This window comes from Odocoileus virginianus, chromosome 8 (genome assembly GCF_023699985.2).
Source record: "Odocoileus virginianus isolate 20LAN1187 ecotype Illinois chromosome 8, Ovbor_1.2, whole genome shotgun sequence".
Taxonomy (NCBI): Eukaryota; Metazoa; Chordata; class Mammalia; order Artiodactyla; family Cervidae; genus Odocoileus; species Odocoileus virginianus.
Window position 1 is genome coordinate 45,518,139 of NC_069681.1, and position 72,089 is coordinate 45,590,227.

A 72,089-nucleotide genomic window follows, 5' to 3' on the forward strand; every position below is an offset into this window, starting at 1 on the left:
AGATAGTGTCAAACATTACTTCTACATAGATCACATCTAGGCACTGATCCTTAAAACACTGAAGGCTGAGTGCAATTCAGTACCTTCAAACCATTTACTAATTAGTGCATTAGATCAAGTATTTACATATTTTAAAAAATAAATAATAAGTTACCAGATGGTGATCCACTTTAGGAGAAAAAGAATCCTTAAGATATTAACTAGCTAGAATTAAGATTCACAAGTTGTCACTTTGTGTCCAAACTTAAGCACCATAATATCTCTAGATCAGCAGTCCTCAACCCAACATTTTGGAGCCTCCTGGGGGCCCCATCAGTTCATGACAAATAGATGGTAAAACGATGAAAACAGTGAGATTTTATTTTCTTGGGCTTCAAAATCACTGCAGATTGTGATGGCAGTCATGAAATTAAAAGACCCTTGCCCCTTGGAAGAAAAGCTATGACAAACCTAGACAGCATATTTAAAAGCAGAGACATTACTTTGCCAACAAGGTTCATCTAGTCAAACCTATGGTTTTTGCAGTAGTCATGTATGGATGTGCGAGTTGGACCATAAAGAAATCTGAGTACTGAAGAATTGATGCTTTTGAACTGTGGTGTTGGAGAAGACTCTTGAGAGTCCTTTGGACTGCAAGGAGATCAAACCAATCAATCCTAAAGGAAATCAGTCCTGGATATTCATTGGAAGGACTGATGCTGAAGCTGAAGCTCCAATAGAGACCTTGGCCATCTGATGGAAGAGCTGACTCATTTGAAAAGACCCTGATGCTGGGAAAGATTGAAGGCAGGAGGAAAAGGGGACCACAGAGGATGAGATGGTTGGATGGCATCATTGACTCAATGGACATGAGTTCAAGCAAACTCCAGGAGTTGGCGATGGACAGGGAAGCTTAGTGTGCTGCAGTCCATGGGGTCACAAGGAGATGGATGTGACTGAGTGACTGAACTCGGGGACTAGGTTCTAACACTACCATGTGAGATCTCTGGATCTGATGACAAGGAACGTGATTCCAATGTGATCTAGGCTAGAACCACATCTGAGTTTTAACCCCCACTCTCTACCTCCTGTGAAAGTCCCCTACCTTCCCTGAGGGATCAGTGTAAGGCTTTCATCTGTCGAGAGAACATTGTGACAGTACTCCTTTTGATTTGGAATGGTTTATCTGCATTTGGTGGACCGTAAAACACTGACACACTGCCGTTTGATCTATGGCCACCAGGATTGTAGACTCAAGTTGCCTCAAGGAAGAAAAAAAAAGCGAACAACAAAAAATACCACATGGGGCTTGGAAGGCAGAGCCGGCAGCATCCTTAAAAGTCAGTGTCTACTGTCACCACCCCAGACCACACAGGATCTCCCTCATCATAGCTGATTCTCACTGAAGCCTCCTCCACTCCTCTCTCTACTACATACTGCTCTCTCTAGTGACTCAGTTGCTATTGCCATATACATTTTGCTTGGCCAAGTCGATTCTGTGCTAGGTCAGCCTCACTAGCCTACCGGTGGGCTACTCGTGGCTCAGGTGCTCAGCGCCAGCTACTCAGCTAGGGCAGCAGAAGCACTCACAGTCACCTAGTCGCCACCTGGATGAGCAGGGGAGGTTCCCCTAGAAGACAATCCAGACGGATGCAGACAGCAAAATGACTGACAGATCTAGTAAAAACAGGGGAGGCAGTACAAGGTGTTTAGGATATCACTGGATGTCCAGTCCTAAACTTTAGCAATTCTTACAGGAAACATGACCAACTTTAACTAGCAAAACTAGCTTTACCAGAATGTGTTCTATGAACTCATCATGTTCATGAGAATGTTGCTTCCAGCATCATGAATATAACTAAGCAGCTAGTTCTGCCTTCCCATGAAAGGCACAGGTTATTTTTTTGTGAAGTAATCATGATATTTAATTATGTGCAAAACAGGTTTCAAGTCAATAGCACATAAATACTCTGCCAGCTCTTTCACAAGAGTTTCAGCAGCTAATTTCTGAAAGACTTCCTCACTGTCAAATTATGAACAATCCTGCACCTTGTTGTTAAGAATTGCATTCTCTTATCTATAGTATGCAAGAAGTTACACAAGTCCTTCTACCTTTTTATAACAAGTTATTTCCTCCTTCATTAGGAGTGCAGATTATATTGTAAATGCAAACCCTCAACCTTCCATTTAAAGACCAGTCACTGTAAGTTATCAGATCACAGAGAAAGGTTATGACATACTAGCATACTGATACATCACTTAAGTTTTCACACCTCATTAAAGTCAAAGTTCAAAAAAGATCAAGCATAGTCTTGATTGTAAATAGTTCATCTTTACAATAATAAAGAAGTAAAAATCTACTGCAATTGTAATATTTGGTAAATTGTACAAGTGCATTTACTAAATGCATTTTGACAATGCAGTAGTTCCAAAATAAAAAGTTGTTATGTGTGCCGCCCTTCTTGCTTCTACTTGAGTTTAGTCTCCGGCATTGCCGTGCAGACTGACTCATGTAGAAGCAAGAAAGGAAACCTTACACCACCAGACAATTTTTACAGGTCTTGTAAGATTAAGCAAGACCAAAAAAAAAAAAAAAAAGACTTCAGCCTTTAATGACCAATTTACCATAGTTATAGGACATAGAGGAACATTTCATAAACGGGCTTTCAATCAGTAAAATCTACACTGTAGTAAACTCAAGGACAACCAATGGGTTTCATAAACTACAAAAAAATAAACGAAGAGGAGAGTAAAGATCTATAGATCCTGAGAAAGACTCAAGGAGCAAATTTACCAATTGCAATTTATGGACATTTGAATCTCCATTAAAAAAACTGCTGACCATTTGAGATTAGAATTTGAACACTGCATATTTGATGATATAAAAAAGTAATCCAATTTTTTTTTATTAATGTTGAAACATTTTCCTGTTTCCCCAAAAGACAAGCTCTATTATCCAATAAGAGCTTACCTAAGAGCTCTCAAATTGCACTATGAACTTCAGTCAAGTGATCCAACAAAGGTTGCTTAATACTTTAATACTTGCTAAGGCATCAAACAGGAGTTCTCTCACTAAGTTAGTTCTATCTGGTTGCTTCTGTAAATGTCTGCTCGTGTCCAATACCATCTGGTAGAAGAGGTGTTCCAAGAAGTCAACTGCTACAGAAAGGTACTCACCTTCCCTACTGAACAGTTGTTTTTTTTTTTTTTTTTTTAAACAAAAGCAAAGAAAAAAAATAAAACACAGTATCTACTAGATTTTCATGTCTGCAACCAACTAAAATATCTACACTTACCTGTGTAAAGCTTTTTAATGTGTAACTGAGTTAAGTGTAAAGCTTTTTAATGTGTAACTAAGTATCAATGATAAGTTCAGTTTGTTTGTTTTTTTAAGCTATAAACAAAAGCTATTCAATTTCTGAAAAAGACATCAAAATCAAAATCTCCTCTTTAAAATTCAGAATGGAGAATCAAACTAATTTACTTGCTCAGGTCACAACCATAGCTACAGTCCAGATTCAAGTCATAGATCATCATTTTTGCAACAAAATGTTGCTTATTTCAAAGCTGTCTGTAAGATCTATCATCTCATTTTGGCTACAAAAGAATAGAAGGAAACAAGTTCCAAGATAATTGTATATTAAACACAATTTCTAGTAAAATGCCATCTGGCTAGCTTCAGAAGAAAACGCTAGATTTCAAGAAATAAATGGTTAACTTCCTAAACTGTCACTTTATCTGGTGAATACAAATCCACTGTCATAGAACAGTAAGTCTGCCATGATCCAGAGGTGTTATCTTGACTAGGTCACTGCATGTCTCTGGCCATCAGCTTTAGCAAATGCATGAGATGTGGTTAGATGATTTTTAAGGTAACTTACAGCACAAATTTTGATTCTGTATAGTAATATTTAGGTAATTATAAAATTTGTTACACTTCATTCTAAAAACATGATTTAAGGTATTATGGAATAACCTTCCAATTATAGTCTGATAATGTTGATTAGGTCAACCCTCATCTTCTATAGACTGCAGTAATGCAGGAGACTGACTTTCCCCAATAGTCTTTCCATGAAGTTGCTGGGATGACGTTTTGAAGAAAATTTCATGCTTAAAATCTTTCTGTGGCCTCAACACTTGTAGGATCAAGTCCAAACCCCCTCAGTATGTTGCATGAAGTACATTGCATTCTGGCTCCCACCTTTACCATCTTTATCGTCTCTCTTTACCTTGCTCCTTTTATATAGTCTTTAATATCAACTATTTGTAAACTGTAAATGTAACTTAAAGCAAGGATTGTTAACTTTTTGTTAAATATATGAATAAAAAAGAGCCACAGGATATAACTAGTAAAGTTAACAGAAGATAACTGTATTTATAAAATATTTCCCATGAATTCAGATTTTGGCCTAATTTACTGTTTCAGTTCAGTTCAGTCGCTCAGTTGTGTCTGACTCTCTGCGACCCCATGGACTGCAGCACATCAGGCTTCCCTGTCCTTCACCAACTCCAGAAGCCTACTCAAAATCATGTCCATTGTATCGGTGATGCCATCCAATCATCTCATCCTCTGTCGTCCCCTTTTCCTCCCGCCTTCAATCTTTCCCAGCATCAGGGTCTCTTCCAATGAGTCGGTTCTTCGCATTAGGTGGCCAAAGTGTTGCAGTTTCAGCTTCAGCATCAGTCCTTCCAATGAATATTCAGGCTGATTTCCCTTAGGATTGACTGGTTTGATCTCCTTGCAGCCCATGGGATTCTCAAGAGTCTTCTACACCACACTTCAAGGCGACAATTCTCCGGCACTCAGTTTTCTTTATAGTCTAACTCTCACATCCATACATGACTACTCGAAAAACCATAGATAGTTTTGACTAAATAGACCTTTGTTGGTAAGGTAATGTCTCTGCTTTTTAACGTGCTGTCTAGGTTGGTCATAGCTTTTCTTCCAAGGAGCAAGCGTCTTTTAATTTCATGGCTACAGTCACCATCTGCGGTGATTTTGGAGCCCCAAAAAATAAAGTCTGTCACTGTGTCCATTGTTTCCCCATCGATTTGCCATGAAGTGATGGGTCCGGATGACTGGATCTCAGTTTTCTGAATGTTGAGTTTTAATCCAGCTTTTTCACTCTCCTTTTTTACTTTCATCAAGAGGCTCTTTAGTTTGTCTTCACTTTCTGCCATAAGGGTGGTATCATCTGCATATCTGAGGTTACTGATATTTCTCCTGGCAATCTTGATTCCAGCTTGTGCTTCATCAAGCCGGGCATTTCACATGATGTACTCTGCATATAAGTTAAATAAGTAGGGTGACAATATACAGCCTGGCCTAATTTACTGTTTAGAAAATAACAAAGTCAGTCAGTGTTTCATAAAAGGTAGGAAAGAATCTTGCCAATATCTTCCAAAATAATCTTATATACTAACCTGGAAGGAGAATATATTTGTTCTCTTATTCTAATTGTCTTGCTATGATATTCTTATGAATCTACTATCTTCAAATGCAGATAGTTTGCCTTTTCAAAAGATTGAATATAGATTCATTTTAAAAATACACTATCTACTACAAAGCAAATGACATTCTATGCACCAGGATACCGCAGGGAACAAGTCTAGGGAAAGGGCAGAGAGAGCAGAGGCGAGTGGGCGTGTGCTCCGAGAGACCAGGAGTGGGGTCAGCTAGGCCCGGGTGACACAAGCAAGGGAGAGAAGATGAGTGAGATCACAGGGAGTGGAGCTGGGGTTTGTGGTTAGTGTTGGGAGAGTTCACGTAGGGCTTGGAGCAGTTCTCAGTTATATTCACTCCTTTCCAAAATTCTCATATTCACAGCAACTGTAGGAATTAAGTATCTTCTCTATGTGAGAAAAAGAAAACAGCCTCAGGTTAAACAAAAGTTACAAATTTTATACGAGGTGGTAGTGAGGCTGGTCCTCATGGTATGCATCAGGGTTCCCCAACCCCCAGTCAGGACCCAGTTAAGCAAGCAAAGCTTCATCTGTATTTACTGCTGCTGGTATCACACACATCTGCCCTGGTCTATGGAAAACCTGTCTTCCAGGAAACCAGTTTCTGGTGCCAAAATGGTTGGGGACCACTGGTCTATATAACCAGCTCTATCTATGTATTTTAGATATGTATTTTAAAATATTTTCAGGAATGGACAAATATTAATATTTTAAGCATCCTATTACATAGGCTTCAGGGCTTTCCTGGTGACTCAGTGGTAAAGAATCTGCCTGCCAACGTAGGAGATGCAGGTTCAATCCCTGGGTTGAGAAGATTCCCTGGAGAAGGAAACAGCAACCCACTACAGTATCCATGCCTGGATAATCCCATGGACAGAGGAACCTGGTGAGCTACAATCCATGGGGTCGCAAAAGAGTCGGATATGACTGAGCAAGTAAAACAACAAATTATACTGGCTTTTAAGTACTTTTTAAACTAAAAATAAATCATATCATTTCTTAATAGGAACTTAAGACCTATTGCAAAGATAAGGTGGGCCCAGAAATGAACATTTTAGTCAAATAAAAAAAGAAAACAAGGTACCAATGTTTTCCTATCACATTCTCCACTGTATAAATTGATATTTAGTAAAACTCTAAGAGATCTGGACAATAAAGAAAGCATAGCACTGAGGAATTGATGTTTTTGAACTGTGGTGCTGGAGAAAACTCTTGAGAGTCCCTTGGAAAGCAAGGAGATCAAACCAGTCAATGTTAAAGGAAATCAACCCTGAATACTCTTTGGAAGGACTGATGCTGAAGCTTCAATACTTTGGCTACCTGACTCGAACAGGTGACTCACTGAAAAAGACCCTGATGCTGGAAAAGATTGAAGGCAGAAGGCGAAGAGGGTGACAGAGAATGATACGGATGAAGGACAATGCTGATTCACTGGACATGAACTTGGGCAAACTCCAGGAGATGGTGAGGGACAGAGAAGTCTGGGAGGCCACAGTCCATGGGATCGTGAAGAGTCAGACACAACTTGGGAGACTAAACAACAACAAAAAACCGTAAAGGAGAACCAAGATGGACTTCGTGGTTTTTAGTAAGTCAATGGAACTGAGTCAGTCATGAACAGTCTTGCTCTTTATGTTACACTTTTTAGCAAGCCTCTGAAGTCAGTGCTGCTAATTTTGGGGCTGCCATTTGTGTCGAGCATATCCCTTATTTTTTTTGGGGGGGGGCATATTTTGGCATAAAATTTGAGGAACTATTATTGGCATTAAATATTCTTAAAAGGAAAACAATATGCACCAATAAAATAGTAAGGAATTAAGGGGAATTAAAACTACTAGAGAAACTGCTGAGAATTGCCTCCTTACCTTTTCAGATAAAATAAATGTGTAAAATGAAAGCATAAGTTCCTGAAGGATATTAAAACTCCATTTAACATACTAGTCATATGTTTTAAGTGAATCATTAGGACTTCATCTCTTGTATTGTAATAAATATAAGGAGTGCAGTGAACCACTACACCTTGTTCACTCATAGCATAACTGTTACATGCTGCTGCTAGTGCTAAGTCACTTCAGTCGTGTCTGACTCTGTGCGACCCCATCCCTGGGATTCTCCAGGCTAGAACACTGGAGTGGGTTTCCAATTCCTTCTCTAATGCATAAAAGTGAAAAGTGAAAGTGAACTTGCTCAGTCGTGTCTGACTCTTCGAGACCCCATGGACTGCAGCCTACCAGGCTCCTCTGTCCATGGGATTTTCCAGGCAAGAGAACTGGAGTGGGGTGCCATTGCCTTCTCCGAACTGTTACATAGTTACTAGCAATTTTAAAAACCTATCATGAAAAGTTTCTAATATACATACAAATAAAGCCATTACTGTATTTGTATATTCCCAATAGCAAAAAAGGGTGATTTACAGCTTACTCATTAATATGTTCTTAGTTTAAAACAATCAGCAAGATTGTTTTTAATTTTCAAAACACTTAGAGACTTCATAAGCAAGTATTAACAAGAAAAGTAAATGTTGCCAGTCTTCCAGATAGCGAGCAAGCAGCTTCAAGAATTGAATTATGGAGAATTAACTAGATAAATCAAGCTGGAACTAGATTTACCACTGGTAATAAGATTTACTCTCTACTGGAAAGAGCCAGAAGCAGGCTTTTGATGGACTCTCAAATAAGCCCAGGTCCCGCCTGTTGTCTAGAACCCAGGAGCAGCAGTACTACTTTCATCCACGATGTCCAAATAAAATGAGTGCTAGCAACACTAAACTTTCTAAAATACTAGAGATTATAAAGGACATTTAAATGAATGCCATGAAAGAGAAATCTGCTCAGTTGTGTCCAACTCCTTGTGACCCCATGGTCTACACAGTCCATGAAATTCTCCATGCCAGAATACTGTTGTGGGTAGCCTTTTCTTCTCCAGGGGATCTTCCCAACCCAGGGATCGAACCCAGGTCTCCCACATTGCAGGCAGATTCTTCACCAACTGAGCTATGAGGGAAGCCAAATGAATGCCATATCTACTCTTTAATTTTTTTTCAAAAGATTTTTTTATTATTAATATTTGAGTACTTCAACATGATAAGTTTCTTCCTTCTCTTTTCATCCTAATTAACTCCTGTGAAACAGTAACTAAATCTCACCTTGAGGAAATCAAAGACAAGTTCAGCCAACTTGCCTTCATGTATTGTTCTGGTCAGGATCTCATAACAACAAAACCAACTAAAGATTCAGTGGCTGAGATAAAAGAAATGTGTTCTAGTTCTGGAGGCTACAAGTGCTGGATCCAGGTTCTGACCAGTTTTGTTCTTGGTGAAAACTCTCTTCTTGGCTTAAAGAAGTCTGCCTTCTCAATATGCCTCCACATCGCCTTTCTATTTCCAGGGGTTGGGGGAGAGTGCATTCATGCTGGTGAGCAGAGAGAGGTCTCCAGTGTCTATCTCCCTAAGAATACTAATTCAGTGAATCAAGGTTCTACCCTATGACCTTATTAAACTGTAGTTATTTTTTTGGAGATCCCATCTCTGAATACAGCTATATAGGGATTAGGACTTCAACATATGAATTTTATAGGGTCAACAACATTCAGTCCGTAACACCTCAGTTACACTGCCAGTAAATGTATACCTTTTCAAAACACTTAAACATTAAAAATCAGTTACCAAATAATTTTAGTGTTAATATTTCATTAGAGACTGAGATTAAGTGAGATAGCTTTAAGAGAGTCACAGACATTGAAAGTAAAAGTGAAGTCGCTCAGTCATGTCCAACTCCTCACGGCCCCATGAACTGCAGCCTACCTGGCTCCTCCATCCATGGGATTTTCCAGGCAAGAGTACTGGAGTGGGGTGCCATTGCCTTCTCCAGGGGATCTTCCCGACCCAGGGATCAAACCCAGGTCTCCCGCGTTGTAGACAGACACTTTACCATCTGAGCCACCAGGGAAGTCTGCCACAGACATTAGATGAGAGGAAAAAAAAAGACGACTTGTAGATCTTTAGCCAAATTACCGTGATACATTTATCAGTCATTTTTCCTAAAATAAAGTAGGGTATAATAAATTTCTATGATAAATGCTACACATAGTACAGAAATTTAAGAGGTAATACAGGAAAGTAATTCAGTCAAGAGTCAAACTTGCCCAAATCAGACTGTATTTTAAATCCCAAACAGACTTCTGGACTAGGGATTCAAGATAAAACATAAATCCAAACAGTTGGGCTGTAAGTAGGTTAGCCTACAAATTCTAAAATGTAGGGCTGAGTCATTTATTAATTTGAGATCAATAAGACAACTGAAGAGGATAAAAGTTGTGAAGAGACAGGAAATATAAGCCTCAATGACATCGAAAAGGATAATCTTCCTAGGGTAATTAAAAGGTAAAGAGTGAGTCTGCCCATATTAGCCTGCTGCTTGAACATGGGAAATCGAAGATTTTCTGCAGATTGAATAAGACCATATAAAAGACTGAACAGGTTAGAAGAGGATAATATGCACCTGTGAACCACACACTGTTTCCTGATTCCTCCAGGCATGATACAGCACAGCATTTCCAGCATTATCACCTTCCCCTCAAGCATTAATCACCCACAGACACAAACTACATCAGGTTCAGACAAGTAATTTAACACACTACAGGCACTGGTCTTGACAAGTAAACATACCAAAACCTACATCAGGTGGACCTGTTTTTAATGCTGACTTTGCCAAATGATATTCACTGCATGCCAAATGAAAACTATGTATTTTTCATCTAAGTTAAAATCAGAGTTGAAATGAATATTGGTATAGCAGATCATCAGCCCAGTAGGATGGGCTATTTTTATTTTTAAACAGGATTCAAGAGACTAGAGAAGAATACAGTGAACATTTTGTCAAGTCTAACAACCAGAATTTAAGCTTCAGCTTGTCCTCAAGTCTCATTTGCCTATGATACGTGTGCTTAGTCGCTCAATCTTTGCAACCACATAGGGTAGCCCACCAACCTCCTCTCCAGGCAAGAATACCAGAGTGGGTTGCCATGTCCCCCTCCTAAGGGATCTTCCCAATCCAGGGATTGGGAGACCTAGGTTTCCCACATTGCAGGCAGCTTCTTATCAACTGAGCTATAAGGGAAGCCCTGAATATGACTTGGACAAGCCTTTAAAGTTCACCATCATCATACATCTTGCTTCCTTCTTCATATCTGGTCACAGATTTTCTAAAAGCACCATGATAAAAGAAATCAAGGAGTTCAGTGACCTATTTAAATAACTCTGAATAAGAGATTTAATCTTTGTAGGTTGGATTCTTCAATAACCGATTCAAGGGTTGAACACTACTTAAGGTCAGTTTTGGATACATGTAATCCAAGGAGTTTAGAGATCAAAAATTTACCACCCTCCATTTATATATGAACACTGAATGCCAAACAGACCAGGACAGACCTATAACTATGAAATGAAGCACAGGAACAAATCTGACCCTGTCAGATACAAGCTTTTAGAAGGTTGAACAAGAAGGCTCAGAAGTTGTTTTAAACTAGCATGCTCACGTGCTCTTAGGCACTAAACAAATCCAAGGTAGTTAACATTTTCAAACAATCTCCTATTTGCTTGACAAAATAGCTGTTGGGGAGGGATTTATTCTTCTTGTGTATTTGAGATCAACCAAAAAAGTTTAGGCCTTCCCTTGTGGCTCAGATTATAAAGAATCTGTCTGCAATTCAGGACACCCAGGTTCCATCCCTGTGTCAGGAAGATCCTCTGGAGAAAGGAATGGGGCTATCCACTCTGGTATTCCTGCCTGGAGAATTCTGTGGACAGAGAGGCCTGGAGGGCTACAGTCCTTGGGTTGCAAAGAGTCAGACACCACTGAGCAACTAACACTTTCACAACACCTTCACTTTCTCACAAAAAAAGCTGAACATTGTTTCAGAAGTTTAATCATTTTATTAAAAAGTGAAAACATTTGTGATACTAATGAGAATCATCTTTGCTAAGAATGCATGCTAAATAATTATAATTCCTTAAAAAAATCCAGTCATAAAGCAGACACATCAAGCTATAATAAATTATATTTACTCAAAAGTTACAAGGGGATAATCAGCATCAACCATGATCCACACAGCACTGATTATGATCCTGCTGTGAAAACTACTTAAGAGCAAAAAAAAATTCCATACCATATCAAATTGTGAGATTATATTAAAATCCTTAAATGTAGAACAATACACACATTATAAAAATGGACCCCAATGTATGGCAAACATAGAGAGTAACTAAACAAACTCTAGCTGAAAATGTAACCATTTGATTTTCATTCTCGGACTTCAGACTAAACTACAACAAAATCACACAGCCCACGTTTTCCCACAACACTAAGTGTGAGCCATGCGTTATTTCTTTAAAACGGACTTACAGTTTTTAGAAGCTCAAATTGCTCAGAGTGCCCTAGTTTATTCAATACGTTTTACAGATCATCGCCATCGACTTAAAGCATTTTTAAGGAAAGTGTTAACCCACTGATTCTCAGTACATGACTGAACACCCCCATGGGAAAAAGAGCAACATGTGGAGACATTTTTGGTTGTCATACTATGTGTCTGGAGGAGCGTGAGAAGGCAGGTATGTTACCTGCATCTAGTGGAAAGAGAGAAGAGAAGGGATGCTTTTAAACATCTTACAATGCAGGGAACAGCCCCTCCACAAAGACAATGCCAAGAGTGCTAAAGCTAAGAAAACTTAGGTTGACTTAAGTTACCAAATTATGTTCAGATATGGAAATCTGTGCTAATATAGCAGACACAGTAGTAACTGCTAAAACGCAAAGAAGAAGAGCATGGATTTTGGAGTTCCAGGAGCCTAGGTTCAAACTGCGGACTCACCATTTTCTAATAATGCAACCTTGGACAAACTGCCTAACTTCTCTGTTTCAATACAGAACTAATTCTACTTCTCTCAGTTATTCTGAGGAGCAAATGAGATGGTATATGCAAAGTGGCCAGAAAAGTGACCAGAAATCAATGGAGGTAGAATTAAAAAACATGGGAATGTGCCAGCATAGAGAAACGTAAAGAAACATGACAACTAAATGTAATGCTGTATAATGGATGGGATCCTGAAACAGAAAATGGACATTAGGTAAAATCTAAGGAAATCTAAATAAGTTATGGACTTTAAGTTAATAATCATATTTCAATATTGTTCATTACTTGTCACACACATCATACTAATATAAAACATGAGTAAAAATCTGGGTGTGAGATATAAAGAAATAGAATGTACTAACTTAATGACTTTTATAAGTCTAAATCTATTCCAACATTAACTTATTAAGAGGTATTTCTATGCTTCTTCCTTCCTCGGAACTCATCTGCATGGTCTAAAACATTTAGGATATAAGAGTTCTAAGAATTTTTCCAAAAGAGTTTTAACATTACACGAGGCTTCCCTGGTAGCTCAGACAGTAAAGCATCTGCCTACAATGCGGGAGACCTAGGTTCGCTCCCTGGGTTGGGAAGATCCCCTAGAGTAGAAAATGGCCACCCACTCCAGCATTCATGCCTGGAAAATCCCATGGACCAAGGAGCCTGGTGGGCTACAGTCCATGGGATCACAAAGAGTCAGACATGACTGACTGACTTCATTCTTTCAACATTACAGAACTGTCAAGACAAAAGAACTACACTGATTGGATAGTAAGCAGAAACTCATGAAAACAGAAGTAAAAAGCGATATGGGTGTTAAAACTGGGTGCCCTGAGTGGAAAAACCTTCTTATCGCTGATCCAAATTACAGCACATTTATTGAAGACTGTTTCTGTTAATTCAAAGTTTACTTTTCCTTCTAGGTGTATTAGATTTCATGCTGAAGACTGAGTAAAGGCTGAAAACAGGTAAAGGCTGCAGATGGTTAAAATAAGTAAAATAAATCTCTAGTAACAAAAAACAATTAAGTGCTAGTAAACCAAAGTACTGGCCCCTGTTTAAATCAAACAGCTTAATGAGAGCATATGGGGTTACTTTGAGCTCTCCAAAAAAGTGATTCCAGGCAACAGAAGAATTCAGTTACAATGCAAAAGAATAACAAAACAACATAACATTTTTTGGTTGTATCTGTCCACATTAAAAAAAAAGTATCAAGCATCTTTGAAACACTGGCTGAAGGTTAATGAAGACCTTTTTTTTAAACTTTAAAAAAAAATTGAGGTATAATTGTTTTATAATGTTGTACAACAAAGCGAATTAACTATATGTATACATAGACCCCCTCCCTTTTGACAGTCCCTCCTACCCCTCCCCCATCCCATCCCCAGGTCACCACACAACACTTGAGTTGAGTTCCCTGCACTGTACAGGGCTTTTTTTGTTTTTTCACATAAACCATGTCCCTGGTTTTTACAGCCCCTTTAGGGGTACAGAAGAGTTACAAACAAAAGAATTAAAAGTGCAAAGCCACTTGACACAGCACACAAAAAAGGAGCAGTAAGAGTTTCGCCTTGAATCATGTCTGCCTAAAATAAGGTTAATGTCCTAACCTAGGTGACTGTGAATGTGATGTTATCTGTAAAAAGGATCTTTGCAGAAGTAATCAATTAAGTCATTACACTCATCCCTAACCCACCAGTACTGATGTCCTTTTAAGAGAAGACAGACAGAGAGAAGGCAACAAAATGACAGAGGCAAAGACTGCCATGACATCTTCAAGAGAAGGAATACCAAGGACTGCTGAAAACAACCAGAAGGTGAGAAGAAGGAAAGATTCTCCCCTAGAGGCTTCAGGGGAGCTGAGACCTGCTGACTCCTCCACTGTGGATTCCTAGCTGCCAACACTGGGAGACAACAAATCTGTTGTTTTAAGACACCAAGTTTATGGCACCTTATTATAGCAGCCCTGGGAAACTAACACAGTAAGGAACCCAGAAACATTGGCTTTCATTACTGTGTCACTAGGACTGTGACAAGCAGGCAAATATAGAAGCGGGCTAACAAATGCCAGCAGGTAGCAAGTCCAACTGTAGCAAGCAGAACAAGTGAGAAATTACAGTGAGCCCTCCCTGCCCACTCTATCTGGTGTGAAGGGGAGAGTCGTCTTTTCTTTGGGTTCAAATCCACTAATTCCCACTTCTACTCCTCCCTTGCAGAGCCATCAATTTGACTTCTGAACAAATACTCCCTTACGAAAAGCATCTAGGATCCTATTCACAAATGCCCATAACCCAAATTTAGTACTTCTGCTGTTAAAGAGAAAACAGTTGCCATGTTCACCATTAAGTGAAGTCTGGCAATTTTCTTCACTCAGTAAACCTGAAGATTTCTCAACTGTTTGCAATTATCCTTTGAAGAAGTTGAAAATTCTTAAATATTGAATTAAACTTATTTCACAATGCAAAACAAGGTAAAATTCAGAATTCTGCCATCAAGGACTTATATGAATCTTTCAAATGTGAGAAGAGTAATGCCAGTATTTAGATCTTTCTTAGATCAGTCCAGATGAAAAGTGGTTTTCTTTCCATTTATTATTAGCATTTTGAAGATTTAAAGAATTAGTAACTCAAATGCAAGACTGGATGCATCTACCTGACCTAAGCCACTACCATTGTTGCCTTGAAAAAGACAGTTTTACTGGTAGGTATTTTCCATATTAAAGCCTTTTGTCAGATGGAGAACCCAGTTCCTAGATTACTCCAAACTGTAGCTTCAGAAAGAGGAAGAGTCATAATTAACCTAAAAGAAAAAAAGAGTCAACTGTTACCTGGACATCCTAACAGTCACATGAATCACACCCATTTACTGAATTATAGATATGCCAGAACTAAGATTTTTAGAACAGTTCATCTGACTCAATTCACTAATTTGCACATTTGAAGAAACCAAACTCCTGCCTGGGAAAATGTCCCCAAAGATAATATTTAGTTGGTTGATGAAATCTACCAACTTCTCTCCGACTATCCTGTTAGTATTAAAAGTCAATAAACTTCTACAGTACATTGAAATATCGCTTATCAGAGGAAGTGCAAGTAACATTTAATGCCAAGTTACTGGGGAGAGAACTTCGGTCTCTCCCGGGAAGAGTCTGGGGAGAAAAACCTGATATCAGAATCTTATCAGCCTGGAGAGCAAGGTGCATAAGAACGACGATGGGTCTTTAGTCACACTGGGGAGGAAGCCAAGGTTAAAGGCTGAGACGGGGGTAAATGAGCTCTATAAATTTCAGAAATCCGCGTACTTGGCACAAGAAATGATGCGCAAACTTATTCGCGTGCCCAGCACACTGCTCACAGAGGCACCATGAAGATCAGTTAGTCACATAAGCTGTGCTGAGAGCAACCCACCAGCCAGAAAGGAACTGCATCCGCCTACACTGTGTGAACACCGACCAAGTGGTTTCTGCTCTGCCGGATTCCGAAAGTCTCAGAACTGGCTGTTCACTGCGCCATCACTGCGGGCACGCCCCGCACTCCGCTGCCCGCCTGTCCCGCACAGGAGCCCCTTCCCACTTCCCCATCCCCACCAAATCTCCGAGGGGCCACCTACCCGCAGGCCTCTGCACTGGGTCACGGGGTCCTGGGAAGAGCCGAGAGGTTCGGAGGGGCCCCAGCTCCTGCAGAGCGGTCAGGGCTGCGGCTACCCAACGCCAGCTTCTCAACACTGCGAGGCTAGTACTCCATCTTTGCCGTCAATTAACCGGATCCCCGGGTGGGGCTCGGACAAGGCCCCGCCATCGCCAGCAGTTCAAACGTGGAGGCTGGGACAGGCGCACGTGGAACCGGAGCTGAGTGACACGTGGGGCCCACACAGGCGCACGTGGGACTGGGGCGCACGTGAGGCTAGGGCTCACGTGACGCTAGGGCACACGAAGGGCTGGCGGCACATGGAGGCCCCAGCAAGCGCACGTGGGACACGTGGGGTCATTGTCTGGCACGCAGCCAGGCACGTGCCCGCTGTGAGCCCTGGGGATGGGTGCGGCCCCACCCTCCAGCGTTCCTGGTCTCAATGCTCTTCCCCAGGCATCCAGGTGCCAGCGTCTCCGCAGGCCTCCCACCCCGCGGGCCTCCGTCCCCTGGATGGTCGTCACAATCCGCGCAAAGGGGTGAAAGTGCGGTCAGCTCACAGGGCCTGGGTTGAAACTTTCCTTGCTAATCAGGACCGGTTAAATGATTTAACCCTTCTGTGCTTCTTTCGACCTCTGGGATGCGAAGGTAATACTTTCACGAAGTTTTTTTGTTTTATGAGAATTACAAAAACTAATCACCATTTAGTCACTGGGTCTGGAGCATGAGTGCTTAACTGATGTTGTAATAAACGCACTTAATTTTTGTTTTGTTTTGTTTTGTTTTTCACATACTCCTCCCTGTAAAGAACGAACAAATCCGTGTCTGGCCCAGGAGAACAATGTTAAAAGTCTGAGGGCTGGCTGCTAAGGAAATCTGTGTGGTCTCCTAAGAGAAGTTGGGGCGGGGGTGTGGATTTGGAGGGCGGGGAAACTGAAAGCAGGGAATCCAGGCTAGATCCACTGCAGGGCGAGGAGACAAGAGTTAGTTTGAAAAGACCAGTGATCCAGTTGCCAGAAACTTTCTGACTTTTAAGCTTGAGAATTTTGCGGTCATTTTTTTTGACCTATGTATTATCACGTCTTTTCTTAATAAGGAGAATGTTTATGTGACTTGTTTATAAATTACCATGGGGTCTAAGTGGGGGCTGACTGGAAAGAGTTCCTAGGTGTGGTTGTTTCAGAGAATACAACTTAAGAGACTGTGCCCCTGGGAGTCAGGGTTTAGTGCCTGGGACGTTGTGGGAGAGGGAACAGAAATATCTGCTGTCATGCTTAAAAATGTGTCAGTCTTTTATTTTAAGGTACTCATTTCTTCTGCTGGTAGTCATATGGTTCCTTTGTAGTGACACGGTTGACTGTAGTTTCCAGAAATAGTATACAGCTCAGTCACCCATTAGACCAGTTGGCTGTAGTCTGTTCCTTGGTGTTTAACTGAATGAATACATCAGCCTATCTTCAAGTACTTTGGAGACAAAAAGCTCATGTCCTTTCTGAAAATAAATCTTGACAAACACTAATGTTGTGTTTTGAAAAGGCAGGTGTTTTATTCCATTCAGGCTGCTATAACAAAACCCCACACTGAGTGGCTTATAAAGGACAAATTTATTTCTCATATTCCTGGAGGCTGGAAGTCTGAGATGCCTGGTTAGGTAAAGGCCGTTTTCCAGGTTGCAGACTTCTGCTTGTAACTTCACATGGTGAAAAGGGCTAGAAAGCTATGTGGCAGGCCCCATATGAGAGCACTAATTCCATTCATGAGTACAAAGCCCAAAGGCCACAATTCCTAATACCATCACATCAGACCAGATTTCAACAAACAAATTTTGGGGGACACAAACCTTCAGACCATAGTGGCTGTCAGTGACCTCAGTGGTCATTTTGCTAGCTTATATAACTGTTCAAAGACTTTTCCACTATCTTCTGCTGTATTTGCTCTCCTCATATGGAATGTTCTATTTTCTCTCTTTTACCACTCTCCATTCTAAGCAACTTGAAGATGTTATCCAAATCTCAGTTCCCATCTTTATCACTGGACAGATATTTCATATATTCAGTTAAAGTAACATAACCTCTGTTACTTTATGGTAACTGTAAGCTTACCTTCATATACTCTTTCTCTGACCTCCAATGGCAGTTATCAGGTACATTGTTATTTAGCTATATATCATACAGATATATTTTACCTTTTTTTAAATTAATTTTATTGGAGCATGGTTGCTTTAGAATGTTGAATTAGTTCCTACCTTACAACAAAATGAATCAGCCATACATATATTTCTAATTAATAGACTTGAATTTTTAGAGCAATTTTAGTTTTATAGGAAGACTGAGTAGAAAACAGTTATGTATACTTTCTCTTCCCCTCACAGATTATGTTATATCCACCCCATTATTAATACCTTACATTTATGTATTATATTTGTTATAGTTGATGTACTGATATTGATACATTATTATTAACTGAAGCCCATAGTTTGTATTAAGTATTCACACTTACTGTTGCATAGATCCATGAGTCTTGGCAAATGCATAAATTCATATGTCCACCATTACAATGTAGAATAGTTTCACTAACCTAAAAATCCCTCCGATACCCAGTATTCATCCCTTCCTTTCTCCATCCGAGCCCTAGCAACCATTGACTTAAACAGAATGTCATACATTTGGAATAGTATGTAGGAGTTTCAGATTGACTTCTTTTGCTTAACAATATGCATTTGAGATTTCTCTCTGTCTTCTCAACACTGAATAACATTCCATTGCATATATGGGTCGCAGTTTATCTGTTTACCTGCTGAAAGATATCTTGGCTGCTTTGAAGTTATGACAATTATGAATACTGCTGCTATAAACATTTGGTACAGCTTTTTGTATGCATGTAAATTTTCAGCTGCTTTAGGTAAAAATACAATTGCTGTACTACATGTTAAGGTTCTGTTTAACTTTCTAAGAAACTACAAGACTGTCCTGCAAAATGAATACTGTCTTGAGTTTTCACCAGCAAAAATGAGAATTCCCACTGTTCCATGTGTTCACCAGCATTTTATCAGTTTTGTATTTTAGATATTCTATTAATAACAAGTGTGTAGTGATGTCTCATTACTGTTTTAATTTGCTGTTCTTTAATGATTTTAAAGGTTTAATATACTTTCATTTGCTTCTTCATCATCCATATATCTTCTTCGGCAAGATGCTTGCTTTGGTATTTTTCTTAATTTATTGAGTTGTTTATATTCTTCCTGCTAGGTTTTGGGTCCTTCATGTAGTTCACCAGTCCTTTTATCAGATGTGTTTTCTCAGATATTTTCTCCCAGTGTGTGACTTGTCATTTCATTCTCTTAAAAGTGTCTTTCACAGAGCAAAAGTTTTTTATTTCAATGAGGTTCAAGTTTTCTTTTGTTTTTTCATAGTACTTCTGATGTATCTAAATCTAAGGGCATTTTTGTTTTTTCCTGTAGCTTCTAGGAGTTTGTTTATTTCTTTTTTGGTGTTTTGCGTTTATGTCTATAATCTACTTTTTTTGGCATAAGGTGTAATGCCTGTGTTTACATTTATGGTTTTGCATGTATACATATATGCAGTATCATCTATTGAAAACACTATCCTTTCTTCAGTGAATTGCATTTGCTTCCTGGCCAAAGATCAGTTGGAAATATTTCCACAGGTCTATTTATAGGCTCCGTTTTCTGTTCCATCTATTTGTCCATTCCTTTGCCAACACAACAGTATCTTGATTAATGTAGCTTTCTAATGTGTCTTGAATTCCTGTGAGGTAGCCTTAACCAGACAAAGCAGAGCTTTGGAAACTGTGAAGGGGAGTTAGAATTTTATTTTAAATGTGAAGGAAAACCATGAAAGGGATTTAAGTGGAAAATGACATGGCCTAATTTATTTACTTATGTGCTTATGTGTCATTTTTTAATTACTTTGGCTACTGTTAGGAGAATGGATAAAGGAAATCAAGAATAGAATCACGGAAACTGGTTAGGAGGTTTTGAAACAAGTAAGAACTCCTGGAAGAGTCAGATGTCAGATTAGCTAGACATGAATATCTCCTTTAAACTTTCCTCATGATTCAATAAGCATGGAATCTGAGCTGAAAATAGAAATGGTGCAGAAAAAGATCTGTTCATAAATTCAGGAATCCAAAGGTAAAATCTGACAGGCAGTGATAGTAGAATATTAAGCAGGAAATGCCAGGCTCAGATCATCTCTAATAGCCCATTGCTTAACTGAACTTGTATTCCCTTCCTTAGTGCATTTTACAAGGTGCTTAAGTGTAAAGAAATGATCCAAGGTGAGTTAAGAAAGATGTTCATCAATTAAATGGTCATTTTGTCAGATATATACTTAAAGTTATTACTTCCCTTTAAATCAGATATCTGATTAGTTTCTTACTTGAGTGTTTGATAGGTTCAATAGCAATATTTAAGGAGCTGGAGTTTCCAGTGATATCCTAATGATATCCTACATTAAAAGCTAAATTCCTCTCCGGTTAGGACAGATTCCTTACCATTCACAATCTGCCTATCCTGTACCATTTCTCTGCAGTGTTTTTAACCAACATAATCTTAGCAGGAATAAAATCATAAACAAGTCTGTGGAGACTGAAAAAAATCTGATAAATTAATTTTTACGGAAAGATCAATAGACAGTAGATGGGTGCCTAAGGATGTGGGCTTGGAAACTATACTGCTTATGTTTGAATGTCAGCTCCACCAACCAACTGGTGACCAGAAACAAGTCAATAAGTTCTTATGCTGATACCTCAGTCTCTTCATGTGTAAAATGGAGATAAAACTGATACCTTCTTAATGTTGTTTTGAGAATTGAGGACTACCTAGAATACTCAGTCTTTTCGTGCCTAGGAAGAACAGGAAGCTGATTCGGAAGCTGTAGAAGCCTGTTCCACAGCAAGTGATGCTGAGGTAGATGGATTTAATAACAATATTAAAGGCAAGAGTAAGCAAGATACTGCAAGATTCTTCCTTGAGAGAAGATGGTTGCAACATTTGGTGTGCATGATGTAATCTATATCCCGCTAAGTAATGACTTAGTAGAACTTGAGAGAGTACAGATGTCTGAAGTTCCTGGCATCACTATAATTCCAACCCATCTTGGTACTATGTGTCCCATTCCTACACATCTATTATTCAAAATCTCCAGGCTCTTCAGTTCAGTTGGTCAGTCGTTTCTGGCTCTTTGTGAACCCATGATCCGCAGCACACCAGGCCTCCCTGTCCATCACCAACTCCCGGAGTCGACCCAAACCCATGTCCATAGAGTCGGCAATGGCATCCAACCATCTCATCCTCAGTCGTCCCCTTCTCCTCCTTTCCTCAATCTTCCCCAGAATCAGGGTCTTTTCAAATCAGTCAGCTGTTCGCATCAGGTGGCCAAAGTATTGGTGTTTCAGCTTCAGCATCAGTCCTTCCAATGGACAACCGGGACTGATCTCCTTTAGGATGGACTGATTGGATCTCCTTGCAGTCCAAGGGACTCTCAAGAGTCTTCTCCAACACCACAGTTCAAAAACATCAATTGTTCTGTGCTCAGCTTTCTTTACAGTCCAACTCTCACATCCATACATGACTACTGGAAAAACCATAGCCTTGACTAGATGGACTTATGTTGGCAAAGTAATGTCTCTACCTTTTAATATGCTGTCTAGGAGGGTAACAACTTTCCTTCCAAGGAGTAAGCATCTTTTAATTTCATGGTTGCAGTCACCATCTGCAGTGATTTTGGAGCCCCCAAAAATACAGTCAACCACTGTTTCCACTGTTTCCCCATCTGTTTGCCATGAAGTGATGGGACCAGATGCCATGGATCTTAGTTTTCTGAATGTTGAGCTTTAAGCCAACTTTTTCACTCTCCTCTTTCACTTTCATCAAGAGGCTCTTTAGTTCTTCTTCACTTTCTGCCATGAGGGTGGTGTCATCTGCATATCTGAGGTTATTGATATTTCTTCCAGCAATCTTGATTCCAGCTTTTGCTTCTTCCAGTCCAGCGTTTCTCATGATGTACTCTGCATATAAGTTAAATAAGCAGGGTGACAATATACAGCCTTGGCGTACTCCTTTTCCTATTTGGAACCAGTCTGTTGTTCCATCTCCAGTTCTAACTGTTGCTTCCTGACCTGCCTTTAGGTTTCTCAAGAGGCAGGTCAGGTGTTCTGGTATTTCCATCTCGTTCAGACTTTTCCACAGTTTATTGTGATCCACATGGTCAAAGGCTTTGACATAGTCGATGAAGCAGAAATAGATGTTTTTTCTGGAACTCTCTTGCTTTTTCAGTGACCCAGGGGATGTTGGCAGTTTGATCTCTGGTTCCTCTGCCTTTTCTAAAACCAGCTTGAACATCTGGAACTTCACAGTTCATGTATTGCGAGAGCCTGGCTTGGAAAATTGTGAGCATTATTTTGCTAGTGTGTGAGATGAGTGTAATTGTGCAGTAGTTTGAGCATTCTTTGGAATTGCCTTTCTTTGGGATTGGAGTAAAAACTGACCTTTTCCAGTCCTGTGGCTACTGCTGAGTTTTCCAAATTTGCTGGCATATTGAATGCAGCACTTTCACAGCATCATCTTTTAGGATTTGAAATAGCTCAACTGTAATTCCATCACCTCCACTAGCTTTGTTCATAGTGATGCTTCCTAAGGCCCACTTGATTTCACATTCCAGGATGTCTGGCTCTAGGTGAGTGATTATACCATCATGACTATCTGGGTTGTGAAGATTTTTTTTGGTACAGTTCTTCAGTGTATTCCTGCCACCTATTCTTAATATCTTCTCATTCTGTCAGATCCATTCCATTTCTGTCCTTTATTGAGCCCATCTTTGCATGAAAATTTCCCTTGGTATCTCTAATTTTCTTGAAGAGATCTCTAGTCTTTCCCATTCTATTGTTTTCCTCTACTTCTTTGCATTGATCACTGAGGAAGGCTTTCTTATCTCTCCTTGCTATTCTTTGGAACTCTGCATTCAAATGGATATATCTTTCCTTTTCTCCTTTGCTTTTCACTTGTCTTCTTTGCACAGCTATTTATGAATCCTCCTCAGACAACCATTTTGCTTTTTTGCATTTCTTTTTCTTGTGGATGGTCTTGATTCCTGTCTCCTGTGCAGTGTCACTAACCTCCATCCATAGTTCATCAGGCAGTCTGCCTATCAGTTCTAGTCCCTTAAATCTATTTCTCACTTCCACTGTATAAGGTTTTTTATTTAGGTCATACCTGAATGGTCTAGTGGTTTTCCCCACTGTCTTCAATTTAAGTCCGAATTTGGCAATAAAGATTAATGATCTGAGCCACAATCAGCTCCCAGTCTTGTTTTTGCTGACTGTATAGAGCTTCTCCATCTTTGGCTGCAAAGAATATAATCAGTCTGATTTCATTGTTGGCCATCTGGTGATGTCCATGTGTAGAATCTTCTCTTGTGTTGTTGGAAGAGGGTGTTTGCTATGACCAGTGTATTCTCTTGGCAAAACTCTATTAGCCTTTGCACTTCTTCATTCTGTACTCCAAGGCCAAATTTGCCTGTTACTCCAGGTGTTTCTTGACTTCCTAGTTTTGCATTCCAGTCCCCTTAATGAAAAAGACATCTTTTTGGGGTGTTATTTCTAAAAGGTCTTGTAAGTCTTCATAGAACTGTTCAACGTCAGTTTCTTCAGTGTTACTGGTCGGGGCATAGACTTGGATTACCATGTTATTGAATGGTTTGCCTTGGAAACGAACAGAGATCATTCTGTCATTTTTGAGATTGCATCCAAGTACTGCATTTCAGACTCTTTTGTTGACTATGATGGCTGCTCCATTTCTTCTAAGGGATTCCTGCCCACGGTAGTAGATATAATGGTCATCTGAGTTAAATTCCCCCATTCCAGTCCATCTTAGTTCGCTGATTCCTAGAATGTCAATGTTCACTCTTGCAGGCTCTTCAACCAGAATTGAAAAGAAGATACACCAAGAGGAAAACTCAGAGAAGGGGATCCATACCATATGAAGTTCAAAAGGCTTTCATTATTAGGTTTAATATGAACAGGAACTGACATATCAGCCACTAAATGACCTGATGGAATTGCGTCTCAAGATTTTTCGAAAAGCAGCTACTCATACACAGGAAGTATGAGAAGAGCCTACACTTCCCAGAGAATTTTGTGGATGTAATAGTAATATCACTTTGGTCTCCTGGAATCTTCAGGTCTGACCAAGGTAGCTGAAATACAAGCCCTCTTGTGGTATTAAGCTTGTTTGTCTAGAACTAGATAGCAGCATTTGGTCTCAATTCAGTCCAGGTATTACCACCCTTATAGAGAAGCCTGGAGACAGCAAAGCAGTCCTTGGATCTCACTTGCCTACAGCCCCAAGCTCATGTATATATAGCTTAGTACTGGGAGATGAGGGCATTTTTACCTGTACTCTTCCCTAGAGACTCAGGATGGGAAGAAGTTGTTAAGGCAAAGTCCATAGGATAGTCCTTTTCTATTAATTAGAGAGACATTACATTCAATGTAAAAGAGTCCTGATATTTGTAGATTTGCCCATATACCTTCCTATCAGATACAATTGTGTCATTGTGCAATTGTGTTGTTAACACAGTAACACACTAGGAACTATTGCACAATGGTACTATGCCCATGCCCTAGAGTCTTTTCCCTTTGTATTTAATACCTGTTAGTTTTATAGGCCTGTCATCAGTAATAGCATAAACTGGGTGGCTTAAACAACAAGAATTTATTCTCCTCAGTTCTGGAGGCAGGTTGGGTTTCCCCTGAGCCTTCTCTCCCAGGCTTGCTTCTCATTCTGTCCTCACGTGGTCACTCCTCGCCTCTGTGTGTGCCTGCCCCTGGTCTCTCCGTTTCTTATTAAGACAACTGTCATAATGGATCAGGGCCCCACCATTACGAGATTTAACCTTAATTTTCTTTCTAAAGATTCTATCTCTAAATATAGTCATATTCTAAAGTATTAGGGCTTCAGTTATACAAATTCTGGGGTGACAATGTCCAGTTCATCACAGTATGTAAAGAATATGTCCGCTTGATATGCTCAACATGTCTTTGTGCTGGCCGAGGACACAGTGCTATCAACCACCTGTGTAACATGGAGGGAGTTCTTATCTCCAGGAAATACTTCTGTTGCAGTGGTAGAATAAGACTAATTCTCTGGTAATCTCAAACTTTAACCAAAAGTGATGGCAGCAGAAAGTCTAAACTGTTTGAAACACACCAGGTGGGTGATTCTGAGAAGTCTCACCAGCTTAATAACTTAAGCAAGTATTGGGTACACTCTGTAAATGTTAACTGCACACCTTAACCCTCTCTTGGCCCTCACCTCTTCATCTGACTCTCCTTGTTTATATCTCTGGCTTTATTCTGGAAATATTATAGCCCATTTCTGGTCAACTGAAATAAAGATCCATAGGAACTAGTTATAAATTAGTTATAAATATTTGAAGTAGTGAAATTAAATGACAGCAAGAGTGTTTTTCGTATTTTACTGCTTGCCCTGGAAGTTCTAAGAAAGAGACATTTTTTACCATGTAATAACAATAACAGCATTTATTGAGCACTTACTTCATGAAAGGACATTTTCAAGATCTTTACATGTTTTATCCTATCTTTACAGTAGCACTGTGCTTTCAGTTATATTATTATCCTCATTTTGTGATGAAAAAGTTGTGTAGCAGAAATATTTTAAAAGTTTCTTAAATGTAAAGGGCTAGCTAGAGGTATGGTTTTAAGTAAAATTCAGTCAGATTGGTGAAGTCATCACTTGCTGTTTGTGCCTTTTTTCCTACTTATCAAGGAAGACTTATTATTCTGTTTTAAAGTGCTAATCACATTAATTAGATTAACAGAGAAGCGATGAAAAGAACTTTCCCTAAACACGTCAGAATATTTAATAGTGTGTCTTCAAAAGACTGAAATTTCAGAATACAAATGCATATTTATGAAAAAAAAAAATGTAACATTTGCCATTCTAAATGCCTGGGGTGAAATAAACTTTGAAAACTGGGGGAAACGTCAAAGATCTTAAACCAAAAAAATACTGAGAAAATATTTCTGTAAATTATCAAGAACATTGGTATGTTTGTATTTCCCCCAGACCCCTTTTATCCTGTAGCTATCACTTTAAACCACCTCCGTCCCCATCACACTTGTAATGTCAATTGATACAGCTTCCCCAGCTATCAAAATTCCAGCAAAACTGATTTCACCAGGCTGTTATTTTTTTTTCTTTCTAGAGGCTGGAATAGCAGCAGTAGTAGCACAGCCTGATTTCTATTAAATGTGTGGTCAGAGATCATTTTGAGTAACAGTCTTATATTTCTGATAAAAAAAATAAAAGACAAACCAGATGAAATGTACAAATCAACATGGTGAAAGTGTACACACACACACACACGCAAACACACATGCCCTCATTTTTCAAAGCCACATCCTGAGTTACTTTATTTTCTGTACTTGTGTTGAATTCATGATCATTAACATTGTGTTTGAAGAGAGGCGACAATGTAAGGCACCAGCATTCTATAAAAATCATCAGAGACTGGAATCTGCTCCAATTGACATGCATGCTATTCCTACAACAGTGAAAATCTTTTTTAGATATTTTTTTAATTAAAAACATTAACAGACTCATCCTACTGAATGCTGGGTAGTATTCTTTGTTTTTTTCACGTAGAAGAGAAACTGAACCACAATTGCTAGAATAGAAAAAGTAAGTCAAATACTTGACTTGGACCCCAAAGAGAACCCTTAGAAACCGTCAGCAGATACAACAGCTAGTGTGTTACCTCAGAACCAGAGAAGATTTCAAGGTCTTCGAAGTGTGTGTCCTTTAGAGCTGTTTCCTGTTGTTTTGATTTTGATTGTGAAATTCTACCCACTGATCCAAGGAAAAGACAGACCTGAGTAACCTGGCATGTCAGTACAAATAGAACTGGCATAATGATGCTGGGACTGGTTTCTTGTAAATGTTTTTTAGAAACCCTAAGTAAAATTATTTTTCACTACCTGTTAATATATTGCAGATGTGCTCACATTCTGTATAATCTATTGCATGATAATCTCCTCAAGTGTATCATGAGGTGACTGACTCATGCGATTCCTGAGGCCTTTCTTGCTCCAACATCCATCTTCCAATCTTCTTAGAATTCAAGAGCATCACTCCTCATGTGACTCATTTGTGTAAATAATGATATTTTGAGCAGAGCAAGGATAAACATAACACACTGGATACAAATTATGCAGTAATGTTATAACTACAAATTCATGTTTAGGTGAGGTTTGCTTCTTATACATGGGTTTTGATATATCTTTTTTTTTCCCATGTCTGGCCTCTCCTTCCTTCCTGAGCCTTCCTCTTACACTAAAAAAGCTACCCCCTTTTCTTTTGGGTAAAGTGTATATTGCAACATCTACTATCTGAGCATAGTATGGATGTATCTAATCTAGTCAGTAATTTACTTACTTGTTGTCAATTTACTTATTTTTTTAATTTACTTATTTCATCTTTACTCACTTTCTGTTACTCTAAATATTGTCCCATTAAGTATTTTTGAAAAACTGTCTCTGGGTTTGTACTTACTATCAAGCCCTGAAACCTTATCCTATTTGCAAGCTATCACACAGCCAAAATATTTATTATCTGACCCTTGACAGAAAAAATTTGCTGATTCTTCTTCTAGATCTCATAATTGGGTCTCAATAGAGACCAAGTTTCCTTTAATTCTCAAAGTTAAATTTGAGATAAAATTAGGTTTTTAAGCTCCAGAGTAGCTTTTATTGGGGGGCAGCACTCATTATTATTTAGTATCAGGGAAACAGTGGCTGACTTTATTTTTGGGGGCTCCAAAATCACTGCAGATGGTGATTGCAGCCATGAAATTAAAAGACGCTTACTCCTTGTAAGAAAAGTTATGACCAACCTAGACAGCATATTAAAAAGCAGAGACATTACTTTGTCAGCAAAGGTCTGTCTAGTCAAGGCTATGGTTTTTCCAGTGATCATGTATGGATGTGAGAGTTGGACTGTGAAGAAAGCTGAGCGCTGAAAAATTGATGCTTTTGAACTGTGGTGTTGAAGAAGACTCTTGAGAGTCCTTTGGACTGCAAGGAGTTACAACCAGTCCATCCTAAAGGAGATCAGTCCTGGGTGTTATTGGAAGGACTGATGTTGAAGCTGAAACTCCAATACTTTAGCCACCTGATGCAAAGAGTTGACTCATTTGAAAAGACCCTGATGCTGGGAAAGATTGAGGGCAGGAGGAGAAAGGGACGACAGAGGATGAGATGATTGAATGGCATCACTGACTCTGATGGACATGGGTTTGGGTGGACTCCAGGAGTTGGTGATGGACAGGGAGGCCTGGCTTGCTGTGGTCATGGGGTCGCAAAGAGTCAGACACGACTGAGTGACTGAACTGAACTGATTGCTAGGATGTGGCGGTGTGTTTTTTCATTTTCTCTTTTGGTTTGAGTTTTGGATTTTTGTGCTGCTGCTCACTGATCTCCTCATTTTCTTTTCCTGTCTCCCCACCCGTCCCCCTCCTCCTTTTATTCAGTCCTTCTCTCTTTAAGTACTTTGGTTTCAAGGAGTGTATGTTCTGATTACTCTGCCTAATTACTCTCTCTTTGGTACTGGGGTGCATTTGGTGGGCTATTATTTGGGGGGTTGGCTCCTGGAAACTTGGGTCTGTTGAAGAGAGTACCCCTACCTGTGGTAACCCTACAACTACAAAGACAATGGAGTTGGCTCTAGCTCCTTCCATTTAAGGGCAGGCGGTTAGCTGTCTTCACAGGCCCCAGAGAAAACTTCACTGCTCTCCAGAATCCCTGTATTCTCTCAGTGTTGAAGCAGGAAAGACTAAACTCATAAACTCAGCAGCCGTTTGGTTTTTTTTTTGAATTGGGTGATTTGTTTTCCAACCCATCTAATGCCTTTATAAAGTTATTCTTCACCACTTTTATCCATGCCTCAGCTGCACTGAACTGCCCAAAGATTGTTAGAGTTTTTTGTGTAATAAAAGGGAAGTCCCATAGGATTGGAATCAGAAGAGAATGGAACCAGTTTCAGCCATCATGTTCTAGAATTCTCACATATATCTCAAAAGCCTTTAAGCATATTATTTTAATTTACTTTGCTTAACATTATTTTAGAAAAAAATCAGAGCTTAACAAACATAGAGTGTCAGGAAGCATTTAACCAGAGGCTTCCTGTGTGCTGTTTTGGATCTGTCAGGAACCCTCTGGCCCTCATTGATTCCTGAATATTCAGGAATTGAGAGGAGAGGCACGCCTTTCCCGGGGCTGAGGAATCCAGGCATTTCTCATTACAGTGGTAAGTACCCTCTTCATTTTTATGAGTCAAATGGTAAAAGGTGATCTTTTGCAACTCTCTCTCTTTGATAGGGGTCGTCTTACGTTTTTTAAGTCTGGAATTTTAACCTTTGTCTTTGCTGAGAATAACCACCTGGTAAGACAGTATATATGCCCACACCATGCTGATTAAAACACCTTTGCTCCATCAGAGCTTGGGTCCCCGTGTCTTTCTTTCTTTCTTTCTTTCTATTCCTTCTGTCTTTCTCTCTCTCTCTATTTCTGGCTAATTCCTTGGAGCGCGGAGGCCCGCTGAGCTCACTTTCTTGCCCGGGCTTCTAAAACCCTCTCGAGAGGGTGCCCGGTGCCTTCACCCACTCGAGAGGGTGCCCGGTGCCCACGTGCAGCAGCGCCGCCCTAAGAACAGGGTTCTATTGGCTTTCCGCGTAACCCAGGGGATATCAGCCTCTTTCTCTCTCTTACTCTCAGAACCACTAGGTTCCGGTCCATTAAAGGATCAACAATAGAGAAGCTGTGGCTGCAAGATCCATTACTTTCTCTAGATACTAATAAATAAGAAAAATAACCCAAATCCCTTGAAAACTCATGCTTCTGGTGAAGAGTCTATTTAGTTTCCCATATAACCTTCTACCAGAACCCATTTTTAGAGATTTTTTTTTTTACTTTCTTTTTTTTCCCTGTGGTAGAGGAGCTCATTTAAATGTCACATCAATTAATATATCATCATGTATCATTCATTTCATCTTTTGTAAGAAAAATGTGAGAAATTGCACTTTGCTGTAAAGAAGGTAATATGCCAAAAATGGAAATAATTTATTTCACTGGTCTTAATTCTTAACTAAGAGAATAAGTTTAGCAAGCTCTAGTACTAACAGCAGAATAGAATTTGTTGCCAACTTATTTTATTTCCAACCTTTTTGTTTTTTTTCAACCCTGAGAAGGTAAAATATGAATGGATCATCTTCTACCCTAAAGACAGTACATTGGAAGAAAATGTCACAGTTTTCTTAAAAGAGTCTCTTGCACTCTCATGTCATGCACAATATATGTTTCACTTTCTAGTAGCAGACTTTTAAGCCCTAATAGTTGTATCACAATGCTGTCTTTATATGAATTATATCCATATTAGGACCAAATACCTACAGATGGAGAGTGAGAAAAAAATCCAACATAATAGATTTGTCATTTTTCCACTCTAGTTCAAAGCTATATGATTTTCTCTGTTACCGTCAATTATATTTCAAATATTTTCAAATATGTTCTCTTTTAGCTCCTATGCAGCCAAAAAACAGAAATAAGAATGTGATTTTTAAAGACAGCTAAGTTATCAAAGCAGAAATGCTTTTTTAATTAAATCACTATTCCATACCATGGTGAATTTGAAATTCTTAGTAGTTTTGAAAGGAATATTTAGCAATACCCAGGGAATGTAAAACAGTGGTATCAGTGAGACTTTCACTCTAAAACACACCTATACCTCAGCCTTATTAATTGAGAGGGGCCAGCCCAGAGTCTGACTGCATAGAGAGGAAGGGTGTAGGTCTCTTTAGCAGGTGAGCACCTCCAGTGGCTGTTCTCCTTCACATTTATCAAAAAGCATCTGCCGTTTTCTCAAACATCCTTCTTGGAAGGAACTGGATAAAGCTTTCAGACTCATAGAGGTAGTAACTGTGTACCTCAGGTACTTTTCTGTAAAGTTTATGTCCAAAGCATCAACTCTTGGAAGGCGATCCTGCATGAGAGGATTTGACAGAATGTACAGAAGGGATAGAAAGGACTCTTCAACCTTTAATGAATGGAAAACACCTTTCTCAATGCAGAAAGAATCAAGCCATGGGAATGATTTTTATCTGTAATGCGTGTCACATATTGTTCCCAAAATGATTTTAGCTATCTTACAAGGATGCATAAAATGAAAAGGTAAGAGTGTCATTTCAGAAGGAAAAAAAAAAAAAGGATGTAGGAACAGAGTGGAATTGAAAAAAAAGGGGGAAGATGTCATAATAACCCACAAGTTTACCAAGATAAACCACAAAAATAGATCTGACTTACAAATTAAAATCTTCTAAGTTGTAAACTTTACAACATCCATGAGATAGAAACAAAACAATTGCTAAGGAGAACTGCACTATACCTCGTACTAAAGTCAGACACTACTTTCTTCTGGGGGTCCTCATGAAAAGGGTGTTGAGATGCAAATGAATCAGATATCCCCAGAATGTCACACTGTGCTCTTAAGAGCTGAGAATTTCTTTGTTATAGAAACTTAAACCTTTTGAGATAAAGTGCTGTTATGCAATTCATCACTTTTTCTAAAAAAAAATTCCTCAGGGTTATCTTCATAGGAAAATGTCTTTATCTGTGGTTAAATATGTGGCATATAGTTGAAATAAAAGAGATACTACTAAACCTACTTTTAAAATAGTGTCTTTTTAAAAAAAAAAGAATCATATATTTTAATAACATTGAATGCTACTAAATTCCATAATCAGATTTTTCCTCTTAGGAATTCACCTTGACTTTCAGTCAAGTCTGTAAGTTTACTTTCTTATTATCTGCCCAGTTCCTCCCAGTCCACATAGCCATGACTACTGCCTTCATTCAGATTCCCATCATCTTTAACGTTGATCATTCCTGCAACTGCTCTGACATCCTGCTTTTGCTGTGTCTTGTTTTTACTTGAGTCAATCTTCTTTTCATATCCAGGTTGATTTTTCTAAATTAAAAATATGTTTATGATCATCCTCTGTTCAATATCTTTCTGTTGTCCCTATAATGATTTACCTGACACTGTATAATGCAGCCTTTTCTCTCTTTACTGGAGCATTTGGAGCATTAATTCCAACACTCGGATACTTTACTTTGTCATCCTCAACAACATGTACTTTCCAAATTTGGCATTCTTTGTTTACACATTTTCTCTTTGCACATTCTATTGTCACAATTTTAAAAAGTTTTTTGTTTTTTTTTTTTTAACTTCATTTAAGTGTGATTACCACCTTCTCTGGAATCACTTTTCTGGTGCCATCCATATGGATTTGCTCATGATCATGGATGCTCTGTTAGTCCCATGTACTTTTTATCTCAGTTCTAACCCTTACCAGTCTTAAAGCTCCATCACTCTTCTGTCTCTCAGAAGTCTGTGAGACTTTTAAGCCATTTTTAGCTCTAATTCAATGTCTAATAGATTCACTTATACTTACTAATAACAGAAATAACTTTGATATATAATTCTTCCTATGAGACAACATGTTATAAGGCTAACACATTTATACACACTTAGTTCTCATAATAACTGCGAGAGGTAAATATTAATCTCTATAGATAATAAAATAAGAAATGTAGAGGTTAATTTCTCAATCACTATCTAACTAGTATACCTAGTACAGAAGCCAAAAAGCAAAGGCTAAACAATTTCATTAATTAAAATTTCTAAATTTCTACATAAAAAAATGCCATGCTCAAGCTCAAGAATGAGCTAACATCTGAAAAGGGAATATGTTTTTAATTATTTTAACAGAAAAAGGTTAGGTACTTTAATTAACAAAGTACTTTTGCAAATCTGCACAAACAAGATGAAATCCAACCGTAGGAAAAAATAAAAGCTTAAAAATGGCTAAGGCAGATAATAATGATAAAATAAATTATATTGATTATATAATTATATTGATTATAGCTAGTTTTTATTTAGTAATGCAGCTCTTTGCATGGTAGTGCTACACTGTAAAAATTACCATGTAAGCTGAAATCATACAAAGAAATCATCTTCCATGGGAAATATTACAGTTGTTCTATGACCTTTAAATTTAATTTTTGTGAAAACACTTAAAACTCTCTTACTATAAGTTGTATATTTATAGAAAAGTAGAATTAGTAAAATTAACATTTATTTAGTAGACTGTGATTTAAAACATTGAAAAGTTGAGAATCAATATTTTAGTTCTTTATGAAAAACTTATCAGGAGCAGCTTTACCTCACATTGTTTAATATATGACCCATAGTAAGCATCTTTTATGTGCCTTGGCAAATTGTTATTTTCCTTTCTAAGTTGGGATCAGTTTCCAACATTGCATACTTTTTGCTTTCAATGTTCTGAAATGCCACTGAGAATTTCTTTAACGTGGTGGTTTTTGCCAGCCCTGCTTCCTCTGGGATATCTTCATCCTTTCCTTTTTTTTTTTTAACAACCACTTTACTCATATATATTAATAACTATTTCCTAAAACTTCATTTACATTATGATTCTAATTTCAGTGTGTTTATTCCTTTTCATTTATTTGCTGGTTTCCACTTTGTTGTCCAGATTCCTCTTTCAATTATCCCTTTTTATAATGGCGCATGGTTTCTCTCAGCCAGTAGAAGAGACCCAACTAAATGTTTTGCTTCCTGTGTGTGAACTGAATAACAGATGTGCAGGGACCAGTCACCACAGGCTTTGAAAGAAGCAGTGTGGATGGTCACTGATCATGATGTACGTCTGTTGTTTCCATAGTGATTTGTGTACTGAAGAGTAAGTGGTGAAGATTGTACATAATGCAAATACATTAATACTTAATGCAAATACTTAAGTATTATTGTACTTAAGCAAATACTTAATACAGCACGGAAACTGAAATATAAACTGTGTTTTGGGGTTTTGATGTTATTTGCATATCAGAACCATGCAAAATGAGAACTCTCATACTTGACATATGCCACACCTCCAGCTTCTCTATACTAAATTCTCACAATAATTATAAACAAGCAGTGTTGTGTTGCTAATTTGACAGATGAGGAAACTGCAGCACAAAGCTGTAAAGTAATTCATTCAAGGCCCTAATTATATGTTAAGCAGGATTCAAATCCATGATCTGTTTAGGAAACTGTGCTCTTAGTCACAACCCCTATTATCTCTAGTATTCTAAATAAATGAATATACTGGGCACATGAGGTTTCCTGTCCTCTGTGATTTTTTTCATTAGAGTAGTATTATTAAATTCTTTGTAAAGAGATGAATTAGTTCCAGAACCTCAGTACTTCATAATGTTAAATGAAAATGACTAAATGCAGAAGATGCTCTCTAAAACAGATAAAATATGTTGTTGTTCTTCAGTAGCTAAGCCATGTCCGAATCTTTGTGACCCCATGAACTGCAACATGCCAGGCTCTCTGTCCTCCACTGTCTCTCAGAGTTTGCTCAAAATCATATCCATTGAGTTGGTGTTGCTATCTAACCATCTCATCCTCTGCCACGCCCTTCTTTTGTCTTCATCTTTCCTAGAATCAGGTTCTTTTCCAGTGAGTCTGCTCTTCACATCAGGTGACCAGAGTATTGGAATGTCAGCTTCAGCATCAATCCTTCCAATGAATACTCAGGGTTAATTTCCTTTAGGATTGACTCATTTGATCTTCTTGCAGTCCAGGGACTCTCAAGGATCTTCTCCAGCAACACAGTTCAAAAGCACCAATTCTCTGGTGCTCAGCCTTCTTTATGGTCTAGCTCTCTTATCTGTACATGACTGCTGGAAAAACTTTGCTCCAAGGAGCAAGCGTCTTTTAAGTTCATGGCTGCCATCACCATCCCCAGTAATTTTGGAACCTAAGAAAATTAAATCTGTCACTATTTCTACTTTTCCCCCATCTGTTTGTAATGAAGTGATGGGACCAGATACCATGATCTTAGTTTTTTTGTTGTTGTTGAGTTTCAAGCCAGCTTTTTAGCTCTCTCCTTTCACCCTCATCAAGAGTTTCTTTAGTTCCTCTTTACTCTGTGCCTATAGCATGTAGCAACTGCAGATCTGAAGATAAAATTTACCAAATATGTACCCTAGGAGGATTTTGAAGATTAGTAATGCAACTTGGATTTTAATTTAATTTCATGTCACTCATTCTAACTTGGTGTGAAATTCTTCTACATATATATAAACAAAGCTGTCTTGTCTTTGTTCTAACCTTTGTTTGGTTTGCTTATTTTGTGAGTTTGCAAGAGGCTATGATGATAACAAAGAGATGAAGGATCCCTTTGAAGTTCTGACAAAACTATGAGCACTCTTCTCAGAGAAATACATATACAGTCAACATTTTGTGTATAATTTAGATGGATGGGTTGACTCCGCAAAGTCTGTCCACAGATTTATGAATTCAGGACACATGTTTAACTTCTTAACAAAGCAAAACTCATTTCTTTCTCCTGTGGCCACTTAGTGAATATAAGCTGACAAAAGTCACCAACATGTTATGATGCTGTCATCTCAACACAAGGTTTCTACATCTGCCCCAATGGAGAAAAGAGCCTGAGTCATCAGGACCTCGCCCTAAAGCTTCCTTTGTACATGAGAACATCTATTCTGTGCCTACAGTTTGAAAGCCGGCATTTAAATATTCTTATATTCTTTTTTGTCTACTTCTTTCATTTAACATCATGTCCTATGCTTTATTGTCTATTTCCACTCTACCAATGAGTGTATTAATCACTAGTCACGTATTCCTCTAATATTTATTGATGCAAAATGTGCAACTCATAGATTCTTGATAACAGTGAGCCATTCCTAAGAAAACTCTATTCTCAAGAGCCTTGCAAATTGATAGGGGCATAGGGACAATAAACAAGTAAAAATAAACAATTTAGTATGACATCAGTATGTTCAAATATAAGTTAAAAGGTGGTATATAATACAATGGGCTTCCCTGGTGGCTCAGTGATAAAGAATCCACCTGCCAATGTAGGAGACATGGGTTCCATCCTTCAGTCAGGAAGGTCCCCTGTAAAAGGAAATGGCAATCTACTCCAATGATCTTGCCTGGAGAATTCCATGAACAGAGTAGCTTGGTGGGCTAAAGTCCATGGGGTTGCAAAGAGTCAGACAGGACTGAGTGACTAAACAACAACATATTATACAGTAGCTATTTAGGAGAAGAACCTGTTTAGCATTTGCAGGGATGGAGAAATCTCTATAAAGAGTCAATATTTGAGTTGAGACCCTATCTTCAGGGATATAGGGTAGAAATATACCAGTCAGAGAGAACAGCAAATAAAATAGTCCCTGAGGTAATGTGAGGCTGTTTGTAGGGAAAATCTAAATGCACATGTTGGAAAGAATAAAAAATAATAGTGAAAGGTAATTTTAAACCTATAGCCAGATCCTGAGAGATTCTAGAATAAAAACTGATAAAAAGGCTGAATAGCTAAGCTTAGTAAGTGGTTTGTGAGATGAAGTTAGAGAGCTATACAGGACATTTGAAACAATCAAAAGGAAGGGATTGGTCTAATAATATGTATATGTGTGTGTCCTAAGTCAGTTAGTCATGTCCAACTGTTTGTGACCCTGTGGTCTGTAGCCTGCAAGGTTCCTCTGTCCATGGGATTTTCCAGGCAAGAATACTGGAGTGGGTTGCCATTTTCTTCTCCAGCAGATCTGCCCAAATATGTATATGCTATGTCTTATAAACATCAGTTCAGTTCTGTTGCTCAGTTGTATCCAACTCTTTGCGACCCCATGGTGAAGAGGAACTAAAAAGCCCTTGATGAAAGTGAAAGATGAGAGTAAAAAAGTTGGCTTAAAGCTTAATATTCAGAAAACTAAGATCATGGCATCTGATCTCATCACCTCATGGGAAATAGATGGGGAGACAGTAGAAACAGTGTCAGACTTTTTTTTGGCCTCCAAAATCACTGCAGATGGTGACTGCAGCCATGAAATTAAAAAACTCTTACTCCTTGAAAGGAAAGTGATGACCAATCTAGATAGCATATTAAAAAGCAGAGACATTACTTTGCCAACAAAGGTCCATCTGATCAAGGCTATGGTTTTTCCAGTGGTCATGTATGGATGTGAGAGTTGGACTGTGAAGAAAGCTGACAAAAAATTGATGCTTTTGAACTGTGGTGTTGGAGAAGACTCTTGAGAGTCCCTTGGACTGCAAGGAGATCCAACCAGTCCATCCTAAAGGAGATCAGTCTTGGGTATTCATTGGAAGGACTGATGCTGAAGCTGAAACTCCAAAACTTTGGCCACCTCATATGAAGAGTTGACTCATTGGAAAAGACCTGATGCTGGGAGGGGTTGGGGGCAGGAGGAGAAGGGGACGACAGAGGATGAGATAGCTGGATGGCATCACCGACTCGATAGGCATGGGTTTGGGTAAACTCCAGGAGTTGGTGATGGACAGGGAGGCCTGGCTTATAAACATCACTCTGATTCTTTCTGGAGATTTTTGAAGGGCATTAGGGGAAGGAGTAGCGCTATCACTAGAAGACTATTTTTTGTAGTTCAGATAACGAAAGATGGGGCCAACACTTGTTATCTGGTGAAGTGAAGGCAGTGATGAAAGAGGGGTGTGGATAGCTCAGAGACTGATTTTGGAATGGCCCATCTGCTTTGCATTTGGAGAAAGAAAAAGCTTAGTTTAAGTTGTTGACAAGTTATATTGGTATAAAATGTTTGTAGATCACAATCACTGAATTAACATCTTTTAACTTTTTATAATTTATGCTTTCAGGTAAACTCTCTCTGTGTGACAATATAAACAAATTAATATATTTTGGGTCCCTACAAAATTTGCTGAAACATATTCTTTCTAGGATTTAAAAATTATTTCATACGCATTTTTTTTCATGTAATCTGTGTTGCTCTCAAATGTTAAATATTATAGTGTTCTATTTGGAAATAATTGCTTCCTCTGTGTTTTCAGAAAGCGTTCTTACTTTCTAAAGCAAAATACTTTTCTAAATAGCAACTAAGTCATACATTATGATTCCTCTTGTACCTTCTTGAATTTTTTATATCTCATTTTTTAGCCTTTATTTCTTCTTACCCAAAAGTCCTTTATATTTTAGTTGTGCATATTCAGATATGGTGATTTTTAAGACACTTTAAATATCTAAAAACATTTCCTATTTTTCATTTTGGCAAACCATAAACACACTATTAATAAGTTTTCCCCAAAACACGTCAATGCAAATGTGCAGACTTATCTTCTGTAAAGTGAATTAGTGTTTCAGCCCAGAAATATTTGCCTAATAATTCAGTTCAATAAATCTGACCAGAGAATCTATCTGACAGGCACTGTGCCTGTGGGAGCCTCCCTATGCAGTCACTGCCAGCCTTTAAAATTGAATTTACATCATTAATGAAAGGAATGACCCTTAGTTTATTGCTTAATAGCATGTTGAAAGTCGACAGGTAGATCCACCCCATAGGATTTTTTTTTTTAATGGCATTTGTCTTGCTCCCACCAGTGCCTGTGAGTTTCAGTGATTTCTCTTGACTCATACCAGTTGCTAAGTAACGTGGAAAAGTACAGCTGCAGCTTCACTTCCTTCAAACTGCTGCTCCTAAATATGAATAAAACCATAGACATTCTATTTTTGTGTTCAGAACTCACTGCTTTCAAAGCTTCTATGTCAGATTCTCTGAAGCATAATGGAGAAGGCAGTAAAATTACAGGCCAAATAAGACTTCTGAAAAATATTTGCTTCCTTTTTTTTTAAATCTCCAGATGAGATGGGGTTACTTCTCTTTTACCTCTGAGCTCCCATTAGAGTCAGAAAGTGAACAAATTGAACTAAAAACCAAGAAGACTCATTGCTTGACCTTGGGGAAATTATTAATTTCTCAAGTAATCTGTAATGCATGAAGTGGTTAAATTCAAGGATTGTTCACCCTCTTCCAGCTGGATGAGTCCACGAAACAGTTGTGGACTACACCACCACATGGTACTATTTCTACATAAATTTTATAAATTGTTTTATTATTATTTGCTTTATATCTCTATTTGGCTTACACAGGATAGCTACTTAAAGATACTGAAGATAGAATTCTACTTCTCCACCCTTTATAGTTCTTTGCGCTCTCTGTGGATGAGTGAACCTAATCACATAAAAAATAATATGAAGTAACAATCCTTGACAAAGTTCTAGGTCATTTTCCTTCTCAAAATTCACATTTAAAGTCTGGACCTACATTTAGTTCGCATCTTGGTGAATGAAGCCAACTCCTATGTTGCCTTGCCTTCTCTCTCTCTCTCAATTCCAAGTGACTAATTGCTTTAGTAAGATCTCTCTTGGTGGGAAGAGTTCCTATACAGCATGTTGAGTTTTTCAAATATAATATGTATTTTTGTCTGTTATAATTGTGAGTGCCTATCTACTTTCCTCCCGAGGCTGTGACATCCTATAGGGAGAATGTTTTGTGTATTTCATCTCTACACTTCCAGGGCCCAGCACAGTTCCTGTTATATTACAGTTATTATATATTTTCTTTTAACTAGCAGAAGTAAAAGTGTTTTAGGAAGCCTCATATGTTCTTAGGCTAGTAGGGTGTAGTTACTAAATTACTTCTTTTCAGAACAACATTTCGTGGGAGGTATATATCCAGATTTTGTACATTCAGAGAAAAATCTTAAGAAATAGCGATTTATGCATTGCTATAGAGCATATCTTTACTCAAATTTTTTGATTTAAGTGTAAATCAGAAACAAGTAATCACAGTCATTTAAAACTTAATCTGTATAGCATGTGTATGGCACCTGGAGAGGAGGGGCTGATTGAGAGAGGAGTGATTGTTTATCTCAGAAGGATTTTTTATGGTAGTGGTATTTATAAAATGAATTTTAGAACACAAAATTTTCTTTACAAGAATACTTTGTTAATTTAAAGCTGAATGTGATGTTTAATAGCACTCTCTTTCCCGCGTAGTAGTATATTATATATGTATATTCTATGTGTATTATGTGTCTGTGTATGTGTAAATTAACCTTTAAAAATCCTCTGTAAATCCTAGAAACTAACTAGTATTTATGGATTTAAATAATTTATATTTTTAAAATAATACAAGAAATAAGCTCTACACTTATTTCTGCCTTTATTCATTAAATATAATCTTTGAATATAGGAAGAAGTAAAATAAATATATTATAAGAATATATAATCACCTCTTTCTCAGTATACCAAGTAGGTTCAGTTGCCCAAAATGTATAACAAAATGGGAAGACCTAAATAAAGTCTTTCTTATATTCTTGCTTATTCAAATACACTGTTACAATGCAAAATGTTTTTTAACATGCTTAGCAGTGTAATGGCTGTAATGTAATGTATTCAGTATCAATTTAATTAAATGAAACTGCCCTCCAAATATATTTACACTCTGTTTTATTATCTCCCAAAAGTGATTGGTTATTTTTAAATGCATTAATAATGGATTTTAAGTGTTTACATACACTTGTGACAATATTATTTTTCTCTTTTCATAATTTAACTTAAGGGCATTCACTAATTATTTTTAAGTTTAAGCATAATACCATGGGGCATTTTGTGTAAAATATACTGTAGAGTTGATTCCAACCATGATTTTAAGGTTTAATTGTGGAGGGATTTTTGTTTAATACTAAGGAGGCCAAGTTATTAATTATTCATTGGAAGGGAGAAAAAAAGGAAGAAAAGGAAAGTAAGAAACAGATAAGAGGAAAGGGAGAAATAGCAGACTTTTTTTTTTTTTAATTTTTAGGACTCAAATGTATATGGAGCAAACTAAATGTGTCATCTTGGCTATGTCCTTTAACCTGACGTCATTTAAGCTAAGTCTCTTGCTTACTTCAGGAAGAAGAGAGATTGCTGCAAGGTTTTCATCCAAAAATGTACCTCAGTGTGCTTTTCACACGCATCCCAGCTGCTTTTTCAGAGGACTGCAAGGAACACTTCTGTACACTAGCGCTGACCTGATCTGGGCTTGTTCCTGTGTCTCAGTCAGCTGGCAAGATGAGATGACTGAGAGATGAGAGATGGCTGAGAGACTATGCTGAGAGATGGCTGCTTAGGATGGTAGTGAATAGCAGTCCAAATCCGGCGGCGGGGGTTTTACCCCCACACTACCAAATAACTCAGTTCTGACACCTCTGCCTGCGTACTCAGTCGCTTCACTTTGTGACCCTATGAACTATGCCCACAAGGCACCTCTGTCTATGGCGATCTCCAGGCTCTTGCTGGAGCGGGTTGCCATGCGGGATCTTCCTGACCTACAGACTGAACCCAAGTCTCCTTCATCTCCTGCTTTGGCAGGCAGATTCTTTACCACTAGCACTACCTGGGAAGCACCAATTCTGACACTATCCCTCTGGAAATAGCATCTGATCCCACAGGTTAAGGGCCCAGTCCTATAAGACTGCTGCCTTCCACCCCTACCACTTCAGACTCCTCTAGTAATTCCAAGTTATCTCCCATGCTTCTGACTGATCGATTGTAGAACAGAGGTTCCAAAAACCCCTATCTTGGGTTCAGTTAATTTGCTGGAGCAGCTCAGAGAACTCAGAACCATTTTGCATACTGCTGCTGCTGCTAAGTCGCTTCAGTCGTGTCCGACTCTATGTGACCCCATAGACGGCAGTCCACCAGGCTCCCGCGTCCCTGGGATTCTCCAGGCAAGGACACTGGAGTGGGGTTCCATCGCCTTCTCTTTTGCATACTAGAGTGCCAGTTTATCATAAAAGGATGTAACTCAGGCACGTCCAGTTGGAAGAGATGCACAGAGTAAGGCATGGGGAAAGGGTGCAGAGCACCCAGGCCCTTTCCAAGTGCTCCACTCTCCTGGAATTTCTATATATCCACCAACCTGAAAACTCTCCCAACCTAGTCCTTTTGTTTGGTTTTGTTTTTAACGGAGGCTTCATTATGCAGGTATGATTGATCAAATCATTGACCTCTGGCAGTTGATTCAACCTCCCATCCTTTCCCCTCCCCAGAGGTCAGTGGGTAGGACTGAAAGCTCTCTGACCCTATAATCACATGGTTGGCTCTCCAGGCAGCCACCCCCTATTCTTAGGTGCTTTCCAGAAGTCACTTAATTTATAACAAAAGACACTTGTATGGTTCTCACCACTTAGGAAATCACAAGGGTTGTAGAAGCTCTGTGTCAGAAATGGGACAAATACCAAATATATATTTCTTATTATAAATCACAGTTTCACATTGGGTCCTTCAGTTCTGCCTCACTTGGTCCCTGTTCTTTAAGAAAACTCGTCTAGACATATTTTCATGATAAATGCAGAGGAGCATGCAGAAGAAGTAAAAGTGAGCAAGGACTTTTTCATCATTCTGCTTGTGTCTTTTCTAATATCTGATTTCCCAAACCAAGTCATATGGTCAATACCAGAGCCACAATGGGAGTCGGGGCGTGAACTGCAAGTTTATAAGAAATAAGTGTATGGCTGCAGATGTATTAAATGACCCGTCCGTGAACTCTACCACACCTCCTCAGAATGTGGAGGGAAGGCTGCTCCCACTGAAAAAGGAAGCTTAGTACAATTTGAAGGTTTGACATATGTTCCAGAGCAAGAGATTGTGTACTTACAGAGCAGAAAGCCAAACTTTGGGTGCAGGTGTTTGCAGCAAAGTTGAAGTTTATTTGTAGGTGCCAAGCAGGGAGGAAGCTCATGCCAAGCTCATGCTCAGAAGACCTGAACTCCCTCTTGGCAAAGGCTTTAAAAGGCAGTGTTGGGGAAGGTTTATAGGGTGACTGATCACTTGTGGGCCTTCTTCTCATTGGTTGGTGGTGAAATAACAGGGTGATGTTTCAGGAATCTCAGTTATCAACCTTCTGGTTCCAACCAGTCCAGGTCTAGTGCTTGTAGTCAGGGTATAGTCACCATGCTCCACTGGATGGGAGCTCTTAATGTCTGCAGCACAACTCAGAGATATACACCGATTGTTATCTATAGCACTTCAGGAAAAACTAATGGTTGAGTCTAATCAATAGCTGCTTGAGTGTGCTGTTTGGAACTTGGAGCCAAGGCCTAGAAGACTAAAGGCTTTTTTCTATCAAGAACCAGAACGCACAGAGGGATTTTTGTACCCAGAAAGGCTGCTCAGGGTCCTACTTCGTTTTAATCCCCCATTTTCTTTGATAGATATCAGTTCTGAGGGAACAAGAAAAAGACAAGAAAGGGCGTAAAGTTTTGAATAGAGAGATTAATCATAAATAAGGTGAGAGAATTAGGAGGACTTGGTTTCACATACTTACAAGTACTGAAATAGACACATCCTTTTCAGTTCATTGGCTTCTTTTCTTTCCTAAACCATGCCATCCGTATATTTGATATGAGACCTGTAAACATTATGAACTCAATTTTTATTTTTATCAACCACCCAAAAAATTAAAAACTGAGTTTGTCATTCAGAAAACTTATCTCACAACTATAAGATAAGAAGAATTCCTTAAAGCTAAAACTGTGCATACTAAGTCGCTTCAGTTGGGTCCAACTCTTTGAGACCCCATGAACTGTAACCCGCCAGTGTCCTCTGTCCATGGGATTCTGCAGGCAAGAATATTGGAATGGGTCTCCATGCACTCCTCCAGGGAATCTTCCTTGACCCAGGGATTTGAACTTGCATCTCTTAAGTGTCTGGCATTGGCAGGCGGGTTCTTTACCACTAGCGCCGAGTGGGAACTAGAGTGTTATTATTTGGTTCTTAACCTTTATTTTGACCTGGGAAGTTAAAGCTCAGGAAATGGAAATCACAGGAGAAGTTTAGATCTTTCAACACCAATGATGGTATCAACCATCTCCACTAAGAGACTTGACCCAACTCTAGCATGGCCCCTACCAGCCTATAGAAATGTCCACAGGATAACCAAACTTTCCTTTAGTTCCACCTAGGAAAGTTCGAGACTGCTAAAACTATTTACTGTTTATTCTAGACAGAACCTGATGGACCCATTCTTCCTTTTTCTTAGAGTACTTACTTTAGAAAACTTGCAATTGTAACTCCATTCCTGATGCCTTTGAGATGTGTATGTGTCTTTTACAACAACCTGGGACTCTTTCTCAAGGGCTTCCCAGGTAGCAGAAGTGATAACGAATCCTCCTGCCAATGCAGGAGACATGAGAGACACGGGTTCGATCCCTGGGTCAGGAAGATCCCCTGGAGAAGGAAATGGCAACCCAACCCAGTATTCTTGCCTGAAGAAGCCCCATGGACAGAGGAGCCCGGTGGGCTACATTCCATAGGGCTGCAAAGAGTCAGACAGGATGAAGCAACTTTGCATAGCAAAGCATACGTAGGGACTCTTTCAAGGACTTGGGAGCCATTCCTTTGAAATGTAATCATCAAAAAGATTAAGACCCCTTTTTTTCTGATCTCTGTAGGACCTCTGCTCAATTGTGTCCAACTGTGTTTGTCTGCTAAGCCATCTTGTAGGGTCTTAACTTCTATCAACACTGGTTCTCAGACACAGACAGCCTGCAACCGAACTTGAGATGGCATTTTCAGTTGAGTGCTTTTATGCTTAGTCACTCCGTTGTGTGCAACTTTTTGCGACCCATCAGACTGTAAGACAGATGTCACGGTCCATGGAATTTTTCAGGCAAGAATACTGGAGTGGATTGCCATTTCCTTCACTGAGATATCGTCCCAACCCAGGCATCGGACCTGAGCATCGTGTGTCTCCTGAATTGCAGGCAGATTCTTTGCCCACTGAACCATCAAGTAGTACCACTTCTATTTTTTTTTTTTTTTTTTTTTGCTGTTTCACCTTCCCCATGTAACTTTTCCTAAGTCCTAACTTTATACAATATGATCTACAATGAGGCATCTTACTGTTTGTGTGTTCAAGAATATTCTTTCATTATCTATTCATGAACCAAAACTCTAAGATAAAATAATGTATGTAGATATTAGAGACTAGCAGTGTCTTCAGTTCTCACTTCCTGATATTCAAGATCATGGGTTTTGTTTACTTCAGAAATGATTGTCCTTATTTTCTTTCAGTCTCTTTTAATCATTTTAATATTTTGCCTTCTGTAGCACTTTTGGTGCTTTATAGCAAGAATCCCTCAGTATGTCTAGTTCACGGAAAATCTAGAAATAGATTTCTTTTTTGGATTCACTTTGTAGAGTGTTTGTGCTGTCTATTCTATCAGCCTTTTCTATTTAGAAGCTGAAATCCTTTAATTCTTATAATTCTTAGTTTTATGCTACTTCCTTAACACTTTCTTCTTTTTGTTTTACTGTGTTTTCTTTCAGGAACTCCTGCTATTCAGATGTTGGATGTCTGGGATGATTTTCTAATTTATTTAAACCAGCTCTTCTAATTTTTACTTCTCTTTATCTCACCAACTCTGTGTTCTAGTAACTTTATTTATTTTTTAAAATTTCTATCATAATTTTCAAGAGCTCTATCTTACTATTTGCATATTCCCTGTTTGTAGTACTCCATTCAAGATTCATAGATCCTTTATTTTTTTTTCTGGAGATATTAAGTTTTTATATTAATTTTTATATAAATAAAATAATATAAAATAAAATAAAATAAAAATAAAGTTTTATATTAATATATAATATTAAATATTAAGATATTCGATAAAGAATCTGCCTGCAGTGCAGGAGACCCTGGTTCGATCCCTGGGTTGGGAAGATCCCCTGGAGAAGGGAATGGTAACCCACTCCAGTATCCTTGCCTGGAAAATCTCATGGACAGAGGAGCCTGGTGGGCTGCAGTCCATGGGATTGCAAAGAGTCAGGCATGACTGAGCGACTAACACACATTTAACATTCTAAATCTTAAAAAAAAAAAAAAAATTTATTTTCTCATTTTTTGCTGTGCTGGGTCTTCACTGCTGCGTGTGGACTTTGTCTAGCTGTGGTGAGCAGGGGCTGCTCTCTAGTTGCACTGCAGGGGCTTCTAGTTGCAGTGGCTTCTCTAGTTGCAGAGCATAGGCTCTAGTGCACGGACTTCGGAACATGGGCTGCAGAACATGGGCTCAGCAGTGTGGCTCCCAGGGTCTAGAGCACAGGCTCAGTAGCTGTGGCACATTGGCCCAGTTGCTCTGCAGTTATATTTTACATGGGATTATATGTTCATTTATATACTTTGGGTGTTAAAAGTATGTTTTTAACCTAAAATACTTTGAACTAAATTGACTGACTCCTATATAGCAGGTTATATCCTTGATTAAACATTCTTGAAGGATGCTTACACTGATTTTCAAAGTTAATAATGAATAAGTACACACAGAAAATTCTCCAGTGTAGCTCTATGTTCCTGTTCTAAAATTAGTGTTTTCTTTGTTTTTAGATAAATTTAAAATGGTATTAATACTTGCCCTTGCCCAAAGCGTGAGTGACGCTTTTAGCTGCATATCTGACGTTTGTTTCCTGATTACCTTGTGCTTGCTGTGGTTAGTCGCTCCGTTGAGTCCAGCTCTTCGCAGCCCCATGGGCTGCAGCCCACAGGCTCCTCTGTTCATGGGATTCTCTCCAGGCAAGAATCCTGCAGTGGGCTGCCATGCCCTCCTCCAGGGGATCTTCCCAACGCAGGGATCCAACCAAGGGGTCCTGCATCGCAGGAGGATTCTTTACCACTTGAGTCACCAGGGAAGCCCCATAGATTATTTTGTATATGGACAAATTAGAAGGTGCATTTTTCAAATTAAAAAATAATTTCAAATGTATGATCTTTATAAAGTTTTTGAAATTCATCTCTCCTTTTCTTTCTCTTCTTCTACTTCCTTCTCCTGCTCTTCCATGTCTTCCTCTCTCTGTCTATAATCACAGTCATACAATTTCTAGATACTTTTCAGACACATTATATCGTAACCTAACAAAAGAAAAGTGTCTTTTGACACCAGATATGTGGTAGAGTTCGAGTAAACAAGTTAATTCTATCACCTAGGGAGAATCAGTTTCTCATACATAAATTACATTTTGAATAAATGTAAAATAATCATTATTCATTTGACATTTAAAATTATGTAAGATCATGATAACTGAGCCACTTAGCAATCGTAAAATCTTAGCAATAAAGCTTGAATTACCAAAGCTGTGAAATTAAGATAAAAGAATTAATTACTGTTGTCTTGCCTTGGGTGTTTTGGAACATGTCCTGAATAAAAATAAAATTGAAAACTTCTAATCCAGCAATTGTATATGTCAGCAATGGATATTCTCCTCAGTTTCTCTCTTATTTATCATACTTGGTGTTTCTCCAACGAAGAAAGTTGGTATTATATGTTGTAAAAAGCATTCTAGTATTAGGAGATATGGTCTGTCCTAAGTAGACAGATATGATCCATCCCTTTTTTAATCATTTTGAAGATTAAAGAAATGGGATAAAGTAGCCTCTCATAATACTTTAGGAGAATTAAGTGTCTAAATCATATGCAATTATCTAGATTAAAATTATAATAATTCTAAATTAATTGACTGATTTGGCAGATATTTCATATTAACCTGATGAAAGTTCAGCTGTATATTTTTACCCCAAACCTGTTACTTGTGCTACATCCTTAACTCAATAAAGGACTCTAAAATGCATTTGTTTGTTCAGGCCAAAATTCACAGTCTTCATTAAATTTCGTTTCTCTTTCATGTTCCTTACTTCATTCATGGAAAAATATGTTTGGCCTAAAACACAAGATAATTTCCTATACCCACCAATTTCACCATGGTTCCTAGTTTCACCTTCACCAGTTTCTTGATGGACGTGATGATAGTCTCCATTAGTTTCCCTGCCCAACTTCAGTCTAATTTTCATAAAGTAACCCATGTCATCCTTTTGAAATATTAGTTATAACATGTAAACTCCAAATTCAAAGTCCTCCAGTGACTTCTCATCACATTTAGAATAAGATTAAAATTTTAATAAAATTATACAGAAATCTGTATAATCTGGCCTGCAGTTAATTCTCCACTGTCATCTCTTACCCTTTCCTAAATGCATTGCATTGACATGTCAGATACACCCCTGTTTTAAAACCTCTGCACTTCCTTTTCATATCTCCAATCATGTATTCCTGTGGCTGGTTCTCTGACTTCATTTGCTTCTTGGCTATACGCTATCTTCTCAGTAAGAATTTCCTGGCTCCATTACCTAAATTAGCATCCCTTTGCTAGTAATACCGATCTTATTTCTCTGATGTTTTCCTTAATGCTGTTTATCACCACATAAACTTATGATGTATGCAAATGTTTATACTGTCTATCTTACAGTAATGTGAGCTTCATGAAGAAGGAGACTTCTTTTGTTACAGCTGTCTATCTCTGACCTAGAAGGAATCTGTTACATGGTAGGGTCTCATTAGATACTTGCTTAGCTTATGTAATTCTGGTGATAACAACATAGCAAGCTTTATTACTGCAGGTTTTGTTAGGGAAAAAACCCAGAGACTGCTCCTTCTAGGTTACAGTTCAATGGGAAATTCAAATTTCTGCTCTGTCAGATCAAAACTATCATCAGTGTTTATTGATGTATTAGAAAATGAATCTCTACAAATTATACTATTGATATTTTAATTATGTTGGGCAGATGCACATCAAAGGAGAGCTTTCTAATGATATTTGGAAAGAAGGTTATAGTAAAAGAACTGTAAGGATCTGTTTACATTATCCTGTTATTATGTGATAATAAACTCAAGTTTAAAAGTGACTATATTTTAATAGATTTTGATTGACATGATAGCTTTTTGAAAAATAGAGTATCTTTTTTATAAAATTAATTAAATTTGATCTCTGATTTTTTCTTTATATATATATATAAAGGAAAACTATAGCAGAGGTACAAAATATTAGATTTCTTAGAAATGACAAAATCATTAATGGTCAGAATACCTTAAAAATAGGAGACTTAATTATCTATGTTGAAAGAGTTCCCTCCCTCCTTTTTCTCATTTGCCTTAGAAAACTTGAAATTGTAAGTTGTTCTCACTTTGAAATATATGTGGGTATGGGTGTGTACTTTTCAAAACTAGATAGACCTGTTAATGAAAAATAATTAGTTGATTTAAGAAAATATGGAAAATTTTATTCAAGCCAAATTGAGGATTATAACCTGGGAACAGCCTCATAGAAAGCTCTGGGAACTGTTCCTCTGATTAGAGGTCAAAGCACAGTTATATAGGCTTTTGAGAAAGAGGGCTGACCATTATATGACAAAATTTGCAAAGTCCATATCTGTAAGTACAAAGTAGTGGGTCATCATAACACCTTACAGGATAGAGAAGAATGTTATTTTTTTAATAATTTATTGATTTTTAATTACAGATCTTTGTTTATGATGAAATTGCATTCCAATAAACACATCATAAATTGAAAATAGCATGTCAAAAATGTGTTTAATACCCCTTACTTACTGAACATTGTGGCTTAGCCTCACCTACTTTACACATGCCCAGGACATTTATATTAGTCTACAGTTAGGCACAATCATCTCGTACAAAGTCTATTTTATAATAAAGTTTGAATGTCTCAAAAATAGCTGTTATTTTTCTTGCTTTATTTTTTATTATTTTATTTTTTATCGAAGGATAGTTGAGTCTACAACCATACCACCCTGAACACACCTGATCTCATCTGAAGTATAGTTGATTTACAATACTGTGGTAGTTTCAGGTATCCAGCAGAGTGATTCAGTTTTATATATAAATTATATATATATATGGTATATATATTAATGTATATATTAATATTTATCCCTTTTCAGATTCTTTTCATCTATATGTTATTAGAAAATATTGAGTATAATTCCCTGTGCTATACAGTAGATCCTTGGTGGTTATTTATTTTATATAAAGTAGTGTGCATATGTTAGTCCCAACCTCAAAATGTATCCATCACAACACCACACTTTCCTGTTTGGTAATCATATCTTTTAAGGAATTGTCTTGTTGGTGCTAAGAGAATGTTGCTCTTCATGGCTGAGCAGTTATTTCTGCCAGTGGAAAGATCTGGTCCAGGCATAATACAGGTACAATGCACAGTAGAGGGGAGTGAGGACACTAAAGGCAGATATGTTTTTTAATGTTTAAATTTTTGTCTTGCCATAAAATATGAATTTTATTTTGCAGCCTTTTCCTAACTTTAGGACTCAAACTTGTTTGTTTGTTTGTTTTATTTCTTAATAATATGAGAACCACTTCATTGAAATGTAAAAATCGGGGGAGATCTCACCTCATTTTACACTTCTGCTTTTGTTGGCTGGCTCCATGCTCCAAGTTACAAAAACACCTCCTGTCTTCAAGATCTGAGAAATGTGCTTTTCCTCTGGATGAAGCTGCTTAGCTAATTCAGATGGTCACCCCAAACAGGTGAAGTTGGAATGCACTATGTGTGAGCAGTTGTGGTGTCCATACACCTGACGAGGACAAGTTATTATCTTGAGAAGGTGTGTGTAATGGGATGTATCTGCTTGAATCTACAAAGAGTGAGCTTTCTTTCTGTCTTTCCTATCTATTGGTGAGTTGTCTATGATGCTCATCACATTCTGATTTTAATACTTTTTGGAGCCTCAGAAGGACACCCCCAAAATATGTCATAATGGCCTATTTGATTACTTTGAATTGAAATTACTTGAGAAGCAGTCCATGTAAGACACACCCTGACCCTACTCTGTCCCTCCCTTCCAGGGAGGGAAGGTGCCCTCCCTGCATCTGGAGGTGGAAGGACACCCTTATTGCCAGAAAATAAGGAATTCAGGACCTGGAAACCTGTATTAACAAACCTGGCTGCTTCTTTCATTTACTGTCTCAAGCCCAACCTCTATTTAGATTCCTTGCTAATTAAGCACCAAAAGCCTAAATTTTTTCACCCTGTCAGTTGCTTCCAAATTCATTGTTTCTTTGTCTAAAAGTATAAAACCTTCCTGCTTTGGTCACTGCTTAGATCTCATTTTTTTTTTTTTTTTTTTTTTTTTTTTTTTTTTTATTTTTTTTTTTTTTTTTTTTTTTAGATCTCATTTTTATGATACCTTTGTGCACAGAAATTAGACATTTTTTTTTTCTTTTCTTCTGTTAATCTGTCTTGCATAAATGTTATTTTCAGTCTATCCACAAGAACCCAAAATCAGTAGAGGGGGACATTTCCCCTCCCAACAGTTTGCTCAGTAATAAAAGTTTGCCTTTCTTTACTACCTATGTGGAAAGAATTTCTGGGTTAGACATAATTTTTGTCCTTAATTATATTTCAAAAGTAAATTCAATCTCTTACTTTTAATTGTGTCATTCTATTTGTTAATATATAATAAGGCTAGGTAGTGAAAACTGATAATATTTGACTCCCATAATAGACCATCATTTGGCCTGCCTTCCTGGGAAAAGGAATGAAATCCAGATTAACTGAAGTAACTTAATGGATCTCCTATCATCAAATTAATCACACAGGTTAATAATCTCTGTTCAAAGTAAACTTGAGAGCCAGTTTACTAGATAATTGTACTGACCTGAGACTGAGGGAACCTGATCTTTTGCAAACTTATAGGAGCTGCTTCTTTCAATTTCTTTCATGATTTGGTCAGTCACATTTTTTTTTATGTAAATGATGAAAATTCAGAAAGGTGAAAAAATAAAGAAATATTTATTTAGAACAGGGATAATGAAGGATTGGGGCTTCCCTTGTAGCTCAGTCAGTAAAGAATCTGCCTGCAGTTCAGGAAACCTGGGTTTGATCCCTGGGTCAGGATGATCCTCTGGAGAAGGAAATGGTAACCCACTCCATTATTCTTGCCTGGAAAATCTCATGGACAGAAAAGCCTGGTGGGCTGCAGTCCATGGGGTGGCAGAATCAGGCACGACTGGGTGGCTAACACTTACTTACTTAATGAAGGATATTGAAGATTAGAAGGTAAAATCAATTTGAATATGATAAGGAGACACATTCCATTTAGATTAGAACCTTTCCCTTTAATGCATAAAGACATTAGATGGCTTTAGGTCACCATAAATTTTACATAATAGCAGTCCTATGGTTTCCTTTTTTCTAGATGCTCCAAATAATTGTTTAAGAAATCTTGTTATTTAATATCATCCTTTGATGTGGTCTTCCTTATGGATGTGTAACATTTGGTGATTTGTGATCTTCAAATCACAAAGACAGATGTATTGGTAAAGTGTTAATCTCCAGATATGAAAGGAAAAGACAAGTACCTTGACTTGATTTCAGTCTAAATCTTTTTTGATGTCCCTGTGGTTATATGGGTTTCCATGGCAATGGAAGTATTTGTAGGAGTGAAGACATAAAATATGTGATTGGGATCACAAAATCTTTGTAAAATGTCTTCCTTAAATTTATTCTTTTTTTCTTCTTTCTCCATTTGGCTTGTAGAAGAAAGAAAAGTGCATAGCTCAATTCTGATTGTGCTGTTGACAACATAGAGCCAATAAAATCCACCTCAGGGTCATTAATAAAAAGTAAAGTTCAGTGCTTTTGATTTGCTAGCCCTACTTAATATAATCATAGAGTAGAATGGCTGGGGCAGGAATTCAAGATTCTACATGAGTGTAGTACTGCATAATATATTGGAAAAAAATATGAATTTGGAGAAACTTAGATCTTCCATTTACTTTTACCCATTTGGTGAACTTGAAATCACTGGTAACTACACTAAGGTTCAGTGTCTCATCAGCAAAATGGAGATAATATCTTGCTTATTATATGTTTGTAAGAATCAACACTAAGTACCATGCATATATCACTCAGGAGATGCCTACTTGTGTGAGTGTGTGAGCTCAGTTGCTCAGTCCTGTCCCACTCTGCAACCCCAGAGACTGTAGCCCGCCAGGCTCCTCTATCCATGGCAGAGATCAATACAATACTGTAAAGAAATTATCCTCCAATTAAAAAATGAAAGAAAAAGAGTAGTGGCATATGCAAAGATTTGTCCAGCACAGGTTACGGGGGGACCTGTATCTCTACTCAAAAAATATTACTTCTCATGCGATTAAAATGAATCCACCATCTGTCTAACAACCACTTACATAAAACTTCCCCTTCTCTCATACCTCTACTAGTTTGCCTGCTGACCAGGTTAGGCTGTTGACCAGTGTACATGGAGCCAACAGCTAATGTGTGCATGGTCATGTACAGCCCTGAGTTAATTACTAGAGAGAGAAGCCCCTTAGTGGATAGCTTGGTCTAAACCTACCTAGGAACAATCCTTATGTACAGAGCATACTTCCCCTCATATTCATTAACATGCAGTTCTGTCTGCAGTTTGGAAGTAGATAAAGTCTGAAAATATTGCATGTATATGTCCATACACACCCTTACCCAGATCATGTCCCCTAGCAGGATAGATGGCTGCTTACCTGGAAAAGGCTCAAATCTTCTCCCTGTGTCCTACACACACACACACACACACACACACACACAGAGTATACGTAAGTAAATGCATTCCCATATATACTTTAAAAGCTACTTTTCTTATGAAATTGTAAAGTGCATAAGAAAGCTAATATTGGAGATATATTAACAATTCTTAGATGATAGATGATAAATATAGTTTCAAATATGTTCAAATCAATAAGAATGGAGTCAAATTATATCAGCGAGGAACCAAATCAGGAATACAATCAAACATTTTTAATGAACCATTAAATTTTAATTTCAGTTTACAGATAGTACAATCATTGTTCCAAACATTAGAATACACAGATTTGTATGTTGAAAAGACTTGGTCTCAACCGTTTTCCTCTCTAACTTACTCTCTACCTGTTTTGGTCCATCCTGTGTAACCAATTTTGTTACACCTTGTGTATCATTCTAGTATTTCATTACAAAGTATGATTTTGTGCCCTTACTCACTCCTTGCTTATTTGCTAAGTCATGTCCGACTCTTTGCAACCCTGTGGGCTGTAGCACACACGGCTCAGATTTTGTCCGTGGGTTTTCCTAAGCACGAATACCGGAGTGGGTTGCCATTTCCTTCTCCAATAAATATAGCATACCGTTACATTACTTTTCCACTTTGTATTTTTCACTTCAACATATAGGCAATATATTATTTAATGGTATTCTTTTTTTTGTATTTTATTGTTTCTTATATGCCTAATACTTGTTTGTATTGGCATGCCATAGTATTATGTACTAAGTCTAAACAGCTGGTATTTGTTTTCAGTTATTGCCATTAAAAGCAGTATTAACATAACTAGCTTTGTAGATCCATCATTTCCTATGTCTGCCTAAATACCTAGAGGGAAATCCCCCCAAAGTGTTTATGGCAGGTCTAAGGGTGGATGAAGTTAGTCATGTTGATAAATGGAGCTAGATTATCCCTAAGATTGTTTCTAAGAGTTTGTGAATTTGCCCTTCCATCTGTAATGAACTAAGTGGATTCTGCTCTGGCTTTTCTAACTGAATGTTTACAAACTCTTTGATTTTTGTAAATCTTACAGCTGATAAATGATACCTCACTGCACTTAACTGCATTTTACTAATATAAATGAAGTTAGAAATGTCATAATTTTAAGTAATAGTTATTTCTTAGATAATTATTTTAGTGTATCTAGCTCAACTGTATAGTAACTAAATTCAGCTTGTTCATGATATATGTTCTTTAATAATCTGCTAGATTTTGTTTACTAATATTGTTTTTTAGAATTATTAATTGCCATAGTAAGCTAGCTCTCTAGAATTCTTCTGTCCTACACTTTGGAAGTTGTGGTATCTGTCTCAAATTGCCCCAAATAAAAAAAAAAAATTTTTGATCTTTTTTTTTCTTTTTCTCTTCTTTGCTAACAATTTACATAACACTGGAACTTCTGATTTTGAAGGCTTGGTAGATTTGCCCTGTAAATGTTTTTGTGTATTTCTGGCAGTTACAGTATTTTGTAATCAGAATGTTACCTTTATTAGTTCCACAGTTATGTATTTGCAATTACTGAGTTTATTGTAAGCTAAAATTTTAATAATTTTAAATGGTTCATGAGTATTTGAAAGGATATTTTGTTTTCTGATATGAGGGTTCCAAGTCTAACATATATCCTTAAAATATGCCTTATTTATTATGCTGCTAAACTTTTTTCCTCTCTCTTGTATTGACAGATGAATTTATGTCCCCCATAATTATATAATCTCATCTATTTATTTTTGTTTTGTGCTGTGGAGAAATTTGAGAAATATGCAGCTTGTGTCAAGATGTATGTTATTTGTTGAGATGTGTGATTTGTTGAGATATGTGATACACAATGGAATATTACTCAGCCATTAAAAAGAATTCACTTGAATCAGTTCTAATGAGATGGATGAAACTGGAGCCCATTATACAGAGTGAAGTAAGCCAGAAAGGTAAAGACCAATACAGGATACTAACGCATATATATACATGGAATTTAGAAAGATGGTAACGATAACCCTATATGCAAAACAGAAAAAAAGACACAGACGTACAGAATAGACTTTGGGACTCTGTGGGAGAAGGCGAGGGTGGGGTGTTCAGAGAGAACAGCATTGAAACAAGTATACTATCAAGGGTGAAACAGATCACCTGCCCAGGTTGGATGCATGAGACGGGTGCTCAGGGCTGGTGCACTGGGAAGACCCAGAGGGATGGGATGGGGAGAGAGGCGGGAGGGGGGATCGGGATGGGGAACACATGTAAATCCATGGCTGATTCATGTCAATGTATGGCAAAAACCACTACAATATTGTAAAGTAATTAGCCTTCAACTAATAAAAATAAATGGAAAAATTAAAAAATAAAATCTTATATTTCCTTTCAAAATGTGGTGTATCACATTGGTTGATTTGTAAACAGTGAACCATCTCTTGAATGAATCCCACTTGATCATGGTATATGATACTTTTATATATTGTTGAATTTGGCTTATTAATATTTGTTCAGAATTTTTGCATCTATATCATTAGTATTTTGGCCTGTAGTTTTCTTTTTGTTGTGTCTTTGTCTGGTTTTGGTATCAGAGTAATGATTTCCTCATAGAATAGATTTGGCAGTGTTATATCTTCATCAATTTTTTTTGGAATAGTTTGAGAAAAATAGATATTAGCTCTTATAAATTCAGTAGGATTACTCTGTGACTTTTTGTATCTCTGGTATTGGATTTTATTTCTCCTCTTTAATTATTTATTTTGTTTATTTGATTCCTCTCTTTTCTTCTTGGTATGCATAAAGGTTTATTAATCTTGTTTATCTTTTCAAAAAAACAGCTATTTTTTCATTGATCTTTTCTACTTTCTTTGACCTCTATTTTATTTATTTTTTCTTTGATCATTAATATAATCCTTCCTTCTGCTGACTTTGGGCATTGTTTGTTATTTTTCTAATTCCTTTATGATGTGGTAGATCAGGTTGCTTATTGAGATTTTTCTTGTTTCTTGAGGAAGGCCTGAGAACTTGCCTAAGAACTGCTTTTCCTGCATCCCATAGATTTTGAAGTCCTATATTTCCAATTTTATTTGTCTCAAGGTATTTTATGATTTCTTTTTTGATTTTTTTCATTGTCCCATTTGTTTGGGGGTAGCATGTTGTTTAGTCTCCATGTGTTTGTGCTTTTCCCATTTTTCTTCTTGCAGTTGATTTCTGGTTTCTTATTTCTGTTGTCAGAAAAAAAAATACTTGATATATTTTCTTTTATCCTCTTTTTTTTTTTTTAATTCCAAGACCTTATAAATTTTATTTTTTAATTAATTTATTTTAATTGGAGGCTATTACAATATTGTAGTGGTGTTTGCCACATATTGACATGAATCAGCCATGGGTGTACATGTGTTCCCCATCCTGAGCCTCCCTCCCCATCCCATCCCTCTGGGTCATCCCAGTGTACCAGCCCTGAGCACCCTGTCTCATGTATAGAACCTGGACTGGCAATCTGTTTCACATATGATAATATACATGCTTCAATGCTATTCTCCCATATCATCCCACCCTCACCTCCCACAGAGTCCAAAAGTCTGTTCTTTACATCTGTGTCTCATTTGTTGTCTCGCATATAGGGTCATCATTACCATCTTTCTAAATTCCATATGTGTGTGTTAATATACTGTATGGTGTTTTTCTTTCTGACTTACTTCACTCTGTATAATAGGCTCCAGTTTCATCCACCTCATTAGAACTGATTCAAAAGCATTCTTTCTAATAGCTGAGTAATATTCCATTATGTATATGTACCACAACTTTCTTATCCATTCATCTGCTGATGGACATCTGAGTTGCTTCCATGTCGTAGCTATTGTAAACAGTGCTGCAGTGATCATTGGGGTATACATGTGTCTTTCAATTCTGGTTTCCTTGGTGTGTATGCCCAGTAGTGGGATTGCTGGGTCATATGGCAGTTCTATTTCCAGTTTTTTAAGGACTCTCCACACTGTTCTCCATAGTGGCTGTACTAGTTTGCATTCCCACCAACAGTGTAAGAGGGTTCCCTTTTCTCCACACCCTCTCCAGCACTTATTGTTTGTAGACTTTTTGATAGCAGCCATTCTGACTGGCGTGAGATGGTGCCACATTGTGATTTTAATTTGCATTTCTCTGATAATGAGTGATGTTGAGCATCTTTTCATGTGTTTGTTAGCCATCTGTATGTCTTCTTTGGAGAAATGTCTGTTTAGTTCTTTTGATTGGGTCATTTATTTTTCTGGTATTGAGCTGTATGAAAGTGAAAGTGAAGTCACTCAGTCATGTCTGAGTCTTTGCGACCCCGTGGACTGCAGCCTACCAGGCTCCTCCGTCCATGGGATTTTCCAGGCAAGAGTACTAGAGTGGCTGCCTTTTCCTTCTCAGTTGCTTGTATATTTTGAAATGTGTTTTGTGGCCTAGTCTGTGATCTATCCTGGAGAACATTCCATATGAGCTTGAAAAGAATGCGTATTCTGAACATCTAAGTTATTTGTTTTAGTTTCTCCTCTTAACAATATTATTTATAAATATGTGGCCCTTAATACTTCTAAAAAGTGTATCCACATGCACAGAAGATTTATAGTTTTTGCCCAATTTTAGGAGCTTTACAGAACCTATGTAAACCTGTTGAGAACTGTTTTCCAGATTCAGAATCCATGTTATTAACATAAATTTAAAACAATGTCATTTCTAATAACAGTGCTATTTATACTCCAAGTCAAATGTAGCACCCTATGATACTTTAACCCTAGAGAGTTTCTTCTAGTTTAGTGGTCATCCTTTATAAATACTATATATTGAAAATTAATAAGTAATCTTTTCTACTATACTATTCAAAATATGCTTTCACAGGATGTCTTATTTCACATATATTTTTGAATAAGGAAAATTTTTTTTCTGATTTTTTTGCTTGTTTCTCTCTAACAAAAAAGAAAAGGAAATGATAGCTTTATGTAACTGCACTAACAAGGATATCAGTAGAGGCTTAACTAAAATTTGGTCTTCTGACTCTGTCCTAAATTCTGTTCACTCTACCAGTGGATCTTGGTGCTTATCTTTTGACCAGCACCTGACTGTATGATTTTACATAACCACAGTATAGAGAGAAAAGCAAACAGAAGAGAAGTTTTATAAAGTAAAGGTACAAAAAAAAAATAAATAAATAAAATAAATAAAGTAAAGGTACATGTTTTCAGAAGTGTCCTGTATTTTAACATGTTGCCTTTTGTGTATATATGTATAATAGCTTATTTTAATAACAGAATAAAATATTGCCAACTTTAAACTTGAGCCTCAGTTTATTTTCTAATTTACACAACTCTGAATTCTAAGGATTATCTTCTATAATACAGATATCTAAGATTCATTCAGTTAACATCAGCCTGACTGAGCTATTACTAAGTCTGCTTTTCTCTCTCCTCTTCACTAAAATAATATGTAAGCATTTGACTTAGCCTTACTATGCTTGTGATGTATACTTTCATGCATAATGTTTAATAAGTCAAGAAATCCTATCAAAATCTGGAACATATTTGAATTGATGATCTCATTAATTTTCAGTCATCTTAAATTTTAAGTAATAAGGAGCAATGATAGTTAAAATAATTATTGCTAATGAATACCATCTCAGATATTAATTTAATTCCCTGTTGCTCACTTAAAGGAGTTTTTAGCCAAAAATATCCTCCTATTTATAGATAATACTTCATTCATATAATCTGCAGAGAGTCAGATATTCTTATAGCCTTATTAGCTACTGTCAGTAAAATTAAATCACATTTTGATCTTTTTTTTATTTTTTTCAGTCATCTATTCAGAAAACATTCTCAACTAAGTACATAAAGATGTAGCCTTCTGCTTTGGAGAGCTATTTAAAAATGTGGTCAATAATTTTAGGATATTTTTCAAAACCTGATTTTTGAGGATTATTTTCAGAACTCCTGTTTATGTTAGAAAGGTGGTGCTGGTGGTAAAGAATCTGCCTGTCAATACAGAAGTAGTAAGGGATGCAGGTTTTATTCCTGGGTTGGAAAGATCCCCTGGGGGAGGAAATGGCACTTCACTGTATTATTCTTGCTGAGAGAATCCCATGAACAGAGGAACCTGGTGGTCTACAATTCATGGGGTTTCAAAGAGTCAAACATGTCTGAACGTCTGAGCAGCATTCTTTTATTATACCTTTAAAAAATAAAAGTATTTGCTATACTTTTAATTAATAAATTTTGAATTTTGGTCACATGATTAAAAATATATATGACCAAAATATATATGCAATATGTAACTTCTTTTTCCTGGTACCGTTTCATTGGTCTGTTTTCCTGTTTATGTTTCAGCAACTTATCAACTATAGTGATCAAGATTGCTATATAGTAACATTCACTTACTTGTTCAATAAAAATACTAAAATTTTTTTTGTTATTTTTAAAAAATATCTTCAGTCTAGATATCTTAAATGCTGTAATCAGAATGGTCTAATATGACTTTCTTAAAAAGTACAATTCTGCTTTACTCTGAACTAAAGAAAATTTTTTATTTTTTTCCTTATAGGAGAACTTAAACATATTCTTTTAATTTCAACAATATGAAGCTAATTTTGATATGAGAATTGATGAGCAAAATGCAAGTTAGAACTTATGTAATTTTGAATGTATAAAGTAAAAGCTCCCTACCAAACAAGGCAAAGCTTTCACTGAAAGCTTTTATTATTTCTAAATTAAATTTCAATAAAACTAGTTCTCATTGCTCTAGAAAAAGTAGCTTAAATACCAGTTTCAATCAATAAGTATATTTGCTACTTCTGCATTTTTTAGGACATAATATATGCTTGAATAGCTAGATTGTGATTATACTACAAGAACCTTCCATATGTACTTTCCTTTTGGGAGTAAATACATAAACCGATATTCATTGTTACTTTATTACTCTAAGCAAAAATTTGGACTTTGAAAGGCCAGATCATGAGGCAAAGCAAGCTTTTAAGAGAGCTGCATGGTAGCTTTGTTCTTCAGCAGTAACAGTGACTATCCAGCGATTATCCCCTCTTATAATGTTTGAAGTTGTTACATATAGAACATGAACAATTAGCAATAAGTGATAATTTTGCCTCTTTCTCCCTGGCAAAGCCATAAGAGGTTAATCCAGCTCTCTGTTTACTCTAGAAATGATGGCAGGTATAAAACATACAAATTTAATATCTGGTTTCATTTTAAATTCATGACTTAGATGGCTTTTAGTGCTGCCTGATATTTCTACTACATGCATGTTGTATTTAATAATTAACATTAAATAAAAATAATAGGGACATATGAATTAGTCTGTTCTCTCATTATCCCAAAATTCTGTTTCACATCTTCCCTCTTTTCAAACCCCCCATCCCTTCAATATCCTGCTCACTCTCAGCTGAAGAGTTTATTCATTGTTACACTAAAGAGAAGTTCTCAGATGGTAACTACATTCCACCAGTGAGAAAAGTAAATTGGCATTCTGGATTTTTTTTTTCTGAGGGGAAGGAATATATAATATGCAGCACAATACACTGGGCCCCATCATGCCCAATGTACCATAGTGGAGAATGTACAGACAAATCTCTTGCTCCGGTACGTGTACACCCAGACACACACACACACACACACACACACACACACACTCTTCCCAATCAGAAAAGAAGAGAAAACACGCCCCAGACACTGGCTCAGAACAGTTATCAAAGCTTACTCCTGAGCACTCCCTTACACTACTTATCCTGGCAGTAAAATGAGGCCTCCACTTTCTGGTTCTCCTCCGTCCCTGTGTCTCTCCATAATTCAAGTGTTTCTTCATCATGTCTGTGACTCATTCTGAGGTGAGCACTGAGGAAAAAGAGGTTCCACAGAACAGACTAGTATAGCTGGGGGTGGGTGGTATGTAGGATTTTTCAAAGAGCTGTATAGTCACATGTTTGAGTGTATGTATGGCTACCCAGGTTTCCATTATTAATGTAGTTAACACTTTCAAATCCCTGTGAAGTTGCCTATTTCTTCTGCGAAGTTCCTTGGGTGACTCATTATAACCAAGAAATTGTCTGGTTGTAATTTTCAAGTACTAGAAGATTCTTGTGTTTTACCTACTGTGTTCCATTTGTTTTCCCAAGCCTGAAATTGGTAGTTACCATGCAACCAAAGAAAAGTATAATTAAGAAGATGACATTTTTAATATGGTCATCATCAGTGTACTTAATGTCAATATATGTCAGGGATTATCAGTGGAAGATGTTTTAAAAAAGTCTGGTGGAAAAGGGGGGCATTCAGGACAGAGGGGACATATACCTATGGCCGATTCATACTAATATATGGCAAAAAGCTTCAAAATATTGGAAAGTAATTGGATAATTCCAATTAAAATAACACATTTTTTTAAATAATATGTAAGAATAAAGCTAACAATATTAATAAAAATAAAGCAAAGCAAGTCTAGTGGATACAGCAGTGACACTCCTGCTAAGATTACCTGCCTGCGATAACTGCTTTAAGAATTTCCATTGGACTGCAGAACAGTGGCAGTTGACTTTTCCCCTGTGCAGGGCTCTGAATCATGGCCCTCTCGGTGATGTCTGCACGGGCAGAGAGCACCCCCACTGTCGTAATGGCATTTCCTTTGATTCTTGCTTACAGCTGTGATAACTTTATCCTTAATTCATATTTTCCTTCATGAACTTTGCTAAAAACAGCAAGAAGGAGTCATCGCATGGAATATCCTAAACATTCCCTGCCATTTTCTTTGGTTTTACCGTCTCAGTAAGTGTGTAGTCTGTTCTCAAAAATATATCAAGTAATGGTTTGACCAAATGTTTATTTATTTTTCCTTTTTTTTTTAATTGGAGGATAATTGCTTTACAGTACTGTGTTGGCTTCTGCCATACAAACAACATGAATCAGTCACAAGGACACATGTATCCGCTCCCTCTTGAGCCTCCCTCCCACCTCCCGCCATATCATATCCTACCCCACTAGGCTGTCACAGAGAAACAAGGTGAGCTCCCTGTGGCACACAGCATATCCCATTTACTATCTGTTTTACATATGGTAATGTATGTGTTTCTGTACTATTCTCTCAGTCCATCCCATCCTCTCCTTCCCTACTGTGTCCACAAGTCTGTTCTCTATGTCTGTGTCTCCACTGCTGCCCTGCAAATAGGTCCATCAGTACTATCTTACTAGATTCCGTATGCATGCCTTAATATACAACATTTGCCTTTCTCTTTCTCACCTACTGCACTCTGTTTAATAGGCTCTAGGTTCATCTACCTCATTAGGTCGAATGTGTATTAGTGTTATTTTAATACCAACTCTATTTTGAACCATATGAAACTCATGCAATATCTTCTCATCACTTTTGTTCAGCCACATTTTAGGTTGTATTACTACCAACACTTCCAAATTATATCTATTTCAAGAAACATGTTTATTAAGTATTTTTAAAAGGTGTAAGCAAGTTAAAGGCTTATTTTTCCTTTAGGTAAAATATATATGGAGTAAGACAGCACATGTCTTCTTGTGGTGGCTTTATTATACTTATTAGAGACTAGTAATGAGTGTCTTTGTAGTAGGAAATGGCAACCCACTCTAGTACTCTTACCTGGAAAATTCCAAGGACAGGGAAGTCTAGCGGGCTACGTTCCATGGGATCTCAAAGAGCTGGACACAACTGAACATGCATGCAGTGAGCGTCTTCCATTTTCAGCACATCAGAGATACAGGCAGACCTCCTTTTACAGTACTTTACTTTATTGCACTTCACAGATGCTACATTTTTTTTTACAAATTGAAGGTTTGTGGCAACTCTGACTCTAGAAAGTCTAGTAGAGCCTTTTTTCTAAAGCATGTCCTCATTTCCTATCTCTGTGTGACATTTTGGTTGTTCTTGCAGTATTTCAAAATTTTTCATCATTAGTATATTTGTTACAGTGATCTGTAACCAGTGACATTTGACACCACTATTTTAATTGTTTTGGGGTGCCACAAACTGATCCTAAGATGGTGAATTTAGTAAATATTATGTGTGTTCTGACTGCTCCACTGAATGGCTGGTCCCCGGTCTCTTTCCCTCTCCTAGGACCTCCCTATGTCCTGAGAAACAACAATGTTGAACTTAGACCAATTACTAACCCTCTAATGACCTGTAACTGTTCAAGTGAAGGGAACATACTAAATCAAAAGTTAGAAATGATTAAGCTTAGCTAGGAAGGCATGTCAGAAGCCAAGACAGGACAAAAACTGATGTGCACCAAACAGCCCAACTGTGAATGAAAAGGCAAAGTTCTTGAAGGAAATTAAAGGTGCTATTCCAGAGAACACATGAATTGTTGGAAATTATAGAGCCTTATAGCTGATTCAGACTTTTAGTGGTTGGATAGAAGATCAAACCGTCCACAACATTCCCTTAAGCCAAAGCCTAATCCAGAACAAAATAACTCTCTCCAGTTCTGTAAAGGCTGGGAGAGGGGAGAAAGCTGCAGAAGAAGAGTTTGAATGAGCTAGTGGAGGTTGGCTCATGAGATTTGAGGGAAAATGCTATCTCCATATCACAAAAGTACAGATTTACAATGAAGACAAAGCAGCCTGGCATTGGAAGAAGATGCCATCTAGAACTTTCATAGCTAAAGAGGAAGAATCAATGATAGCTTCAAAATTTGAAAAGACAGTCACTCTCCTGTTAGGGACTAGTGCCGCTGTGACTTGTAAGTTGAAGCCAAAGCTTATTTACCATTCCAAAAATCCCAGGGCCTTTAAGAATTATGCTAAGTGTACTCTGTCTATGGTCTGTAAATGGAGCAATGAAGCCTGGATAACAAATAGCACATCTGTTTAGAACATGGCTTACTGAATATTTTAAGGCCACTGTTGATACCCATTAACGCCACTGTTGATTCCCGTTAACACCACTGTTGATATCCATTGCTCAGAAAAATATTCCTGTCAAAACATTACTGCTCATCAACAATGCACCTGGTCACCCAAGAGTCTGATTGAGATGTATAAGATTAATATTATTTTCATGCCTGCTAACACAACATCTGTTCTGCAACCCATGAATCAAGGAGTAATTTCAAATTTCAAGTCATCTTATCTAAGAAATACATTTCCTAAGGCTATAACTGCCACAGATAGTGATTTCTCTGATGGATCTGGGAAAAAGTAAATTGAAAATCTTATGGAAAGGATTCAACATTCTAGATGCCATGAAGAACATTCATGATTCATGGGAAGAGGTCAAAATATCAACCTTAACAGGAGTTCAGAAGAAGTTGATTCCAGCTTTCATGGATTATTTTGTGGAGCCCAAGATTTCAGTGGAGGAAGTAATTGCAGATGTGGTGAAAATTGCAAAAACTAGAATTAGAAGTGGAGCCTAAAAATGTGACTGAAATGCTCCAGTCTCGTGGTAAAACTTTCACAAATGAGGAGTTTCTTCTTATAAATGAGCAAAGAAAGCAGTTTCTTGAGATGGAATCTACCAAGGTGAAGATGCTGTGAAGATCATTGAAATGACAACCAGCAATTTAAGATATTGCTTGAACTTAGTTGACAAAGCATCAGTGAGTTTGAATAGAATTTCCAGTGTTGAAGGTTCTACTGTGGCTAAAATGCTATCAAACAGCAGCATTGCATATTGCAGAGAAATTGTTCATAGAAGAAATTAATCAATCAGTGTGGCAAAATTCATTGTTGTCTTATTTTAAGAAATTGTATCAGTATCCTCCACTGTGCTCGGTCAGCACTCATCAATATCAAGAGAGTACCCTCCACCAACAAAGGGATACAACTCAGTGAAGGCTCAGTTGATGGTTAGCATTTTTTTAGCTAAAAATAAAATAATAATTTTTTCCATTAAGGTATGCACTTTGTTTTTTAGACATAATGCTATTATTGTACATTTGAATAGTATTGTACACTAGTACACTACAGAATAGTATAAACATAACTTTTGTATGGACTGGGGACAATTTTTGTGTGACTCACTTTATTGTGATGTATGTTTTATTGTGGTGGTCTGGGACCAAAGCCACATTATCTCCAAGGTATGCCTATAGGGGATTCCTGATGGAGTTTCTTCCTCATGGTAGAGAAGAAGACAGAAAAGGGGTCAGGGAGAAATTGCTTGTTTCATTGATCACAGAGAGTGAATCATACTTATTCTCTCTGGCCAAAGCTATTACAAGGGTGGCTATGGCATTTCAACTGGAAATATTGTACAACTTCTGTAATACAAGGGTTATTCAATAATAAGGGGAGGTTGGGTATAGAAGAGACTGAATACTTCCATCATCACATCTGCACGTGTACTGCACATTTCACTTCATCTCCACTACTTTGGATGAAAATTTAGGATCTTTATAAAAATCGAAAAGTATGTTAGAAGTGTATCTGATGCACAATCTTCCCATTGTCTATTATATACTCATTCACAGTTGGTTCTTAGGACATCACTTGTGTGACTTGCCCTCTTGTGAATCATCAAGATTTGCCTCTCTACTTAATTATTTACATCAGCCTATAAACCTATAACCCTTATGAAAGAATGTGTGTTTTAAAATTTTTGTTATATAACCATCCTCTGCCATCTAATGCCAATATCTCTCTTAGGCCAAGCTGTCCAATGAGGTGGGTGTTACCTTTTGAATTACATAAATAAAATACAATGAGAATTCAATTTCTCAGTTGCATTGGACACATTCATTCAAGTGTTCAATAACCGCATATGGCTAGTGACTAACGTACTGGGCTATCCTGATTATATACTACCATCTTTTGTACAATATATATTGGATAGCCCTGTATAATGAAAATATACAAACTTCTTAGCACCAGAAGATAATAAAACAGTAGCTATCATAACTTGAGAGATGCAACAAGTTTTTATATGAAGGAAAATGTGTAGCTTTAAGTGCATACTTTAGAAAAGCACTTCAGCTCTAATGAGTTTAGAAAAACACAAAAACTATAGTGATTATAAGGAAAATAAATGAATCGAATGGAAAACAGGCACATGAAAAGGATTAGCAAAGCCAAAAGCTGGTTCTTTGAAATTAGTAATAAAATCCATCAAGCACTATTAAGGCTTATCCAGGAAAAACAAGTGTCTCCTACAAAATAAATGTTAAGAATAAAAATAGGAATCCAAAATATACGGAGGAGAGAGCAAACGTTGCTGAAGTGAGGGTCCACATGAAGTTGGCTCTGTCTCGGTAGTGATTGATGTCAAAAAAGCAAAATGACACTGTAAGAAGTCTTTAAGAAAGTGAATAATACTTTGAAATGCATTAGTCAGTCAGTCAGTTCAGTCGCTCTGTCATGTCCAAATCTTTGCGACCCCATGAATCACAGCATGCCAGGCCTCCCTGTCCATCACCAGCTCCCGGAGTTCACTCAAACCCATGCCCATCGAGTTGGTGATGCCATCCAGCCATCTCATATTCTGTCATCCCCTTCTCCTCCTGCCCCCAATCCCTCCCAGAATCAGGGTCTTTTCCAATGAGTCAACTCTTCGCATGAGGTGGCCAAAGTATTGGAGTTTCAGGTTCAGCATCAGTCCTTCCAATGAACACCCAGGACTGATCTCCTTTAGGATGGACTGGCTGGATCTCCTTGCAGTCCAAGGGACTCTCAAGAGTCTTCTCCAACACCACAGTTCACAAGCATCAATTCTTCAGTGCTCAGCGTTCTTCACAGTCCAAGTCTCACATCCATACATGACTACTGGAAAAACCATAGCCTTGACCAGATGGACCTTTGTTGGCAAAGTAATGTCTCTGCTTTTTAATATGCTGTCTAGGTTGGTCATAACTTTCTTTCCAAGGAGTAAGCATCTTTTAATTTCATGGCTGCAGTCACCATCTGCAGTGATTTTGGAGCCCAAAAAAATAAAGTCTGACAAAGGGAAATAAAAATAATTGTTATCAGTTTGAGAAAATCACCTGTGATCTTTGACACCAGAAGAATGGACTCTTTTTTAAGACAATTTCAGACTTAGCAGGCAGAAGTCCAGCAGAACATGCCCAAACCAAGGGAAGAATATTTGTTTAACCATTCATTCCACTAAAGATTTTTTTCGAATCTGCTCTGCATTCAGGTCACAGTTCCTGTGTCACCACTTTGGCAATGAGCAGTTCTCTGCTCTGCGTTAATGGTGCTTGTGCAGGGGTCAGGGCCTGACTCTTCAAGCACTCTGTGAGTTCTCAGGAGGTGTTCAGTGTCAAAGTTCTGGATGGAAGTATCCAGTGAATCCCTGCTGAGAGCTCAAGCCACTGTCTCCAGTAAGCGGCTAAGGAGAGAGATCTAACCTCCTTGCCTCCCACTAAGACTCATAAAAAAAGAGTTTCTCCCCAAGTAGAACATATGTATGGCAGTTGAAAAGTAGTCCAACACACAATGGTACATTTTATTATTGTAACTGTCTTTCAAATTAGAGTATAAACTTTCATATAGCAGAACCTAAATATATCTCACTGATCTCAGTAAATACATGTTGACCCATAGTTTTAAGTTTGACAGATTTGTTTTTCAGATTTATTGCTTTTTATGTGGTAGATAAGAGTTTCATAAGGTAACAAATTATGAGAACTTCATTTTGGTAACAGACTTAAGTACAGTCGTTAAAATGGTGATTAAATAATTGTGAGAGGAAACCAGAATAACTTGTCAAGCTAGATAGACCATCTCTATTGAAATAAATACCCTGTAGAGTGGAGATTCAAACTAAGAGGGTTGTGGCCTTGCTTTAGGTTCTGTTAAATGTGGCCTTGGATGTGCAGGATATCTGAACTGTAATTGTTTATATTCCATGGCCTGGATGCATGTCACTTCATCTTTTGATTAGACCTTTCAACTGACTATTGCTAACTATTAGTGAAATCAGGGTCATGTGTATGCACGCTTGTGGATTTTAAGATTTTAGAGCTTATTCCATAGTGTAAGGTAATGTCTTTGAGGGCAGTCATCACATTTTCTTATCACAGAAAAATGCAATTTTAAAAATTGAATTCTATGTAGCACTTAATTTTCTTATGAATCAGTATCTATTTATTGACATTTAAATTCATTCTACAAATACACATTGAGTCCCTAAGGTGCTAGGTATGCTTCTGTGGCTGGTGATAATGGTAGTGAATGAATCTGTCCTAAACCCCTGTCCTGATAGAGCAGATGCCAGAGTTTGCAGTATATCTGAGAGATGTTTGCATATCCAATGAGATGTCAATATGCTTCTGAAACAATCTCTTGATAAAGTAAGAAAGTGGTGTTGTTCAGTTGCTCAGTCGTGTCCAACTCTTCGCGACCCCATGGACTGCAGCATACCAGGCTTCCCCATCCGTCACCATCCCCAGAGCTTGCTCAAAGTCATGTCCATTGAGTCAGTGATGCCATCCAACCATCTCATCCTCTTCATCCCGTTAAATCCAATAAAAAAAAGAGTGGAAAATTTTTCTTAGCTACCCTTCATGAATTTGTTCAGATTTTGTATTAGTTTATCTTATTTATACTAAAATGCATTTATAATTGTGTATCATTTATAATATGTATTATAAGTGCATCTTGTTTATAAATCTCTATTATATTCATATTTTGGAAAAACTGTATGTTTACCACCTTGCAGACAAGTCAATTTGTATTCCAGTTCCAGTGAAAGTGATAAACATCTCTCTCCAAAAAGATCTAATTTCTTATAAGGGACTTGGTAAATGTATTATATGTAACTTATTCATTAATTTAAATAAAGATAAGTAAGTATAAGAAAAAATAAAAATAATTTAATTATACAACTAATACTGGATTCTGCTCTTAAAAAATAGAGTAACTTTTCTGTCGAAATGGAAAAAAAATTTAGCACTTTGTATTGCTTTAAAAAAGTCTAATGCAAGCTTATTTTTATATAGACTGCATAGTTTACCTTAAACATTTGAAGATTCGGATATGTATATCTGCTAAGCCTATAAACCTGTCTTAAAAGTGAAGCTAATCTTGTGAAGAGAAATTTAGAAAACTAAAGTGTACCTGAAATTCTCAATATAATACGCATTGAATTTGGGGAAATTTATTCTGAGATATATATTGACTCTAAAATTTAAAAATCTAGTTCCCATTAATTTTCCAACATATATTAAAGAAAGAGAAATTATTAGTTCAAGTGAATAAGATTTTTAATATTCCCCAGTAGTGAGGTACAGTGAGTAAAACATTTTATTATTAGAAGAAATTGCTTCCTATAAGTGATATTATTAAACATCAGTGGAAGAAAGCAAAGATAAAGTAGCAGCCTCTATAACGAACCAGCAGTCACTGAAATCTTGGGAGGAGAATTGCTACTTTAAGACTTTGTATGGGTGCTTCCAGATGGGGAAAATTCTATGATGAAATACAGTGATTTTAAGTTTACTCTTTGGAACAGGAGAGTCATAAGAGTAATATCCTAAGTGGGAAACAATATACAATATATTAATTTTGCAGGCCATTTTCATGATAGAATTAAAAGGTAAATGTAGCATAAGTACAGAGAAAAAAGCCATAAGTATATACATGTTAACTAATTAAAAAAAAAGGAGCACTAACATTTACAGACATCCTCAGGGTATGTTATTTGTTTGCTTTTTCCTTGTGTCATATTAAATTATCTATATCACCAAGTATGTACTGTATAAATGTGAACAATTGCTTTCACTACATTATGTTTATTATATATTATATCATGGGCTTCCCAGATGGCTCAATGGGAAAGAATCCACCCGACAATGCAGGAGGTGCAAGAGACATGGGTTCAGTCCCTGTGTCGTGAAGATCCCCTGGAGTAGGAAATGGCAACCCACCCCAGTATTCTTGCCTGGAAAATTCCATGGACAGAGAAACCTGGCAGGCTCAGTGCATGGGGTTACAAAGAATCAGACACAACTGAGTGAATGAGCACATAGTGTATTAGTCTTATTTGATATCTCAGTGGTAAAGAATCAGCCTGCCAATGCAGGAAACATGATTTGATCGGTGGGTCAGGCAGATCCCCTGAAGAAGGGAATGGCTACTCCGGTATTCTGTTTTCTTTTAAAAAAAAAATTGTTTATTTTAATTGGAGGCTAATTACTTTACAATATTGTGATGGTTTTTGCCATACATCAACATGAATCAGCCACAGGTGCACATGTGTCCCCGCATCCTGAAATTACCTTCCTCCTCACCCCATCCCTGTAAGTTTTCCCAGAGCACTGGCTTTGAGTACTCTGCTTCCTGCATCAAACTTGCACTAGTCATCTATTTTACATATGATAATATCCATGTTTCAATGCTATTTCCTCAAATCATTCCACCCTTGCCTTCTCCCATGGAGTCTAAAAGTCTGTTCTTTACATCTGTGTCTCTTGCTGCCTTGCATATTGGATCGTCATTACCATCTTTCTAAATTCTATATATATACGTCAATATACTGTATTGATGTTTCTCCTTCTGAATTACTTCACTCTGTATAATAGGCTCCAGTTTCATCCACCTCATTAGAACTGACTCAAATGTGTTCTTTTTTATAGCTGAGTATCATTCCATTGTGTGTATGTACCACAACTTCCTTATCCATCCATCTGCTGATGGACATATAGGCTGCTTCCTTGTCCTGGTTATTGTAAAGAGTGCTGTGATGAGCATTGGAGTACATGTGTCTCTTTCAATTCTGGTTTCTTCAGTGTGTTTGACCAGCAGTGAGATTGCCAAAACTGGACATAGAACTGCCATATGACTCAGCAGTCCCACTGCTCTGCATACACACCAAGGAAACCAGAAATGAAAGAGACACATGTTCCCCCAACGTTCCATGCAGCACTGTTCACTCCAGTATTCTTGCCTGTAGAATTCCATGGACAAAGGAGCCTGGCACATTACAGCCTGTGGGGTCACAAAGGAGTCGGATGGGACTTAGTGACTAAACAACAATACTTATTATACTATACTATACTATACTATACTATTCTATGCTATACTATGCTATACTATACTATACTATACTATACTATACTATACTATTCTATACTATACTATACTATTCTATACTATACTATACTATATTATACTATACTATTCTATACTATACTATACTATTCTATACTATACTATACTATTCTATACTATTCTATACTATACTATACTATTCTATACTATACTATACTATACTATTCTATACTATACTATACTATTCTATACTATACTATTCTATACTATACTATTCCATATGATACGATACAATACGATACTATATGTTACTATACTATACTAATACACTTCCTTCTTTCCTTAACCTGTGTCTGCATGTGTGTGCAGCACTCGGTTATGTCCAACTGTAGCCTGACAGCCTTCTCTCTCCATGGAATTCCCCAGGTGAGAATACTGGAGTGGGTTGCCATGTCCTCCTACAGGAGATCTTCCTGACCTAGGGATCAAACCCTTGTCCCCTGCATTGGCAGGCAGCTTCTTTACCATCTGATCCACCAGGGAAGCCCCTGTGCCTGCATAGTAAAAAGTATTTTTGGAGGATTTTTCAGTTTTGTCTGCTTCCAGCAACTGACTTTGAATCTCTCCTTTTCAAGAAATAAGTGTTAATCTAAAATTTATTAAAATCCTTCAGAGATTCTACCACCACTTCTTGTACACAGTGATAACATTTAGT

General features: G+C 37.5%; 1 long non-coding RNA gene across 1 annotated transcript; it reads left to right on the forward strand.

Moving 5' to 3' along the window:
* The first annotated feature begins 16,439 nt into the window (after nt 1-16,439).
* On the forward strand, nt 16,440-29,304 carry LOC110147073 (uncharacterized). The gene is made up of 3 exons (XR_002316738.2): nt 16,440-16,625; nt 23,910-24,189; nt 29,224-29,304. It is a non-coding gene; the product is annotated as an uncharacterized lncRNA (long non-coding RNA).
* Nucleotides 29,305-72,089: the final 42,785 nt, after the last annotated feature.